This window comes from Mesocricetus auratus, unplaced genomic scaffold, assembly GCF_017639785.1.
Source record: "Mesocricetus auratus isolate SY011 unplaced genomic scaffold, BCM_Maur_2.0 Super-Scaffold_100043, whole genome shotgun sequence".
Taxonomy (NCBI): Eukaryota; Metazoa; Chordata; class Mammalia; order Rodentia; family Cricetidae; genus Mesocricetus; species Mesocricetus auratus.
In genome coordinates, this window is record NW_024429220.1 from 2,931,183 (window position 1) to 3,003,271 (window position 72,089).

Genomic DNA, 72,089 nt, shown 5'->3' on the forward strand with positions numbered 1-72,089 from the left:
TTGTGCTTGCAGATAGAGCCATAAGCATCACTAATCTCTTTTCAATATTTTCTAAACATTTTCCCACCACAGCTTTTTCTTACACCAGACTTCCATCCCATCGAAGCACGAGTTGTTTCCCATTTATCTTTAAAGTTCCACAAGCACAGTTTGACACATTATAGACAAGCCTTTTGTGTGTATGCGTGTGTGTGCGTATGCGATGATGGCATTGCTTTGTGTGTGTGTTTGTGTTCTAAAGTAAAGTACCAGTAATCTACGGAGGAAAGCAAGCATTTAAAATGATTCTAAAAATGCATCTGCAACTAAAATTCAAGTAAAAATGTAGACAGAGGCTACTATATTGGGCAGTGTTCTATATAATTAGTGTAGTTTGTCAGAGTTGATTCCTTTTCCAGTTGTTGTGATATATACATATTATATATGATCCATATATGTCTGAGTATAAATATAAGTGTGCTTTGTATTGTATTTTCTAGTCCTTTTTCTGTCCTCCCTTTATATTTGTCATCCAAATCTTTAAGAAAGTTGGAGGGAACAACTGTAGAAGAAACGGCAAAAATCGAGGAAAGAAATATTTAAAAAATGAACTCTAATCTAGTGTTAGTTAGCAAATGGACCAACTGATGTCCACAGTGATGACGCTGCCTCATCTCCAGAAAGCATCAGCACAGGGAACCTGGACTACGTTCCGGCAAACTACATTTCTTAGCTCTTTCAGGAGACGTACGCCATTGTCTAATATCGCTATTACCAACCACTAAGCCAAAAGGAAACAGGCAAGCAAAAAAAAAAAAAAACTAGGCACAAAAACCTCAATGAAAATGTAACAATGTTCACCCAAACGTCTATATGGTAAAGCTATAATCTTTTTATATATTATCTTGGCTGGGAAATATTGAAATCTCAAGCAAATCCTCCTAGCACTTAAGGTTAATCCTCATCTTATTAGAAATTATAAGGAGCTAACCAAATTATTCCAATCTACTGGCTCTAGATAGACAGGATGCTAAATTTATTTCCACAAATCAGTGTAGTTAGAAGAAATGTTCAAACTAGATATTTCTATATTGACCTCTTCTTTCTAGTACATCATTTTCTCTAAATATTATCATATTTTATTTATAAGAAATAAGCAAAATCAATGGCCTGAGAAAATATTAAGATAGTCTTTGCATTATTTTCATAAAAATAAAGTCATAAAACTTAGTTTTACCTTTCTGGTATACTACAGCTATCATTCATGATAAAATCCTCTATGATTCCAATGCTTGGGTTCCAAAACCTGTGCTAAAACATGTGAATCTGCTTTTTATATGTTAAAGCATTTGCACCTTGTAGTCAAGAAACCTACTGAAATTGGAGTGGCAGCGTAGCCTAAGACTCAGAAAAATGTCATGGTTTTAAGAGGTAGTGTCTAGTCACAAGAATACATTCACTGCCTTCCAATGTCTATAAATAATCTGTGATTTCTTTAAGAAAACTCTTGTTTATAATCATCTAATTTGTTTATTAAAAGTTACATTTTTAGGAATGACACCTATTTCATTACTTACATTTCAAACCTCTGATGGTGATGGTAAAGTTAGATATTGTATTTACCTTTAGCAGCCTATCTTACTTTTTCCTTCCATGCCCTATTCTCTTTTTAAATTATAATTGCGCATTCCATCTTGTGTGAAGTGCTCTCAGGTTCTCCACAGTGAGGCGGGTAAAGGAAAGCACACAAGAGTAGAAACAAGAGGAAACCTTGGATTCCTTTCAGCCATGACTCTTAAAGTTACCCTTGGCTTTACTAAACTGTGGGGTGCTGTGGCTGTTATTGTCTCAGCTAAGCATAAACCCTAATTTAGACAATCACAGGATAAAACCCATAGTGACATGCTGTTTAAACAAGATATTGATACCCCTTCATATAGACAGGGTCTCAGAGACACACTGCATTTAACATCAGTCAGTTGCCTGGAATTGAACTGTGTTATTTCAGATGTCAGGCTCAGCATACACAGAAAAGGGCAGATCAAAATGACAACCACAGAATTTCTGCTTTTCATGTTTCACCAAGAAAAATGGACTTATCAGAAAAAATTCTTTTATTAAATGGATTGAGATAATAAAAATGCATATTATGTTTATATTTGGAAAATTTGTTAGATTCAACACTGTATATGCTTGGATTTAGCTCACGATTGTTAAACGGTCTCATTTGGTAAATGGTTTGTGCAAATGACTCATCATAAAGAATGCTGTAGCATTTCAAAGGCCTCATTCTTATTTCCAAGATGAAATAGAGAAGGAAATTCAGAGAAGAAAAGGAGAAAGAAAAGGCAGAAGAATATTAAGAATTATGGACTTGGAGGAATATGATGCATACATATGTGCATGCACACATCCATACATGCACACATACATACATATGTACATGCACATACATACATACATACATACATACATTTATAGATACATATATGGAAACCATACATGATGAATCTATGCTGCCACACTGACTGTCAATTAGGAGAAAACAAGTTATACAAAGCCAGTTTACAATGGCTTTCTTATTGCAATTATGCAAGGGAAATTTTTTTGTTCTTGTTGTTTTGGTTTTGTTTTTTGACACAGGGTTCCTCTGTTTAAACCTGGCTGTCCTGGAACTCTTGCTGTAGACTAGGCTGCCCTCGGACTCAGGGATTCTGCTGCCTCTGCAATCTAAGAGCTGGGATTAAAGGCATGTGCTACCCTGCTCCACTCAGAAGAACATTTTCTTTTTTTTTCATATCATTTTTTATTTTAATTTTAAATAGCTTGTTTTACATGTCAATCCCAGTTCCCTCTCCCTCCCCTCCTCCCGCACTCCCCTTCCCCCGCAGCCTCCCATCCTATTGCCAATTCCTCCATATAGGGGATATCTAGAGTCTGTCATTTCACTCCGGGTAGGGTCCAGGCATTCCCCTAAGAGTCCAGGCTGAGAGAGCATCCCTCTTTGTGCTATGGGCACACAATGACTGTTTGTATTCCAGGGATAGACACTGATCCACTGCTCAAGGCCCCATAGGTTGCCCAGGCCTTCTCACTGACACTCACATTTGGGGGGGTCCAGATCAGTCCCATGTTAGCCTCCCCACTGTCAGTCTGGGGTCCAAGAGGTCTCCCCTGTTCAGATCAGCTGTCTCTGCTGGTTTTGCCAACCCATTCATTGCCAATTTACTCATCACTCCTCTCTCTCTGCCACTGGGTTCCTTGGGTTTAGTTCAGTGTTTAACTGTGTGTTTGCCTCTGCTTCCATCAGCCACTGGATGAAGGCTCCCAGATGGTTATAGACATCAAGTTCACTATCAGGAATGGGCATTCGAGGTGGTCTCTCCACTATTACTTAGCTTGCCAATTGGTGTTATCCCTTTAGATCACTAGAGATCACTCTGGTGCCTGATCCGTCTTCTAACCTATGTTTCCCACTTCCCCCTATTCTACCCCCACCCACTCAATTTCCTGTTCCCCCATGACCTACTCTGTCTTTCTCTTCTCCCCCTCTCTTCTTCCCAGTTCCCATTCCCCCTTACCCCTCACCATGTTCCCCATCCATTCAGAGGATCTTGTCTCAATCCTCTTCTCTTGTGTACTATGCATATAATCATATCTTTTAGGTACTTTCCTGTTTCCCAGACTCTCTAGAAACCATATATGAGTGAGTACATATCATGTTTGTCTTTTTGTGACTGGGTTACCTCACTCAGGATGGCTTTCTCCAGTGCCATCCATTTACCTGCAAATTTTAACATTCCATTGTTTTTTTCTACTGAGTAATACTCCATTGTGTAAAGGTACCACATTTTCTCCACCCACTCTTCAGTTGAGGGGCATCTAGGTTGCTTCCAGGTTCTGGCTATTACAAATAATGCTGCTATGAACATAGTGGAGCAGATGCCCTTGTTCTATGAATTTGCCTCATTTGGATATATGCCCAAGTGTGCAATTGCTGGGTCTTGTGGTAGATTAATTCCCATTTTCCTGAGGAATCTCCACACTGATTTCCAAAGAGGCTGTATGAGTTGGCACTCCCACCAGCAGTGGAGTAAAGTTCCCCTCTCTCCACATCCTCTCCAGCATAAATTGTCATTGGTGTTTTTGACTTCAGCCATTCTGACAGGAGTAAGATGGTATCTCAGAGTTGTTTTGATTTGCATTTCCCTAATAGCTAAGGATGTTGAGCACTTTCTTAAGTGTCTCTTGGCCATTTTAGCCTCCTCTGGTGAGAATTCTCTATTTAGATCTGTACCCCACCTTTTAATTGGATCCTTTGGTGTTTTGGAGACTTGTTTCTTGAGTTATTTGTAAATTTTGGAGATTAGCCCTCTGTCAGATGTGGGGTTAGTGAATATCTTTTCCCATTCTGTGGACTGCCTTTTTGTCTTGTTGACTGTGTCCTTTGCCTTACAGAAGCTTTTTAGTTTCAGGAGGTCCCATTTGTTAATTATCGATCTCAGTGTTTGTGCCACTGGTGTTATGTTTAGGAAGTGGTCTCCTGTACCAACTCGTTGAAGAGTATCTCCCACTTTCTCTTCTAAAAGTTTCAGTGTGGCTGGATTTATGTTGAGATCTTTGATCCATTTGGACTTAAGTTTTGTACAAGGCAATAAACATGGATCTATCTGCAGTCTTCTGCATACCAGTACCCAGTTATGCCAGCACCATTTGTTGAAGATGCTTTCTTTTTTCCATTGTACAGTTTTAGCTTCTTTGTCAAAAATCATGTGTTCATAGATGTGTGGGTTAAAATTAGGGTTTTCAATTCGGTTCCATTGGTCTACCTGCCTATTTTTGTGCCAATACCAACCTGTTTTCAAGACTATAGCTCTATAATAGAGCTTGAAGTCAGGTATGGTGATGCCTCCTCAAGTTCCTTTATTGTATAGGGTTGTTTTGGCTATCCTGGGCCTTTTTTTTTTCAATATAAAGTTGATTAATGTTTTTTCCAGGTCCTTGAATAATTGTGATGGAATTTTGATAGGGATTGCATTGAATCTGTAGACTGCTTTTGGCAAGATTGCCATTTTTATTATGTTGATCCTACCAATCCAAGAGCATGGGAAATCTTTCCATTTTCTGGTATCCTCTTTGATTTCTTTCTTTAAAGACACAAAGTTCTTGATATACAGGCCTTTCACTTCCTTGGTTAACATTATCCCCAGATATTTGATGCTGTTTTTGGCTATTGTAAAGGGTGATGTTTCTCTGGTTTCTTTCTCAGTCACTTCATCATCTGTATATAATAGGGCCACTGATTTTTTTTGAGTTTACCTTGTATCCTGACACATTGCTGAAGGTGTTTATCAGCTCTAGGGGTTCCCTTGCGGAGTATTTTGGGTCACTTATGTAAACAATCATATCATCTGCAAATAGTGAAAGTTTGACTTCTTTTTTTTTTCTCTTCACTTGGTTTGTCTTTATTTTTATTAAAATAGGGAGTTAAACCAAATACTGAATTTTTTGTGTGTTATATTCCTTTTATTTTATAAACAATCTTATTTTACATATCACTCCCCCCATTCCCTCATTCCCATCCTCCCAAGCCCTCCACTGACCCCCACCCACGTGTTATATTATTTTTTTTATATTTTATTTTCCAGTTTAAATTTAGATAAGAAACGAGGTTGCTTCACAAGTCAGTTCCAGGTCTCTCTCCCATTCCCTCCCCTCCTCCCATGCCCTCCCCCCAACCCCCCCCCCGTTATCCCCTCATTCCCCCAGGGAGGGTGAGGCCCTCCATGGGGGTGTCCATAGTCTGTCATTTCATATAGGGCAGGGCCTAGACCCTTCCCCAAGAGTTCAGGGTGAGAGTGCACCTCAAATTGTTCTATGGGAGTCCAAAGTCCGTGTGTATACTTGGGATGGGTACTGATCTGCTGCCCAAGGCTCAATAGATTCCCTAGGCCTCCTCACTGACACCCAGATTCAGGGGGTCTTGATCAGTCCCATGCTGGATTCCCAGGCTGATGCCTGGGATTCAAGAGTTAACCTTTGTCTGTTTCTGGGGGTTGAACCAGCCCAGTCTTAATCCCTTTGATCATCAGTCCTCCCTCTCTGTTACTGGCTTTCTTGAGTTCAGCTCAGTACTTAACCAAGGGAGTCTGCCTCTTCTTCGATCAGCCACTAAATGAAGTTTCTGTTTCCCAGACTCTCTGGCCATAGGATTGTAGGCTGGCACTCCCCAGATCTATGTCTAAAATCCATATATGAGAGAGTACATGCCATGTTTCTCTTTTTGTGACTGGGTTACCTCACTCAGGATGGTTTCTTCTGGTGTCATCCATTTGCCTCCAAATTTCAAGATTCCATTTTTTTTTCTGCTGAATAGTACTCCATTGTGTAGATGTACCACATTTTCTCTATCCACTCTTCGGGTGAGGGACATCTAGGTTGCTTCCAAGTTCTGGCTATCACAAATAAAGCTGCTATGAACATAGTGGAACAGACATCTTTGTTGTATGAATGGGCATCTTTTGGATATATGCCTAAGAGTGGAGTTGCTGGGTCTTGTGGTAGGTTTATTCCCATATTTCTGAGGAATCTCCATACTGATTTCCAAAGTGGCTGAACCAGTTGGCACTCCCACCAGCAATGGAGGAGTGTCCCCCTTTCACCACATCCTCTCCAGCATAAATTGTCATTGGTGTTTTTGATTTTAGCCATTCTGACAGGAGTGAGATGGTATCTCAGAGTTGTTTTGATTTGCATTTCCCGGATGGCTAAGGATGTTGAGCACTTTCTCAAGTGCCTCTCAGCCATTTTGGACTACTCTATTGAAAACTCTCTATTTAGTTCTGCAGCCCACTTTTTAATTGGGTCCTTTGGTGTTTTGGAGACTTGCTTCTTGAGTTCTTTGTAAATTTTGGAGATCAACCCTCTGTCAGATGTGGGATTAGTGAATATTTTTCCCATTCTGTGGGCTGCCTTTTTGTCTTGCTGACTGTGTCCTTTGCCTTACAGAAGCTTCTCAGTTTCAGTAGGTCCCATTTATTAATTGTTGATCTCACTGTCTGTGCTACTGGTGTTATGTTCAGGAAGCTGTCTCCTGTACCAATTCGTTCAAGGGTACCACCCACTTTCTCTTCTAAGAGGTTCAGTGTGGCTGGATTTATATTGAGGTCTTTGATCCATTTGGCCTTAAGTTTTGTGCATGGCGATACACATGGATCGATCTGCATTCTTCTACATGCCAGTCTCCAGTTATGCCAGCACCATTTGTTGAAGATGCTTTCTTTATTCCATTGTATATTTTAGCTTCTTTGTCAAAGATCAGATGTTCGTACTTGTGTGGGTTAATACCCGGATTTTCAATTCGATTCCATTGGTCTACCTGTCTATTTTTGTGCCTGTACCAAGCTGTTTTCAGGACTATAGCTCTGTAATAGAGCTTGAGGTCAGGGATGGTGATGCCTCCGGACGTTGCCTTGTTGAACAGGGTTGTTTTGGCTATCCTGGGTCTTTTGTTTTTCCATACAAAATTGATTATTGTTCTTTCAAGGTCTGTGAAGAATTGTGCTGGGATTTTAATGGGGATTGCATTGAATCTGTAGATTGCTTTTGGCAGGATTGCCATTTTTACTACATTGATCCTACCTATCCAAGAGCATGGGAGATCTTTCTACTTTTCCTATTTGTATCCCCTTTATCTCCTTTTGTTGTCTTATTGCTGTAGCTAAAACTTCAAATACAATATTGAAGAGATATGGAGAGAGTGGACAGCTTTGTCTTGTTCCTGATTTTAGAGGAATTGCTTTGAGTTTCTCTCCATTTAGTTTGATGTTAGCTGTTGGTTTACTGTATATTGCTTTTATTATATTCAGGTATGTTCCTGTTATCCCTGATCTCTCTAGGACCTTTATCATGAAGGGGTGCTGGATTTTGTCAAAGGCTTTTTCAGCATCTAGTGAGATGATCATGTGGTTTTTCTTTCGCAGTTTGTTTATATGGTGGATTACATTGATAGATTTTTCATGTTGAACCATCCCTGCATTCCTGGGATGAAGCATACTTGATCATGGTGGATGATTTTTCTGATGTATTCTTGAATCCGGTTTGCGAGTATTTTATTGAGTATTTTTGCGTCGATGTTCATGAGGGAAATTGGTCTATAGTTCTCTTTCTTAGTTGTGTCTTTGTGTGGCTTGGGTATCAAGATAATTGTAGCCTCGTAAATAAAGTTTGGCAGTGAGCCTCCTGCTTCTATTGTGTGGAATACTTTGAGGAGTATTAGAATTAGCTCTTCCTTGAATTTCTGGTAGAATTCTGCACTGAAGCCATCTGGGCCTGGGCTTTTTTTGTTTGGGAGACTTTTGATGACTGCTTCTATTTCATTAGGGATTATAGGTCTGTTTAGATTGTTTATCTGCTCTTGATTTAGTTTTGGCAAGTGATATCTATCCAGGAAATTGTCCATTTCCTTTATATTTTCAAATTTTGTGGAGTACAGATTTTCAAAGTATGCCCTGATGATTCTCTAGATTTCCTCAGAGTCCGTTGTTATGTCCCCTTTTTCATTCCTGATTTTGTTAATCAGCATGCTCTCTCTCTGTCTTTTGGTTAGTTTAGACAGAGGTTTGTCTATTTTGTTGATTTTCTCAAAGAACCAACTCTTTGTTTCATTGATTCTTCTCAGTGTTTTCCTGGTTTCTACTTGATTGATTTCCTCCCTCAATTTGATTATTTCCTGGCGTCTGCTCCTCCTGGGGGAGTTTGCTTCTTTTTGTTCTCTAACATTCAGCTGTGCTATTAATTCTCTAGTATGACTGTTCTCCAGTTTTTTCATGTGGGCACTTAATGCTGTAAACTTTCCTCTCAGCACTTCTTTCAAAGTGTCCCATAAGTTTGTGTATGTTGTGTCTTCATTCTCATTGAAATCGAGGAAGTCTTTAATTTCTTTTTTTATTTCTTCCTTTACCCAGGGATGGTGCAATTGTGCATTTTTCAATCTCCATGAGTTTGTAAGGTTTCTGCGATTTGTGTTATTGCTGAATTCTAATTTTAATGCATGGTGGTCTGATAAGATACAGGGAGTTATTCCAATTTTTTTTGTATCTGTGGAGATTAGTGATGTTTCCTATTATGTGGTCAATTTTAGAGAAGGTTCCATGTGGTGCCAAGAAGAAGGTATATCCCTTTGTATTTGGGTGGAATGTTCTATAGATATCTATTAAACCCAGTTGGGTCATAACTTCTATTAGTTCTTTTGTTTCTTTGTTAAGTTTCTGTCTGGAGGTCCTGTCTAGCAGTGACAGTGGAGTGTTGAAGTCTCCAACCATTAGTGTGTGAGATTTTATGTGCATTTTGAGCTTAGTAGTATTTCTTTCACGAATGTAGGTGCCTTTGTATTTGGGGCATAGATGTTTAAAATTGAGACTTCATCTTGATGTACTTTTCCTTTGATGAATATGAAGTGTCCTTATTCATCTCTTTTGATTGATTTTAATTTGAAGTCTAGTTTGTTAGATATTAGGATTGCTACACCCGCTTGTTTCTTGGGACCATTTGATTGGAAGATCTTTTCCCAACCCTTTACTTAGAGGTAACGTCTGTCTTTGATGTTGAGATGTGTTTCTTGTATGCAGCAGAAGGAAGGGTTCTGTCTTCGTATCCATTCTGCTAGTCTGTGTCTTTTTATAGGCAAGTTGAGTCCGTTGACACTGAGGGTTATTAATGACCATTGATTGATGATTCTTGTTTGTGCTTGATTTATTGTTAGTGAAGTTATTTTGTGTAGTTTCTCCTCCCTTTTTCTTTTGGTGTTTTGTAGAGTGGGATTATATCTTGCCTGTGTCTTTGTGAATGTAGTTATCTTCCTTGGATCTAGGTTTTCCTTCTAGCACTTTCTGTAGAGCTGGATTCATGGATACGTATTGTTTAAATCTGGCTTTGTCATGTAATATTTTGTTTTCTCCATCTATGGTAATTGAGAGCTTTGCTGGATATAGTAGTCTGGGCTGGCATCCTTGTTCCCTTAGCGTTTGTAGGACATCTGCCCATGATCTTCTGGCTTTCATCATTTCAACTGAGAAGTCAGGTGTAATTCGGATAGGTCTGCCTTTGTATGTTACTTGGCCTTTTTCTTTAGCTGCTCTTAATATTTTTTCTTTACTATGTAGGTTTGATGTTTTGATTATTATATGGCGAGGTGACTTCTTTTTCTGGTCCAGCCTATTTGGTGTTCTGTAAGATTCTTGTATTTTCAAAGTCATATCTTTCTTTAGGTTAGGGAAGTTTTCTTCTATGATTTTGTTGAATATGTTTTCTGTACCTTTGAGTTGTATTTCTTCGCCTTCTTCTATACCTATTATTCTCAGGTTTGGCTTCTTCATGGTGTCCCATATTTCCTGGATATTTTGTGTTAAGGATTTGTTGGTTTTGAGATTTTCTTTGGTTGATGACTCTATATCCTCTAATGAGTCTTCAACACCTGAGATTCTCTCTTCTATCTCTTGTATTCTATTGGTGATACTTGCATCTGTAGTTCCTGATCGTTTACCCAGCTTTTCTATTTCCAGCATCCCTTCATTCTGTGTTTTCTTTATCGTTTCTATTTCAGCTTTCAATCCTTCAACTATTTGAGTTGTTTCCTTCATTTTTTTTGGTTGTGTTTTCTTGGTGCTCTTTAGATTCTTTGAGAGATTTGTTTATTTCTTGAATTTTTCCCCCATTTCATGGATTTTTTGTTTGTTTTTTCTTCAATTTCTTTAAGGGATTTCCTCATTTCTTCTTTGAGGGTGTCCATCATCTTCATGAAATAATTTTTAAGGTCTGTCTCCTCTCCTTCGTCTATGTAGTCCTTTTCAGGTCTTGCTGGTGTTGGATCCCTAGATTCTGGTGCGGTCATGTTGGTCTTTCTATTGCTGAGTGAGCTCTTATTCTGTCTTCTTCCCATCTCTTCTTCCAGTGGATGCTGGTGGGGTCTTTCTGTCTCCACTGGTCTCCTTCCTTCCTGAAGCTGAAGCTGGACTAGCTGGGGTTTGGGGCTTGGAAGATCTGATGTCTTTCCTGAAGCTGGACTCGCTGGGGTTTGGGGCTTGGAAGAGCTGATGTCTTTCCTGTGTGGGCGGGTCTTCTGAAGCTTGACTCGCTAGGGCTTGGGGCTTGGAAGAGCTGATGTCTTTCCTGAGTGGGCGGGTCTTCTGGATGCCTGGAGCGGCCCGAAGATCAAGGGGATGGTAGTCGGGCGCGGGGGGATCCCAGCTGGAGACCCAATCTCACCTGAAGCTGGGCTTGCTGGGGTTTGGGGTTTGGAAGGCCAGAAGAACATTTTCATAGTGTTGACTAAAGAATAGGAAAAGCACAGTGCTGGATGCAATTCCAAATAACTCCTCACTGGTGAGCCAAAAACTATCCTTCATCTTTCTATAAAGTAGCTGCTCTGTCCCTGCCTCTGGGTAATCTTGCAGGGTCATTGGCAATCACTGCATGGTTATAACTGAGCCTGGGAAATACATAAATACAAATTCAAAGACATTCTTCTAATGGCATTCAGTGAAGCACCACGCCTTATATTGTGTATAGAGGGCAGTCCAGGTTCTCCTGCTGAAGCTCCTCACCTGATAGTGCCTGGAGAGCTAACTGCTAGAACCTCATCAGGGGTCTTTATTGGAACCATCCCCTCAGAAGTGACCAGCTGGCTCACATGCACTCAGCACTATGTGTCCCCAGCATCAATCAATTCCAGCAACTAATTGTGGTGCATTTTGCCTCTGAGCATCTCCCAGCAACCAGAAGGAAGCAAAGCTCCAGGGGAGACTACATCCATAATCAACATTTTCACATTGATCTTTCCTTCTTGCTACCCTCTTGTTCACCTGAGAACATTTTACAAATTAATCTTGTCCACTAAAACCCTTGTCTTCTGTTGTTTTCCAGTAATTTTCACTAAGACATGCAGGTACCATTGCAATTTTAATCTGGATCTGAAAGGAAAAAGATAAATGGAAGAGATGGTGCAGGGGGAGAAGGATGGAAGAAAGCACTCCCAAGGCTTTGGAATGAACTATGCACTGAATACAATCCCATGACATATTTTTGATGTATTTGAGTCTTCCTCCTTACCTTTACAATGACAATGATATTCCACGTTTCACTTATAATGTCAGTGTTCCCTTTAGATGAAGGAGATTTTGCTTGATTCCTAATGTTTTTTTTTCTACTGCTTTTTCTTAGATGCTGATTTTTAACAGAAAACAAAGCTCTACATAAGTCTACCAATTTGTCACTTTCCACCTCTCTATCTCTTCCATTACTAGCATTAAAACCATGGACATTTTGGAAAAGTTGAATGAATCTCAAAATATAAGTTACCAATTTTTTAATCAAAGTATTACAAAAATATTGTTTGATTGAGTCCTTCTATGTTTGTTCATATCTTAACTGATCATTCTACAGACAGGAAGCATTTTGTGAGAATCACCTTTGAACTTTAGTGTACCTCTTAGTGATGGGTACAGATTTAATAAGATACAATTTGTCTCTTTTGACTTGGTGCAGAGCTTGTCTTCATGGCATCAGAGCCATATGGAACTATCACCTCCAGAAGCTAATATTTTCTTGGTAGCTGTTAGTAGTTAGGTATATTCAAAGCTTATTTGCTTTAAATCCATTTTTCAATATTTAAAATCTGTGTAATACTGTTTATGTCAAAGGCTTTATGGAAACCTAATGAAATAAATACCTTTAGTACAGTAAATCTTGGATAACTATCCTTTAGTAGACACAACCATATTGTGTGCAACATTTAGACTCCATCATCATCATAAATCAGTTATCAGACACATAAAGATAAACAAAAGAACAAAGTTCTTATATTTCCCCCAAAGTGTAAATCACAGTAAATAGATGCTTATTAAAGGGTAGCCAACATCCAGCACAAAGGTTTTCTTGTTTATTAAAAGGAGTAAAGGATAGCCACGATCCAGCACTAATGTTTCCTTGTTTATTAAAGGGACCCAACAAGTTTTAATAGTAAGAAAATAGCCATCTCTAGCAAAAACTTAATTAAAAGAAAGACCATAAATTTAATCAATATCACTTTAGCCATTGTTTTCTGCAAAGACATTGAGCTATACTAGTAATTTGCTTTTCTCAGTGAAAATTTGCCTCACGTCCTTCATTCAAATGAGAAAAATGTAGTTACACCATAGAATTAGTTTTTAAAAATTACAAATCTTTACATAAATCTATGCAGAAATTACACAGAGGAATTGAATTTATATTTTAGAGAAACTGTGATTTCTGAAGTTGACAAATGGAAATTGCAAAAAAATAGAGACAAAATCAGTAATGAAATCTGATAATGAAAGTAAGTAGAATGAACAGGGCAAGACAGAACCCAAAATCAAACAAAACATGAATCTAGAAGAATTATTCCAAACCAACAGTGGAAAAATTATCATTGGTATTAAAGAATAATAAGACACAATTTTGAGAATTCTTCATAAAATTTCATGTCATTTTGAAAATGGGTATGATTACAAATTTCTTTGTAATCATGTCTGGATTCTGATTTGTGGGACACGTTCTCCATTCCATCTGACTATTATCTTTCGTCCCCCTCTTCCCCTGGGTTCCTGGATCTCCAACAGGATTGACCTGGTAGAGACCTCCAATTTAGACTTTATCTCTGCATAACGTTTGCCTGTTGATCTCAGCATCCACTCCCATCTGTTGCCAGAGGAAGCCTCTATGATGACTTCTGGGCAAGGCACCAATCTGGGAACATAGCAGAATGTCATTAGGAATCATTTCATTGATTTGTTGTTTAGTCTTGTTTGGTTTCACCCTAAGTCTCTGGGCTATCCAGTCTCTGGTTCCTGGCCATCCAGGTAGCATAAGGCATAGCCTCCTTCTCTTGGTGAGGACCTCAAGTTAAACCAAATAATGGTTGGCCACTCCTACAAGTCCTGTGCCACTATTGCCCCAACACACCTTACAGGCAGGAAGGATTGTAGGTGGTGGGTTTGTGCCTGGATGGTTATCCTGGATTCTCTTTCCATAGCCTGCAGAGTACCTAAGAGAATGAAGGGATGAAGGCTCCAAGTCCATACCAACTCAACCTTTAAACGTTTAAAGAGCTGCGTGGATGTTGTTTTCAGAAATGGGGCCCCACTCTCAGTTTTCAGAGAATGAGCTTCCATCCTAGCATCACATTTCATTGTTTATGAATCTGCACAGGACCTGCTTGGCCAACAACTCCCACCACTGGAAGCCTTGCCTGACTACAAGAAATGGCCAGTTCAGACTCTATATCCACTAGTGAGGAGTCCTCACGAGGGTCACCCTTATAGATTCCAGGAAGATTCTGCTACATTACATTTCTGCATCATTCGCCAAATGCCCCCCCAATTCTATCATTCTCTCCCTCCATCCCCCACAACCCAGTCCCTCCTGTTCCCATCCCTTATCCTCCTGAACCCAGTTCACCTACAGAATCTATTTGATTTTTCCTTCCCAGGAAGATTCATGCTTCCCCGTATACCTAACTTAAATAATATTCACTTATGAATGGGTACATACCATATTTATCTTCCTGGGTCTGGTTTTTTTCTAGTTACATCTATTTGCTAGTTTCATGATTTCATTTTTTGACCACTAGGTAATAACCCATTGCTCAAATGTACCACATTTTCTTAACCCATCCTTCAGTTGAGGGACATCTAAAAAATATGGAACACTTCAAGAATTTGTACTGCTGGAGTTTTCTTTCCAGCCTAGTTCTGCCTAGCCCCAATAAACATACAAATACATATATTAATTTAAAAACTATTGACTTTTCACATGGCCTAGGCTTACCAGAGAATGCCTGGACCTGTTACACCTTTGGTCACTACATGGTGTCTCTTCCTGGCAGGCTCTCCCTGCCTACCTATCTCAAAATTCTCCTCATCTCCTAGTCCTGCCTATCTTTCTGCCTCTATTGGTCAGTGTTTTATTCATCAACTAATAAGAGAAACGTACATACAGAATGACATCCCCCATCAAATTTGTGTCTTCCTTGCATAGGGGCCATGTTAATCTCTGAATTATTTCAATTTTAGGATATGTGCTGGTGAAGTAAATAGAACTTCTTATTCTTACACAATAATCTTCAAAAAAAATTTCCCAGTAGATACCATGCCTAGAAACTAATTCTCTTGACCACTAATGCATTCCTTTTCAGTAAAGAACATGCTGTATGAATCATCATACGTCTCAAAGAGTGACAATGTATTGAATTTGAAATGTGTAAACAGACTCATGCTTCTGTCCACATAGGAACGTGACATCTCTGAATTGTTTCCTCAAAAGTCACTGGGCAATACACTGTGAATTGTTCTCTGTCACTCCCGGATCTGTCCTTCGAGCCTCTGGCTCTTAACTCTCCCACTTTTACAAGCAGCATATGGTTGATAAAATTAGGTACAAAGTCCCAGAAACAGACAACAGGTACTTAACAGCAATAACAAAAAAAACTGTATATAAGAATGACGAGTAAACCCAAAAGGCATGCACGATATGACTAGGAGAAGGGGATGTGAACACACAATGGAATATCATGTCATAACCAGTAAAAATTTCTAATCAATAAGTCACACAATAGCCAATGTTTATAAGAGGTTTGGAAAATTGAAGTCTCACACATTGTTGATAGGAACATAAAATGGTACTGCAATAATAATTTGGAAATTTCTAACATATTAAACATTTTTACCACATCACCACAATTGCAGTTCTATAAATGAAAACAAGACTTGTGCTCAATGACCATAGCTGCTATATTTGCATTGGGCAAAAATTTAATATATCCATCAACTGGAAAATAGAAATAAAATATAGCATATACATTTAGAAACATGACTTAGAAATATTAAAGTGTAATACTAGCATACAAAATGGATTGGTCTTTGAATCATGGTAAGTGAAAGAAACCATGTATACAGGATTAGATACCATGTTATTCATCACATGAATTATAGTAAAGGCAAACCTTTTGTAGAAGAAATCTGATGTTCTCCAGTAACCAGGACCTGCAGCATTGGAACCCAAGCTTAGGGCAACTCCAAAGAGATGTCGTGGAGTGAGAGAAATATTTTATATATCTATTGTTGTGGTAGCTACTTGACTATACATTTATAACAATTCATGCTACTGTAATCCTAAAAGTCAATGACATTTCTTGAAAATAAATCATATTTCAATGGTTAAAAATACAAGTTATTGACAAATATTTAGTGCAATTATCTACATACTAATATTCATTAATTTGCATTCAAATAAATAATTTATGTATTATAATACTAAAATAATGAGCTGTATTTAGAACACTTAGAATCTCACCCTCAAACTCTAAATAGGTCCGTAAAACTCCTCACATGAAAATTATTTTACCTGGTGGCTTTTCTGGTATTGAAGGTAAGGTGGGGAACCAGATGAATACACTGTGAAGGAAGCCAACTATAGAATTACCATGCTATAGCTCACATGAGAAATTAAGAGTCTCTACAGGCTTGATTTGAAAGACTGTTTTGATTTTTTAAATTATTAATGACTTTCATGATTACTTACTTGCTTGCCTGTGTAGGCATTTACCCTTGGCATATATCCTGCAAAGTCATTCTATTCTGAGTCATGTGGTCTAAATGATGTATTTTAAGACATTTATAATAGTTATATTAAAATTTTAAATGCTTTCTTTTGAGTCAGAGTGACACAAGTAACCATTATTGCCAGCCGTCAATGAAAATTAACAGATTGTTGTCACTTGGACCAGTGTTATTCTATTTCTGTTTCCTCTCACTTTGCTAAAAAAGAAACTATAATCTATCTTTAAAGTCACAGGCTCACTTTCTCTATTCAGTACTAGAGATGAAACCTAGGCCTCAGTTCTTAGGGAAGCATTCTAGCAGTAAACTAAATCTCCAACCACAAAACAGATAATTGAAAGCAATGTCACTACAATCCACCTTATATTTCATTCTCTTACCAAACCAAGCAAAGCTACCTGAACTGGGAATTCAGAGGGTATGTTGTTTGAATGTGAAATGTCTGCCTTGTGATAATGTCTTTGGACACTTGGTTTCCAGTTGGTATTACTGTTTATGAAGTTATGGAACCTCTGGAAGGTATGTCATGGGACTTTAACAGTTTATTGCCTGTCCTCACTTACTTTCTGATCTGTTTCTTATGTGTAGAGGAAATGTGGGCAGCAAGGTTCCAGCTCTGGTCATGTGCCTTATTAGTCTGATCTCATGTCTTTCATGCAGTAATACACTGTTTCCCTCTGGAACTGTAAGTAAAAAATAAGCCCTTTTCTGCCCTAAGGTCCTTTTGTCATTGTGTTTTATCACAGCAACAACAAAAAATAATGAAGACAGATGAATTCTGATAGAAAGCTTCAAAGGAAAACAATCTATGGAGTTCAATAGAATAATCTGAAATAGATAGTTTTGTCCACGAATCAGTGGGGGTAGACTCGTTTCCAAAGTACAAAGCTTACTTCACTTTACTCACTTCCAATTCAACTAGCATTCTCTTTCCATCAGAGAAAGGTGAAGAGAAATACACAAGGCTGAGCCAATTCATGGGCAATCTATTTGAATTCTAAAAGAAAGGCAACTGTTACCAAGGGTTCTTGCAAGAAGGGAGCAGGCACTTCTTTATAACAGTGGGAAAGCATGGCATTAAAATTGCAAGATATAATGATATCACCCATGATAACAGCTAAGTAGACTGGTGAGTTTATCACTTACTAATAGTTGTTATCTATAAATTCAATCTAGAATGATTGACTTAGTAAAAATGTGGCTTCTAAAGATCAGCAATACAGTAGCCAAAGCTAGACCCAACTTCTTCTTACTTATACTTGTTCCTTATAATAAACTAGGCTAAGTGTTTGAGTCTATTGTAGAGAATGTGAGGTACATTGTACATATAACAGCAAATGGACTTGAGCTTCTTCTAATGTCATACTGCTATTTAATGAAATTGAATTCATATTGCAATTGCTTCTGGGAAGTTTGCCTTCTGTTGTCTTTGTTCAGTACATGTCTTCTGTGGCATTTAGCTATTTTGATGAACTACAGTTGTTCTGTATACCGACTGTACAACACTGGGGGCTCAATTCCAGTTTACTGTATCATAACAGCTCCAGAAGGTGTTTTGTGTGTCTCTAACATAATGCTCACCACTCATTCAACAACTGTCTGATAAATAAATGGTGTCTGAACCAATTTAATATTTGGAAGGAAACTAATGGGGGTTACTCATAAGGAAGAGTCAAGCTTGGGAGATAAGGGGCTTAGCAAATAAGTCCAAATAGATGAGGAAGGTAAAAAAAATGAGGAAAGACAAAGAAGAATCTGGAAGCACGATTTCAGCAGATGATAGCTGCAACGGTAAAGAAGGAGGGCATCTCTGTCAGACCTAAAACTTAGAAAAAGCTTTTGGGGACTATGTAAAGAACAGTTTGGATTAAGGTGAACTAAGATATAGGAAGACTTTGCAGCAATGACACACAAGAAAAAAACATGGTATCTAAAAAAAAATAGTAATGACAGTGGTGATGGGACACAAAGGAATCAGAGACTTGTGTTGCTAAGGAGTTAATATCATTAATTTAGCAGTTGTTGCATCATTATAACTCTATATAGAGACAAATTTTTCTATATTAGGGAAAGACAATTGAAATTTGCATTTAATGTACCCAAGTAAAAGAGAGTGAAAGCAAGAGTGAACACCTAAGCGGGAAACAGGAAAAGGATGATCAGGAAGGAAGGAAGGAAAGGAGGGGAGAAAAATAAAGGAAGAAGGAGGGGAGGAAGGAAGGGAGAGAACTAGGGAGGAAGGACAAAGGAAGGAAGAAAAAAGGGAGAGGGAAAAGGAAGGAAGGAAAGAAGGCAGGGAGGGAGGGAGAGAGGGAGAGAGGGAGGGAGGGAGAGAGGGAAGAAGGAAGGACCTTTGACAATTTGCAATACACCCTACTCCAAACCGCATTGGGCTCTATTCCATTTCCTCTCTGTAAACTGGCCCCCAAATTGTTAACTGATTGGGAATTCTCACCAGTGCACTTAAAAGATGTGAGGTAATAGGGGAAGAGTACAGTTAGAGTCACAGGGTTTAGTGAGCACTGAGGACCTGAAAACACAGGTCTGCTTGTCCCCATCATCCCCAACACATTACACAATTTCTTCTGAAGATCACTCTTCACTTTTTAAAATCTTGTCTATTTTTCTTATTTTCTCTAATCTTACTACCTACTTATTTTCTTAATTATAACTTCATTGTATTTAATTCACAAATAAAAATATCGCAGTCATGTTAAGGAAGTCACTCAAACACTCCTCAGTCCAATTTTGTGTATCCCAGGGGACTATAGAGTTCAGGTGGCTACTCTAAGACTGTGGAGCTTTGCTTAGGGTTTTATATTTTTGTTATTAATCATTATTTTATTAATCTATCCACCACAACAAAGAGATAAAAATCATAGCTTAATATGAGGAATAATAAGAGGAGGAAATACCCATTTTTCTGCATTTGGGTGACCTCACTAATATTATACTTTTTGAGTTCGTAAATTTCCCTTCAAATTTCATAATTTAATTTTCTTTGCAGCTAAGTAATATTCCACTTCTAAATTGTGCAATATATTTAGTATTCATTCATTTGCTGATAGACGTTTACTTTGGTTCTATTTCCTTTCTATTGTAAATACAGCAGCAGTAAATGTAGATGTACAAACAAATCTACAGTATTTTGAAGACTTCTCTCTGGGTACATGCCCAGGAATGAAATAGCTGAGTCACATGCAAGTTTTAGTTTTAAATTTTTGAGGAATCTCCAAACTGATTTCCATTAAGGCTGTAGTAATTTGAGCTCCTACCAGCAGTGAAAAGGATGTCTCTCTTTCTTCACATCTTTCAACATTTGTTGTCAGGTTTCTTCTTGATACTGATTCTGATTGGACAGAAGTAGTATCTCAAAATAGTTTTAGTTTGCATTTTTCTGATGACTAAAGGGCATTAAAACTTTCAAAAATAGTTATTAGCCACATATGTTTCCTCTTTTGGAAAGTGTTCATTTAAGTATCTCATTTGTTGATGGGTAGCTTTATTTCCTTGGTGTTTGTTTTTTCCAGTTTCTTTGTAAGTTCTAGATACTATCTAATTGCCATAAGTATAGCTGGTAAAAATCCTCTACCATTATATGGATCACATTGTTTTCCTTTGCTGTGCAATGATTTTAGAATTTTACATAGTTCTATCTGTCGATATTTAGGGCCAGTTTCTGTGCTAGTGGAGTGCAATTCAGAACACCCTACTTGGTGTTTTGAGTAGCACTCTCTGTGGTTTCTTCTAGCACATTCAGATTTGGGGGGGCATTATATTAAGGTCTTTGTTTGATTTGTATTTGATTTTTGTACAATGTGTAAAATATTGCACTAATTTCATTCTTCTGTGGGTACATACCCAATTTTGCCATCACCATTTGTAGAATAAACCACTGGACTGAAAAGGGAACCTTAATGAAGAAAATGCTCCAAACAGGTTCACCTCTAGGAGAGCCTACAGGGGTACTTTCAGGGTGAATGATGGATGTAGGAGGGTCTATGTCATTAGGTGCATTGCCACATCTGGGCATTATTACCACATCTGGACAGGTGGCCCTAGGTTGTAAGAGAAAGCAGGCTGATCAAGTAGTGGATAACAAGTGGTCGATGCTTTAGTCTCCCTCCAAGTTCCTGCCCTGACTTTCTGCCCTGACTGCCCTTCACAAATGACTTTAAACTTTAAGGTGAAATAAATCCCTCCCACTCCATAAGTAGCTTGTGGTCCTGGTTTTATTCAGTAACAGAAAACAAACTAGGATGACTGTTTTCTGTTTCATGTTCTTTCTTTCTTCCTTTCTCACAATTATGTGTTCATGGTTTTGCTGGTTTATTTCTGAGTCTCCTATTCTGTTCCACCATGCCTAATTTTCTGTATTTATGGCAGCATCAAAATATCTTCATCATTAAAGCTCTGAAGAATAATTTGAGGTCGTGTATTGTTTTACCTCCAGCTGTGTTCTCTCTCTTTAAGATTGCTTTGACTATTTGTGGTCTTTTGTGATCCCATGTGAATTCTTGAATTGTTCCTTCCAGATGTGTGAAATACAACATTGGAATTTTGATGGGGACTGACCATATTAAATCTATGGGTTAGTTTTCATGATACAATCATTTTTGTGATATTAATTCTATCAATACAGGTATATTAAAGGCCTTTCTATAATCTTGTGTCTTTTTAAGTGTCTTGAAGGATTTATACATAAGTGAGTGTTGAAAACATTATTAATATCTTAAGATCCACCACATGAAAATATTAGATTTCACTGATATGTATGTGAGAAAGGGCAACTAACAAAACTTTTGATAGTTTTCTTTGCCATTTATCATAACAACAACAATATAGGGTTGTCACATATGTATATGTGTATACACAAACATACACGTACTTTTCTTTTACAAATGTGGCATTTTTTTCTTGAAGTCATCTACCCTTCCTGGTCTATTCATTGGGACCTTTTCAGTATCCATCTTCCTGAGAGGGTTTCATAGCCCTGAAGGAGGAGTTGTGGTCATTGAGGTCTTAGGGCACATCTCTGATCTACTGGAAAAAATCTGACTTCATCTTTTCTCCAGGTTCTACACTGGGAAGGAGCATGTGATTTGTATATATTGTAACAAATAACTGTAAGATTAATCATCTAGTACAGACTCCTTCTCAGCTTTGGAGTCTATAAGTTCGGCCCATGATTGTGGCCTAACGTGTTTCCAATAACTCAAATCCATGAAAGTAAATCCATAGGAAAAAAACAAAGAAATATCAAATATCCTATAACTGCTTTTAATTGCATAACAGTTGTAGTAATCCACATTAATAAAGATAAGGTAATAGAATGGAAACATACTATCACTTTAAAAAATCAGTGAAAATTGGTTATGTAAGTAAAGAATGCTTAACTTCTTCAAAATATGTAGAATCCATAAACAAACATGTAGAAAATAAATATATCATAGAGTTAATAATTCATAATTTATTAAATCAGATTATAGAAGCTGTTAATTTTTATATCATCTTTTATATTCTTGTCAACTTTACAATCAATGCATATTACCTACTATTTAAATATATATAGGAGAATTGTAGGCCAGAGAGAAATCTAATTTCAGGCCATGCCTCTCAAATTATGTGAATTTTGGATTGCTTTTCTTTCAATCCCAATGCCTCCTTTTCTACTTAAAATATGCAAATTGATGGCGGCTGTCCAGAGATCCAAAGCACCATAAAAATTCATGACATTATCAGAACTTTTTAAATGAAAATCTAACAGTTAATTAAGTGCATAATACATATGTATGAGTATATTGTATTTTTTAATAGAACACACAGCTGCTTGGTACAGGGTTGAAATACCACTTAAAATGTTTAATCCTATGCTAATGATCTAAAGAGAAAAGGAAGTGGCAGGCAATAACATTTTGCTTTAATATTAAATGTTCTTAGTGCCACTGGACTCCTCACTATTTCAATATTAATTTAAAGTATTTTCTGTTGAAATGGCGTCCTTCACTATAGTAGTGTTCTCAAGTCTTAAATTACCTTCAACGAAGAACTTTGAATTGCTGACTTGAAGAAACAAAATAAAACAAACAAATAGAATAAGAAACCAACAAACAACAAAAACTAACTCTTGTCTTCTATGTCGTCAAAATTGTGTAATGGACTGGATGCAGTTAGCAGTGTTTTGTATAAAGTGGAGACATTCCTTTCAGTCTCCCAAGAAATGTCAGGTGACCTGGCCAGCCTCTGCCTGCCAGCATATGTCTTCTCTCCATTTGAATACAAAAACCTCAGACAGAATTGGATAGATCTCCTGCCATGAGCCTTCATCCTTCCATGTAACTCCAGGAAATTTGACTCACTGCTCTGCAGCCAGCCTGGCCATTTCCTCCTATCAGAAAACAACCAATGGGAACACCGTTTGCTTCAGTCTCTTTGAGATTGTAACTTTCCAGACATGTGGTCTTCTTCTTGGAAGAAGGAACTCGAGGATGATTTGATTCAATGTTTTGGGTGCCAGCATTTTCCTCCAGCTTTTCTGTTCTGCTTCATTTCTCAGAAAGAGGGAAGAACTGCTTCCGTGAGCTACTGGACTCTGTGATAGCTTGAGACAGTTTTCTTCCTGCAGTCTAAGTAGAGGTCTCTGTCCCAGAACCTCTCCTCCACTAACTAAAGTGTAACAGCAATGAATTGTAATATAAATTAACAACTGTATAATCTGGGTTCTGACTGATTTTTGCCCCCTTATTTGGAGTTTTATATCCCTGACAAAAACACTTAATATTTGTGTTTCAAAATTTGTCTTGCAAAACGAATGTTAATAGTACCTAAGTCATGGGTATAGTAAGAATCAAATTGAGTTTATACATACATATAGGTGACACATATAAATTTTTATATAATGCCACAAACAGTACCTTGTATGCAGTAAGGAAAGCACTATATAAATGAAATATTGTTAGCTCTATTAAAGCATATAAAATTTCTAAACACAAAGTGATACTTTCAAAAATTCTAGTTCTAGGCTGAGGCAAGAAAACAGCAGTGAGTTCAAGGAGAATTTTTGTTAGCTTGAGATTCTATCTAAAAGCAAAATGCAAATATCCTAGTCCAATTGTCAGGAACACTGGGAAGGCATACTCAAAATGAGAAGACACCTTAGGAAGAAAGAGCCTGCCTGAGCTTGCAGTACCTGGGCAAAGTTGACCTAGGTGTCAAGAAATTAATTAATGAGCAACAGCAAGGATAGAAGGGGAATTTGCCAGGATGTTCTTGGTAAGGGGCATTTAGGCTCAAGCTGTGGTTTGGCACCAAATTCAAATCACCTTAGAGCTTGTCTTCACTTTTGAGATCTCCAGAGGATGTGAGAGATAAAAATGCGTGGACTGACTCAGAACAAACACCATTAAGAGTTTATTTACTGGGCAGAAAGCTGTTACCTTCACACCTCCAGCTGGGATCCTGGATGAGGGTCTGGCTGAAGGAATGCTCCTAAGGAAAAGCAACAGTTATTTCAGACAGCATTTCAGATGAAGGCTTAATGACTCCTTAGGCTTCAGCCAACCTCTGACTCAGTTCTGAATAGTGTGCTAGCAGGTGGTGAGACAGCTCCTGGAAATGGCTAGGCTCTTGGCTTTATTCCAGTTGCAGTACTATAATTTTGTGCCTACAGCAAACCTTTCCCCAAATTACACCCACACTATAATCAGCTGCAGAGGCCTTTTGTGACTATTTATAAAGGGCACGCTTTAATTCACCCTTATAATTTAGCTGGAAGCATTTTCTGGAAAAATTTTAACAGCTATGCAATGCAACACTGCTTTTATTAAGTGCACGGTCCCCTTTATAAGTGGAGAATATGCCACAAAGCTTTGAAATGCTAATTAATACAGTTGCCACCAAATTCCTCCGTAAAAATCTAACATCCCTCATTTCTCAGCAATTGCAAACAATCTACAAGTGCCTCTGAATTGTCTTGGCCTATGCTTGACCTAAACCAAACATTATAATGAAATCTGCAGAGATTGCCCATGTAGCTGGCAAATCTGTCACAGGAGGTATATGGCGTTCATGCACATTTCCCAGTACTAGAGTCCCTGGACAGTGGAGATCTGGAAAACCTGTTAAACTGTACATTCTATACCAGGATGAGTGGAATGGAGCTAGAGAGTCTGTTTCTAACAAGCTGGTGGCACTTGCCCGAGCAGACCACTGTGAATAGTAAGAGCTGGTGTCAAGATGGTAGTATCTGGGGAGAACTGTGCATTTATGTAACACATTGTGAACAACTGCATCAACAAATCCTTTTGGTGGTGATGAAACTCTGATTGAAGTTGAAACTGGGAAAGCGACCTTCCCACTGTCAGTCTTGATCATCGTTTCATTATAATCAAAAATAAAGAACAAATATCCATAGACTCCTAAAAATCAATTCACAAATCATCAGAGCCTCTGTAGCTGTGCAGATGACACAAATGCATGTATTTCTGAATGTAGCTTATCACTGTACTAAGGACAAAAACTATTCCCCAATTTAAATTTGAGCTTTCTATTGCATTTTATTTATTCATGTTTTGTGAGTGTAAGTGTGTAGGATACAGCATGCACTTGTCATGGAGCCCTAGTGCAGGTCAAAGGAAAACTTGAGAGAGTCTGCTCTCTCCTACCATGGGATCTGGTGACAGAGTCAGATCACCAGGCTTGTCATCAAGTACCCTGGACCTATGAGCAGACTTGCCAGTCATTCCTTCCCATTTAAGACAGGGAAAATGAGACGTCACTCATTGAAAAAAATAACTCCCTTTCCCTAACCCCCCTTGTCAATAAAGTGAAAAAATTCAATAAAATTATTTGATTTCTTTCTAGCTCTACACTGTTAATATATAACATACCTAATTATTTTAAATTAATGTGTGACACTTGTCTTCAACCTGGATCATGTGTTAACTGCTTACAACATTATTTCTTTGGTTATCCAAACACACTGAAATGAACGACAGAATTATTTTCTTGTAATTCGTCTGTGTATTATCCCCATACAGTAACAACAGATTAAATGAACAATTTCAAATGTTTAAAGAGAAAGTAACACTTGCAATTGAAAATGGCTTACCTACTAATGGCTCTGGGTTTATTTTGTAATTATTTCATATTCTGATGCAGAAACTCAATTTTCAAACTACATTATCATGCGACAATTGAATCATGAAGCTGAAAAGAACACTGAAAGTTTTCAACGCCATTGTCTAGAAAGTTCTCTTTGAGGACAAGCAGTGATGCAGCATTTTATAGTTGCACGCCAATTCACTGAGCACAGCCTTCACAAATTGCAGCACTATTTCTACTCTTTTTGCTGAAGATCAGAGCATTTTAAGTGGTTTTCTTGACTGGCAAAGAGCCTTTTCAGCTTGAATGGAGGAAGATTTAGAAAAAGAAAACACACCTATAGTAATTCAATGTAGTCTAATTTTAATTATATCACTGTTATCTATTTTATGTATCTCCAAAAATTCTATTTTAACCACTTTGCCTAGATACCTTTTTATATCAATGATAAAGCAACACAAGAATATAAAGACAACATTTTGCTGGATCATTAATAGTTTTTTTGTATTTATACTAGGGATATTAAATGTAGCAATTAAGGTTTATTATATTTGCTTAGATGAATTTTTCACATTTTTTACCTTTTTCCTAGCAATAGTTTCATATTGATATAGAGGCCCCATGCTCAGCAGTAAATGACCAATACAAAATAAACTCAGTGGTGGTTTTATAGATTTTTTTTCTCATGCTGCTTTTGGGTAGGGCATCTTTCATTCTTCTGGTCTTTTGCTCATATATTAAGGTATTTTATTTTGCCTTTTTATGAGTTTTGTGTGTGTATATGTGCTCCTTGTATTCCTTTTGTTAATTCTGATTTGTTTTTTGTTTGTTTCTTTGTTTGCCTGTTTGGATGGGTGGGGCAGCGGGAAGGATCTGGGAGGAGATAATGGGAAACCATTATCAGAGAACACTACATAAAAATGATTTTCAATAAACATTTCAAATATTTATTATTTGCTTTGTATCAAGAACATTGTGAGTTTTCTCCTCTAGCTGCTTATATCTATTCTTTATAGTTTTCCATGTGAGAATCATTTTTGTGGTTTTGATGAAAAAAATTTCTGGAAAATTTTGCATCTCTGTATTTCTTCTCTCTCTCTCTCTCTCTCTCTCTCTCTCTCTCTCTCACACACACACACACACACGCACACACACACACACACACAGACTCACATTCACACTGACAAACCTAAAAAATTGATATGCAATCTGGATGAATTGACATTAAATTTAAAAGGACATTTAAAAATAACAGTGATAATCTGGAAAATATTTAAACTTTGAAGGTCACGACCTTCATTTCTTACACAATTATGCGGCCTCTTGAATGGAACATTCATTCAATGCATGGCACAGCCCAGTCAAGCTGCTGAGCTTTGGGATAGCCACACCATCTTGGTGTATGCTGAGCCAGGACAATGAAACACAGTATTCTCATTTCCTGACCTTACGTGTATGATTTCTTTCTCTCATAACAGCCATAAAGACACTACGGAGGGGCTGAATTACAGTGAAAGCCATGACTCCATTTATTTTTCTTGTTCATTTCTCACTCTCGTGATATATTTGGAAAGTTTTCCTCTAAGATCTTCAGAGCCTTGTCAACCATTCTTCCCTAAGACTTGTCACTTTTACAGAACACTTCTTGGAGGGGTTGTGAAGCGTTGTGTTTTCCCATCACTGTGTTCCTTACAGAGAGCTGTAACTGCCATTCTGAAAGCAAAATGAAACACATGTATTAGTTGTATTTTGGAATTTGATAAATCGTTTCTTTCCCTGACTCATAATTAATTCATTTTGATTTTAAATATGGAGCCACTTGTGCCTCTGCAGTAACAGTTTCTTGTAAGTGGAAGCTTCACCTGCTTCAAGATGGTTTGTAAGGGTCAGCTGTGACCATGTTAACTCACAGTTTGGCCTTCACAATTAACAGTTTAAGAGCCAAAAATAAAATTCAACTGCATCTTCCAGCATTCTTTGACTAAAGGTGTTTGAGATGTAATAACCTCTTAATTTTTCTTCTCTAAAATTTCTAAACAGCATAAAAAGGAGTTTGAGATCCAGGGAAAGACATTTCTAATTCCTGACAATGTATCCCCCCTCTCCACAGGATTTGAGTATCTAAATATTTCCAAATATACCATGAATAGTCTTAGGGCTCATCTCTGCTAAAACAGCCTCAATCTATGTTACCAGCACCTCTGAACTAAAATACTTTTACAAAAGGTCATCCTGCAGGCCGTCAAGCCTATTTCCCAGACCTTCCTTCATAGCAGAGTTCAGCAATGACTTCACATGCTAAGCTGAACAGACTGGCCTTTCCATGGTCCTGTAGTGCAAGCAGTTGTAGAGCTGGAGGCCCTCCACTCAGGCTTCTGAAACAGAACTGCATGGCTGAGCCCAATATAAAGCACCTTCCTCAGGGCTCATCACTGGTTACTCACCATCGTTTATGGATTCTCTAACAGAAATCTAAGCAATAGTGGAGAGAGTACCTTAACTGCTCTTCCCCTTATATGCCTTCATCCAGTAGCTGATGGAAGTAGATGCAGAAATCCACAGGTAGGCTCTAGGCTGAACTCCTGGAGTCCAGTTGTGGAGAGGAAAATGCAATAATATGAGCAAAGGGGTCAAAACCATAATGAGGAAACCCACAGAAACAGCTGACCCAATCAAACAGGACCTCACTGACTCTGGACTGACAACTGGGGAACCTGCATAAGACCAAACTAGGCCCTCTGAATGGGGGTGACTGTGTGCCTTGGGCAGTTTGTTTGGCCACTGGAAGTGGGACCAGTATTTATCCCCAGTGCATAAACTGACTTTTTGGAGCCCATTCCCTATGGGGAGATACCTTGCTCAGTCCAGATACAGCAGGGAGGTCCTTGGTACTGCCTCAAGTGATGTGATGGACTTTGGTAATTCCCCATAGGAGGTCTCATCCTCTCTGAGGAGGGGATGGGAGAAGGTAGGAGGAGCAGGAGGATGGGAGGGAGAGGGAACTGGTGTTGGTATGTAATTAAGATTGTTTTAAAAGTAAAAGATTAAGAAGAAAAAAAAGAAGATTTAGCTTGTGAGCTCTACATTCAAAAATCTAATCTCCATGTCTTTATTATGTTGTTGCTTTTGGCTAGAAATATCCTATACACAATAGATTTGCCTACTAGAACAGAGCGTAGGTATCTTGAATACCAGGTATCTGTTGTGAACTTATTCTCTTGATTGATTTTGATTGTATATTAGAATCACAAAGAAGTTTTAAAAATCTCATTATCTGGGCCACAGTAAGACACATTAAGTTATCCTGGACAATAGATTTCAGTAGTTTTTAACCTTTTCAGGGATTTTGTTGTATAGTCAAGGTTGAGTAAAAAGTAGTAAAAAATTTATCTAATTCTTTCCCTTAAAATCTAAGCCTCACACTGCTATGTTAGCCACAATTTCCATTTTCTGACTAAGACTATATTTTCCACCTTAGTCATGAGAATATTGTCAATGCTTTTGAAATCCATGGCCTTATTAATATGCTGTATTTTAAAAAATAATGGTTGATAATGCATCTTTCCTTCATTTCACAAAGTACTATACAAATCAAATATTTCATTCATTGAAATCTATATTGATATTCACAGTATATGAACTGTACAGTATAATTATCACACCCACAAAATGAATTCTGCACTGAACTCCTTCAAATAGTTTCATGTAAAAATATACTTCTCTGCATGCATATTATATACTAAGAAGTTTTCTATTCTAAACATGACCTTGAAAACTCAAGAAAATGGCAGCAAGAGAAAAGGCCTCATGTAATCACCAATTCCGTTTCCAAACTGCTAATCTTATTTGTGATCGAAAGAATATATATGATTGTGTATACCATGTTTTGAAATACACACACACACACAAACATTTTGACACACACACACACACACACACACACACACACTGTGGAATGACTCAACTGAGCTAGTTAATATATACTTTAGCTTGTTTCTTTAAATGGCTCTGTTCAAAGTTTCAAAAGTAGGTTTCTTCCTTACTGATGTTACTTTTCAAATTTTTACACATATTCTTGGGCTTAGGGAAATAGTGGAAACTGTCACCTGTATGATATTGTGAGGGCAGATACACGTCATTATAATTTTTTGAAACCCACAGAATGTAGAATACAATCCTAATGTAAATTATGGATTCAGCAAATTAAAATGTATTAAGATCGACTTAATAGTTAACACTAATTCAAGGTGTTAAAATAGGTGAAGTAAATGACAGGGAGCAGAGCACAGGTTGTATTCTTTGTGTGTTTGTGTGTGTGTATGTGCAAATTAAAATTGTGTTGTTGGTATTTATTTTGTTTTACTCTAAAAGGTAGTCTTTTCTGTCATTTTTGTACATGATCCCACCATGATGGAAAATTTGTAATGAGGTGACAACGAGGCACCACCCTGTAACACTCAGCTATAAGAAGTGGATGGTGAAGCTGAGAAACACAATTTCTAGTTGTGCTTCTAGGTGTAAATTCCTACCACAAAGAGTGAGCTATTTAGCCTTCCTATTCTAAAACACATTCTCTATCCTTTAATTCATTCATGGAGAATGATTAACTTTCCTTCTCAGCACTCTCAAAATCCATCTCATCATCCCGTTTTTTTCACTTAAAACTTAACCTTATTTTCATAATACTCTAGGCATGAAACAGTGTTGCTCTTGGAAGAAATTGAAGGCATATTATTAGTATTGCTTTCACTGTTATAACAATGACTCTTCTGGTAAGTGTTATTCAAGTGCAGGTAGGAACAAAAATGTACCCACAAAAATATCATACATGGGACAAGGAGGTTGTTCAAGTGAATAAAGTATTTTTTAAAAATGCAGACCCAGCCAGGTGGTGTTGGCGCACGCCTTTAATCCCAGCACTCAGGAGGCAGAGACAGGTGGATCTCTGTGAGTTTGAGACCAAGCCTGGTCTACCAAGCGAGTACCAGGAAAGGCTCCAAAACAATGCAGAGAAACCCTGTCTCGATAAAAACCAAAAGAAAAAATGCAAACCCAAGGTTGGATTCCCAGACCCATGTAACATTCTAGGAGCAATAGAACATGCCTGTACTACCAGTACTGGGAATGCAGAGACAGGAAGATCACTGGAAATTTCTGGTTAGTTAGTCTAGTGGGATAAGTGAACTTCAAGTTCATTGGGAGGCCTAATAAGATCAAGAACAAAATGAAGGAAGACACCAGATATAGATATACCTGTTCGCATACATGAACATGTACATGCTCTACACATGCCATATATATAAATAATGGCAAAGAATATTCAGTTTAAAATATTCTATTTCTTTTACATCTAGATTATTTTGATATTTTCTTTAAGTACTCTAAAATATATATGACTAGTCAAAATAAAAATATTCTATGTGCCGGGCGGTGGTGGCGCACGCCTTTAATCCCAGCACTCAGGAGGCAGAGGCAGGCGGATCGCTGTGAGTTCGAGGCCAGGCTGGACCGACAGCCTCCAAAACAATACAGAGAAACCCTGTCTCATAAAAAAAAGAAGAAAAAGATATTCTATGAAAGATTATCTTATATTATTATAATATTATAGTTATTATTTTTGATGAGAATGAGAAAATCCTGGGTGTTTATGAATCTTGTCAATATTCCTGTAAGAGTTTGTGCATTAAACAGAAAAGATTAATGTAATCTTGAATTTACATTAGGGAATTAATCAAAGAGCAAAGCATGAAAAAACAAAATAGTAACAACACCTAGACCTCACATTTCAAATCAGATGCAGGGTGAGAATTTAGAAATGGTCCCTGATGCTATCTGTAGTAGGAAGACTTGTGGTTGTGGGGATCAGGCAGTCACCTGCCCCATCCCTAGAGCACGGAGTGTATGCACCTTCTGTTCCTTCTCCTTCCCTCTCGCAGCAGCCCTGTGCTTCATCCTAAACATTCTGCCCTTCTGCCTGAGGACTACAGAGACGGATGCTGTCAGTGGGTCTGGGGTCTGCCTTCTAGGCTTCTCAGTGCCAGGATCACAAAGCCAGCCCCTATCCCTACCCGTATCCTCAGCTGCTGCTACACTTCACCCACAGCTGAGCTTCAGGATTGCCCCTGAGATTCAATGACAGTAATTTATACCCTGATGGCTTTGATGATAATACTAAGATATCAGCCACAGCACCATATTCAGATGTGTTTCCATGACTGCACTTTGCTCACTCGTGAGTAAAAGTGCAAACACTGTTAGGCTATTAATGATTCGGGCTGATCTTAAATTTGTTTGTGTGCACATGCTGATGATCCTCAGAAGGCCCCGGAACAAACCCTCACACAGATATATGGACTGCCTTTGGATTTGCAGCTGTTGTTTGAAGGACTCGATGCCTTTCATGGTCCCTTTCCCCTCTCCCATATCTACCCAGCATCTTCTCTTGGCAAACTCATTCCAACTACTTACCTAGTTCATGTAACTGTGAGGCTTCCCAGAAATCTGTGGCCATTTCAGTCTTCTACAAGGCTTCAACAGAAAGGCAATGACTTGGCTACTGCTAGAAAGAAAGGACAGAGAGAGAGAGAGAGAGAGAGAGAGAGAGAGAGAGAGAGAGAGAGAGAGAGAGAGAGAGAGCGAGCGAGCAGCAAAGGGTGATGGGGGAGGGAGAGTGCCAAATTCCTTTTACTTCTTTATAAAATTATTACTTTTTAAAAAGGAATATTTCAGAAACTTGATCCAAGACCTAGTGTGCTGGCCAAAGTGAGGCTGTAATTACAAGCACTATTATTTAAGGAAGTACATTTTCTGGCTTGGGTTATGTGCTTTGTCCAACTAAGATGAACGACAACATCTTAGTAGGTAATGAGTTCAGAAACAACTTCACAATTTGTTCTTGGCTTGATGACCAGAGGTCTTGGGGGTTTGTAACACCCTGGGAAAGCTCTTAAGGGAAAAAATGCAGGATGCCGCATGAAAACAGACCACAGTTTCTCAAGCAAGGGGAGGAATGCCATTTCTCCCGGCTGCCAATACTTGTGTTTGTTCCTGTTGATCTCAGAAATAACCATCGAGGACTTCCAGTGGCTGTTTAGGAAATGTGCCAAAGACTTTATATCCCCTGAAAAAGGAAGAGAACAAAACTCAGTAAAAATGTAATTTATACGTAAAAGCACAGTGATGTAAGAAGACATAATAGGAGCTCTGAGATAATCCACTTGCCTTGTATGTGTGAAGCCCCAGGTGTGATCCCCACCACAGCCTCGAACAAAGAAGAAGCAAGGAAGAAAATGCACCTGTATTCTAAAAAAAATCAATCTTTTAATGTTTTATAAATGCATGGCCACCTGCCACACCACACAACATGTACAAGCACGGAGATAAGCTGGTTTGTATATAAAAACTCAAACACAAACACAAAAGCTACCCACCAGTTTAGTGAGATTTTACATTTCAATATTGTCAGAGGAACAAATTCTACCAAGTTTCAAATGACATACTGGGAAGCTTAGTTGCCTAGGTTCTTTCCAAGGTATGTAGTTTCATGAATGTTGAATGATACGTTTTTAATTTTAGCATCTTGCCTCAGTCACATCTGATATACTATATAAATATATAATATAATATTTATATTATATTATATATAGTAATGAAAGCAAACGAGGAACAAGGCATGAATCTCTGATTAGATTTCATAATTTCCTTGTACCCTGGGCTAGTTTCCAGTTTCCAGCCTCCCGGCCAGCAAATGAAGTTTAACTATTGTTCTCTAACTTGTTGGGTGATCCAAATGTTATTCCTGAAACATTATCAAAGGTGTCAGCAGCACCAGTGAGAAGAATGACGGTGTCTCAAATTCCCTTGATTATCTGGATTAACCATCAGATATTTACTCCCTTGGGTCAATGACCCAAGCAGCTCAAAGCTCACGGGGAACTCTTAGTTTCCAATAGGACATAACCAGAATCAGAATATTAACCAGGCAGAGTTCAACATTCTGGGACTGGGAAACAAAATTTGCAGCGAGCACATTACTGATTCCCTTGGAAAGGCACTCTGCCCTCCTGTCTCCAATTCTCAGGCCCGCATGCTGATGTTGCCTGATGCTGTCAAACATGCCCCACATGTTTTAGGGTAGATTTTCACATTTCCAAGTTCTTACCTGTAATGCTTGACTTTGATTTTCCACTGTTGTATCATAAACTGTCCTCCACTTTTTGTCGGACAAAGACTTTCTAGATGAATCTGTCCGTGGAAAGATGACAGAGTCTGTGTGTCCAAGTCACTGATTTTGTTGTAAAACCAGATTTCTTTTTTGCATCAGAAGCTCATAATGCTGGCTAATAGAATAAGGTATTGAGAAAATGTGCAGGCATCGATGCCGGCAGAAGCACTGTGGGGCAGGGAAACCAAATCCGTATCCCAAGCACTCCTTCCAGGACAACAGCAGTCCAGTGTAATCATTCTGCCACAAAATGGCTCCCTAGTCACCTAGGAAATGCTCGCTTGGCTGAAGGCTCAAAGTTTATCTATATGATTGGATGAATTATCTATATGATTGGATGAATTCGATGTGATGGTTGTCATATGAGCGTTAGGAAGAAAAATAAAACTTCAAGCATTTGGAATACATTCTTTACTGGACATTTTATTCATGAATCCACTAAGGGGGAGAAAACATTATGATGACCTAGGAAATAAGGGAGTTGAGCTTTTTGGCACAAAACAGATTGTTCCAACAGCCACCCCCCAGATCTTCCACAGTTTAATTAGCATTCACATACATTTGCACAGCATCTTGGTCACCAGGCAGTTTGCCTCACCCCCTTCAAAATTCAGATTCTCCATGAGTGTTTGCTCATTAACTAATACACATCTTTACATCTGGTCTTCTAAGTATGTTTGAAGACGTCATGTGTCTTTAGCATTCTGATTACGGAAAAGCCATGTTCTCACTGTCTCCAAACGTCATATTTGAATGAAACTGCAATAACACTGTGGTGTACTTTCAGTTGATGACAACTATCATCAGAAGTTTTTCTAAACCAAACTTCAATATCTTTCTTCCTTAGATACCTGGGTTGATGCCCAAGGAGTCTGTCTATTAGAGTTGAAACAAGAGAAACATTTAATTATGAATGAATACATTGGAATTATGAGCTACCTGTTAAAGCAAGTTACTTGACTTTTCATAAGAAATTTGAACTAGATATTTTGTATACTATTCTCAGATGATTGTAGTGATATTGTACATGCTAGGTCTTATGGAAGTAACACATAGTTTATGAGGAACAAAAAGAATATGATCAATTTATCATCTAGAGTGAGTTATGCTACCACTCCAAGGGTAAAAACCCAAGATAAGAACTAATTTTTGAAAAGAAAACAGTTATCTCTACTTTTCACATAAAAACCAAGGATAGTCAGATGTGTTGGTACATACATGTATTTCAACCCAACATTCAAGAGGTGGAACAATATGACTATAAATTGAGATTCTGTTTCAGAAACAAAGAAATAGTAACAAATGCCCTATTGTTATATACTATTAGCTAGATAGAAGTTTCTTCCAGAATGGCCAGAGAATAAACATTGTTGTCCACATATTTATAAGTACCTTTTGAATCAGATGGACCACAGCTTCTAAGCAACAAACAACACACTATTGCACTATTGTTCTTTGTCATCTTGTGTTCTTCATCATAAACACAAATAAGTAGCTTTGTGTACTGCTGGTGAGTAGACCAGAGCTTCCTAGAATGTTATCTTTATTACCTTTGGAATAAGAAATCCAGCCATGAGAGGCAGAGGTGGTTCAGCCACCAATGTTCTTGTCACACACAAACACATAGGCAAAAGCTGGAGTGCCTGAGTTTGGATCCACAGCACCCATGAAAAAGTCAGTTTGGGCATATGCCTTCTATCCTAACTCATGGAAGGCAGTGACTGAAGGATTCCTTGTGTTTCCCCCTTGCCAAATTACTTAGCTCAGGGATCAATAGAAGAACCAATTTCAAAATATACAATGGAGAGTGCTAGAGGAAGACACCCAATATGAACCCAGACTCACCATTACACAAAAGTGCACCCTTGTGAATGTACACAGGTACATAGACATCAGCATAGAGATAAACACACACCATCCACAATTTCTCTCTAAAGCTTGCAGTTCCTAATGACGGTATATGCAGTGATAATTCTCTTTTATGCTAGACTGAGTGTTTTTTTATATTTTATTTTCCAGTTTAAATTTAGATAAGAAACGAGGTTGCTTCACAAGTCAGTTCCAGGTCCCTCTCCCATTCCCTCCCCTCCTCCCGTGCCCTACCCCCAACACCCCTGTTATCCCCTCATTCCCCCAGGGAGGGTGAGGCGCTCCATGGGGGTGTCCATATAGACTGAGTATTTTAACACCAATATATCCCATGAGACACTTAGAAAAATCCATTAAAGCCAGGAGTTGGTGGTGCACGCCTTTAATTCCAGCACTTGGGAGGCAGAGGCAGACGGATCTCTGTGAGTTCCATACCAGCCTGGTCAACAAACTGAGTTTCAGGACAGCCTCCAAAAGAGTATAGAGAAACCATGTCTCGAAAAACCACAAAAAAGAAAAAAATCCATTAAAATCTGATTTTCAAAAGAATTATCCTCAGTCTCTGATACACATCTATCCCGCCAACACCTCCAGAGTCACTGGCACTTCAGACCTTCCAAGTCCAGGAAACATGATGTCATCCATCCAGCAGACATGCATAATATTTTGTGTGATGATCTCGGGAGACATGATGTCCTCCATCCAACAGACATGCATTTTGTGTGATGATCCCTGGAGAACCTATTCTGACAGAAATATGAGTTGATATTATCCTTGGGTAAAAAGATGAAGATGTAGCTTTCTCCATGACAAATGAGATAAAAACTGCTTTCTGTTGCTCTTAGATAATTACTATAGAGGAAAGGAAATGATCCAGGCAAAGAACTGCGTGCCGTGTGCAGGAGACTAAATTAATTTACTGCAGTAGAGATAAGACATCTGGAACAACAGCTGAAATTAGAGCTCCTGCCTGATTAATCACACTGTGATAAAGTCATATTCTACCAGATCCATTTGTCTTTAGCACAGTACGAGATAGCTGGGTTAAATGGAATTGTTATTTTAACAATTCAACCTGAGCTTTCAAATATTTGTTAGACTTCTAAGTAGTCCTCAACTGTACAGAATTTAACATCTGATTGTTATTTATTATCTTTGTTTGTTTGTGGTAGTGGATGTTGAACCAATGATCTCCCACAAGGTAATAAAATACTGTCACTGAGCTATCTCTCCAACTAATTTTTAAACTGGTTCACCACAGTTCCTTGCTTATTGTGAGCCTCTCTGTGTTTGTATGCACACATGATAATGCTACATGTGTGGTCAGAGACGTGTGTTATTCTCCCCTTACACCTTGTGGTGTCTGGGGGCAGAACATGGGTCATCAGGCTTGGCAGCAGGTGTGTTCAACTGCTGGTTCCCCAGATCTTTTTTGTTTATTTTTGAAACTTCCTCTGAAGTAGAGTTGCTAAGCTGAACAGACTGGCCTTTCCATGGTCCTGTAGTGCAAGCAGTTGTGGAGCTGGAGGCCCTCAACTCAGGCTTCTGAAACAGAACAGCATGGCTGAGCTAAGAAGAGCACGTCCTCAGTTTCTGCTTGCCCCTTCCTAGTAGAAAGCTCTACTTTGCAGAGCATAGAAATGCATGGAGACTTTGTCAGTATATGTATGTCTTGTCCAACTTAATAGGTATTATTGTCCAATGTCCAAATTTAAAACACTCAGTTTTGACCAATGTCCCTGTAGTTATAACTAGATAATTATAAACAGAATGGCAAAACATGGCAAAATAAAGACATTTGCCAAACTCTATGTCTTGCCTGCTCATGATGAGACCAAACTTGCCATGCCTTTTTGAAACATTTTTATTAGTCTCACCTCCAGAGGCGTGTTCAAAACTAACTGGTTAGCTGGGCAATGGTGGTGCATACCTTTTATCCCCGCATCTGAGAGGCACAAGCAGGCAGATCTCTGACTTCCAGGTCAGCCTGGTTTACAGAGTGAGTTCCAGGACAGCTAAAGCTATCCAGAGAAACTGTCTTTAAAAAGTCAACAAAAAAGAAAGAAAATGTGTTGATCTTATTCCAGGCCACACCACTGATCATATGTAACATGCTGAAATAACTGTTGCTGTACTGATTTGAGAATTTGCTGAGGGCTTATTTAAAGGAAATGGCCTTTCTATAAGTCCCCAAAAGGCTCTAGACCTGTACACTGGATTAAAACTAGGATGAGTGCGAGGCTGTGGCATTTCATTGCAGTGACTCAAGTATTTAATCATTAACAGAAGGTTTTTAAATCAAATATCAGATTAATATATATTAGATAAATCAAGAACACTTTTCCCAGGCTGGTTAAATATTAAGACCCATCTTCCCTCAGTCAAGTAACTCTGCCTCTGCTCTTTCCCAATTCAGAGATTAGCACCTTGTCTCAGAAAGGCTGCTGTTGCTTCTGGGCTGCTGCATTCTAAGACCTTTGGTTGCAGACATGCCCCTCCAACCTCAGCACCCAGGAGTCAGAGAGAAGACATGTGAGTTTGAGGCCAATCTAACCTATAGAAGGATAGTCTGTCACCAAACCAAAGCTGATAGCCTAGAGTACCATTTTACATCCATTATCTCAGACCCTGAGTGACTGAAGAAGGAGGATTGTCTGGACTACAGATTAATGATCCTATCAATAAGGAATAAAACTTGGGGTGTTCACTGCGATAACACAGTCTGTCACATGTTTTCAAACTGAGGACTGACAGCACTCTGCTTTCCAAAGGAACTGACTCCCTTCTCAGTTATCACTCAAGGATTTGGTAAAGTGAGCCTGCTCTAAAACTCAGGTACTTGGGCAAAGGAACTATATGACAGCATCCTATAACTATTTTCCAACATTACTACTTCTCTGGGTTTGAGATTAGTGTTTAATGTACTAAGGAAGTTATGGCTTCTAAGCCATGCTGAAGTCCTGTGCTGTGTTCAGATTTAAGTCAATATACTTGAGTCTTTCCCGGCTGTTGCAGACAGAAGATTCTCCATAGAATGTCTGGTAAGATCCCATGACAACAATCTTGCCCAGCAGAAGACACTGGTCTTTCTTGCTGCCGTAAAAAAGCTTCATGATTCTTCCTCATAGTCTTCCTGTAGTGTCTATGTCATTTCTCTTTGTTAAGCGAGATCCCAGCTTCTCTACAAATTTCTTAGTTGAGAATCTGGACGCAATGGAGACAGTAGAGACGGAGTTGAATTAAGTCAGGGCAGCCTTGCGGTACGGCTTCAGTGTAAAATGCTCCCCACAGTCCGCTTGTTCCAACCCTTGGTCACTAAGCTGAGGAGGCTGTTTGAAAGGTTGTGGAACTTTCAGGGTATATTTTGTAGCTATCAAAATTGGGCTGCTGCAGGGTTCCCTGAAAGCCATATCCACATCCAGTTCCAACTAAGCTCTCTGCAGGTCTGACTACCACGTGACAAGAAGCAGACACCTGCTTCTATGGTCACACAGGTGCTCTGCTTGGCTTTTTTTCCCCACCATGTTGAATGGTTCTCTCTGAACCCCTGAGCCAGAACTCTCTGAAGTTGCTTATGCCAGATATTTTGTCAGGGTGACAAAAAAAATCAATAAACATACTTAAAAAGGCAGTCAATTGAGGTCAATGACAATCTTCTAAAAAGATGAGGACAGTGTCCCCAACATAGCACATGTGCACCTTCTGGTGGAAAACTAAGGTTCAGTGCCTGTAGCCTGGTGAAAATTTGCAGATTTCATTCCAATTTGTATGTCTGTAATCCTTCCCAATCAATACCCCAACTCTTTATGTGAAAGACCTAGTATAAGAACTAAATATTCCCTTTCCCTTTTAAATTTGCAAGGAATAAATCAACACTTATTTGCATTTTTAAATTAGTATTAGCATAACTGCAAGTCAACAAAAACATTTGTTTGTAAGGACACTCAAAATATTGCTTCTCAGAATTGTCTGTGCCATGAGTTTGGCATTCTGTAAACTATCCAATGCCTGTCTGTCTCTCTTGTGCCCAAACTCTGGACCCACAAATCACCAAGAGACCTAATCCAATGCAAAACCAAAGAATCTTTAATTAGTTATTTAGTTAACTGTATTAACTCACATCCTCAACCCGTTGGACAGAGTAGGTGGAGCAAGAAGGACCCAGAGGGACTGTGGGTCAGGAAATATATTGGAGTAGAGCAAGGGAAGTGTCGGAATCCCTAACAGCTTCAGGATTGGTACACCTCCGGGCTTGGGCAACCTGCCGTGACTTGATTGGTCAGCTGCAACTGAAGGTAGGTTGCTGTGATAGTGTTTCCGTGCCATCATTTTCATTATCTATTGAATCATCTGGGATTTGGTGACAAAACAGGAGGCATACTAAAGGAGGAAGGGATTTGATAGAGGGCATTAGGAACTTATGATACCATCAGAAAATCTGACTGAGAAGAGGCAGCAAAGATCTTCTAGATTCAAGACATCAAAAAGGGATTTTAAGAGATCACTGGCAATTTCCTAAACTACTGTCAGCCCCAAAGTGTCAGTTTCAAACAGAAAACACAACCCAAATCCCCATCTGCTCACTTACAAATGCTATTGATCCCTGCATTCTTTTGTTAACACTAGGAGACAATTCTCCACAGGTCGGTCACATTTCTGTACACAATACAAATGGAGACATTTACTGGTATTTTTCTAGATTATGTAACAGATATCCTTGAAGATGGAGAAAATGTCTCTCTGAAGGGCAAAGTTATAGAAAAACTACTATAAGAAAAAAAATCCAATTGTAGCGCTGGAAAATTGATTGGCAGTAAGAGCACTGGCTGCTCTTCCAGAGGCCTTGGGTTCAGTGTCCAGCACCCACATAGCAGCTCATAACTGTGCCGCCTCAGGAGATCCAATGCCCTCTGATGACTTCCAGAGATACAAGGCATACAGAGAGTAAACAAACACACACAAGCAAACCACACACACACACACGCACACACACACACACACATACATTTTTTTTCTTTTTAATTTTTGAATTGTTTTTACTACAGATGCTCTAAGCTCAGCAGCTCTTCACTGTGAGCTCAGATGCCAGCAAGGAATCTGTTGCTGCCCTTTGGCATCTGTGTCTCACCGAACAATGTGAAGGCTGGCTGTTTGGTATGTGCTGTTGCTCTGAATAAGCAATGTTTTTAATGATTTATCCTGAAACACACATGCTACATACACAAACACAGAATAACACAAACAAAAAATAAAGTGAATCTTTAAGAAAAATCTTAATCTCTATTTAGTTTTCAGCTTTAAATCATAACTGAAATATATAATGTCTCTATTCCATATTTTTTTCATTTTTCTTAACTTATGAAGCTGTGAGTTTGGCTAAACTTTTCCCTTGATGTAGTCTTATTTTCTCAAGTTTCTGAGATAGTCATTCCCTACAATTTGATTTCTTCTCTGAAGCAGTAGATTTTTTAGGGAGTGTTTTATAATTTCCCCTTGAATTGTTAAAATGGAAGAGTGCTGTACAAAGTGCCTATTATGCTAAATGCAGAAGATCATGAAGCAAGCACTCAGAAATAACTATAAAATGCATGTTTGAATAAAGCATAATTTCCTGAATACAAAGTCTATAAACCTAGAAAAGGGAAGTGTTTCTGGATCTTTACCTAGCCAAAGTTCTGTGTGATATCCTATTTTCTTTCTCTTGACATTCATTGCATTTAAAAAATTTCTCAAAGGAAATTAAGTAGAAAGGTACCTACACAAATTGTATCCATTGATTAAAGAATTATGAGTCTAATAATACAGAGAAATAATTATGTGTATTGGAAAAGTTATATCCAAGAGAATTTCCATGTAGAATATTTTATTCATGAAAACATTGAAGCAATACACAGATATCCATTGATAATTATTTTTGTGAAAATACTGATAGTTTACATATTAGAATTCTATGAATCATAGTTTAAAAAAAAGTCCTAAATATCGATGCGGGCATAGTATAATGTTGGGGCCAACAGGAGAGGAAGAGCAAGCAGCTTTGGAACTCACAGAAAATGGCTCACTGGCTGGGATAACAAGGTGGGTGTGCCTTGGAGATGCTGAGTCAGAAGGACCCCATGCTGTTATTGAGCATAGCTCTGCTTATTGCTCTCTAGGTCGCCATGTTCCTCATAATCTACCAGTTGTATGAAAATTCTCAGGGGCTTCCTAGCCCCTCACTGGGCAGCATTACTAGTACTTACAATAATAGTGACTGGCTTTTCCCAAGCATTGCTACTGGAGCAGATTAATGAATCAGTTGATATCCCTTAACCCAGAACATACCCATCGCCTTTCACCAAGATACCCTTAGACAAATGTCAGCCAACCAGGGGTCCTGAACCTTAGAAATCCCTTGCCCCAACCTCTGCTGTGATAAAAAAATACCCACCCCAACTGAGCCTGAGGTTCTCTGATTATGCCTATGCCTTGGACACATGGAGAGTCTGAGTTCGAATTTTGAATAAAGGCTCTTCGCTTTTACATATGGGACTTGGTCTCCTTGTTGGTTTTGGGGGGACTCAGATCTAGGCATAACAGTTAGGTTAAGATGTCTTTGTAAAAATGCTTTCACGTAAAAAAATCTTGGGGAATAATTTAAAGTTTAGAAAGGCACACTTTTAATAGCTGAGTGAGGCACTCATTGAAGTCAACAAACAAGAACGCAGGCACAGCCTGGTTATCTCTACCTGAGGTGCTTCTCCTGCTAAAGAAGAGTTAGTAACCAAAGGCAATGATTACTTTCTTGTACCCATTTCAGTCCTCAGATTCCTGATATGATTAAAAACAAGTTGTTGATGAGTGAGTGTCACTCTGAGGACTAAAGTAGAAATGACTGATATATATGTGTGTGTGTGTATTTAGATTTGTGATTCTTTTAAAAAATTTTGTACCATTACCTTCTGAGATAAATAATCAAATTTTTGATCCTTTCTTTGCAACTGCAAAATGCAGCCTGCCAGTAAAAGAACTGGCTGAGGAAAACACCTTGCTTGCTTACACTTTCCTCATCTGTAAGGAGTTGCTTAGACTTGAATATCTGTGTCCTAGGGAAGAATTTGTTGTTCACTTGTAGTACATAAATAATCATATAAAGGTAATGGGGAACCTATTGTTTTTTACTTGTATTCATTGGAATCTTCCATTTGAAGAAAACTAGAATGTAACCACATTGCAATTTTTATATTGAATGAAAGATTTTGTTGGGGTACATAAGATGTAGGGGAAAAACAGAGAGACCCTGACATGTTGAAGGTGTGTGTGTGTGTGTGTGTGTGTGTGTGTGTGTGTGTGCGTGCGTGCGTGCATGCCTGTGTGTGTGTGTGTGTGTGTGTGTGTGTGTGTGTTTCCCCTTTTCACTGGCCCCAACAAATTAATTTTGCTTCCGCAGAGAAAAAAAAATCTACCTTGTGATCAGTTGTGGACTCCATGCCTCTGCCTCCTCTCAGTTTCTCTAACATGCTGAAGGCTGGTCCTTTAATAATATAAGGTTGAATTATATGAAAACAGCTTTATTCTACTCTATAATTAATGTGTGTGTGTGTGTGTGTGTGTGTGTGTTAAATTTATCTATGTATGAGAATTATGAGGACTTTTGTTATAGGTAATTTTCTTTTCAGCCAGTTCTTTCTAAAGAATGCCTATAGAGTATGCGATGTGGATAAAAGCCTCCTTGCTTCTTCAGTGTGTAGGATGGTTCTAGTTGCTACAAAAATTACCAAATTACCAAAAGGGAGTTGTGGAGAAAGGAAAAGGAATGGGGAAATGATATAACACATTATTATCTCAAAATATTTTTTTAAAAAATAATATAGACTAAGCTGATCATGAAGGTTTATAAAGACTGAGACTTCACAGTTGTAAATTTTGTATTAAGAACAAATGTAGTCACCTTTGTCTAAGAAAATCACAAAATTACAAGCAAGAATTTCCATAGTGCACCATTCTTAATGAGTAATATAAAATTCCTTGAGCTTCTGGAAGAACCACAGGAAAGCATATTTTACTCTTAATTAGCTGTTAATAGGAATTACAGGGGAAGGATGGAACTAAGGCCATGGTTGTGCTCAGTAGCAAGCTCTAAGCAAAGGAGTCATGCAACTGGGAAGTACTATCTGACTCTTCTGTGTCCCTTTATGTAGATGATAATTAAAAAGAAAAGTCCTACAGGTCCCTACATTTGATAACTGAGATTCCTAACACAGTATAAAAAGTGACATGCATTAAAAGTTAAATAAAAAGTATATAGAAAAAATAAAAAAGAAAGAAAAAAAGAATTGAAAAATTTGCCTCAATATTTCCTTTCTTGAAGGGCAAATTCCTTTAAGTCATCAAATCTTTAAGGCATTTAGAATTCCCAGTTGTAAATATAAGCACCTAATTATTTAACCTTTCTCTTTTATAGGCTTTTTTTGTGAGGGGGCATCCTATTGGGCCAAAGTCCAGTGGCATCAACTTGTACATCAGGAAATTATAAGCTTTCACATGTATCCAGAAAACAATATTCTTACCATCCTTTCTTAATTGAGTCATTGTCTTTCTAAGCCTGGACTTTGGTTGTTGGAAAACTGCCATTGAATTTCTCTATAATTATGTGTCCTCCATCACTCAACTGTAAATAGAGTCTGTGTTTCCACTGAAGTTAAATTAGTCACATAATTCTCTCACCACCATCTTTTTTAGCCTGATACTTCTCCTGGTTAAATAATAACAACAACAATAAAAATTATAATCATAATAAAATAAAAACAAAAACAATAAAAAGTAAAACAATAGTAACTTGAATATCTTCACATTGTTTTCCATGAACAAACAAAATTGCTAATTTTAATTCAGAAACTAAAAAGTTACATTTCATTGTTGACTTAAATAAATTCATAATCCAGCTTGGAAAACAAATCACATGACTCAATATCTAATAGAATTTTATATCCTGGACTTCCTTCCTATGCTACAGTAACCAGAGACTTCCAGCTCTATAACCCACTTAACTGCTGAACAATAAAATTTTTTCTTCTTAAGACTGCTATAACCCTCCCCATCAGCTTTATCATGCAAATCAACAAAGAAAAGGGAAAGCTTAACAGTTAAAACAATAAGAGAAGACTTGACACAGTAATGACAAGGGGAAAAACACCTCTGAGTGTTTGAATCAAAATGCCCCCCATAGACTCATATCAAGTGGCACTATTAGGAGGTTTGGTCTTGTAGAAGGAAGTGTGTCACTGGGGGAGGGCTTTGAGGTTTCAGATGCTCAAGCCAGACCCAGTGGCCTGTTCTCTATGGTAGAACTTTCTCAGTTCCTTCTCTAGCACCTCTCCTGCCTGAACAACACCATGTCACAGCAGGACTGTAAGCCAGCCCCAGTTAAATGCTTCCCTTTGTAAGAATTGGCATGGTCATGGTGTCTTATAACAGCAATAAAACCCCAACTAAGACAAAGCAATGCCTTAGTATAGACTTGAACTTAACTCTAAATACAAAGGAAAGTAGAGCAGCAGAGCCCCTGAGCAAGGTGGGGCTAGCTGAGTAGAAAAGTTTCTAAGAGCAGTACTAGAGGCAAGATGAACTTCTTATAAACAGACCTTACAGACCCGGTAGTAATTAATAATGCTCTTGGAAAAACTACTCCATAACAGGGCTTGGAGAGTCCACCCAAGCCTTTATCCTGACTAAGTTTAGTCACTACAGAAACATTCTTATTTTCTTTGAGAAATACATGTCCACTTCTCAGTCAGTGGCTGGTTTCACCTTGGACACCAGCAGAACCATCTGTCAGAACTTGGTGGGACAGGATATGTGACTAATGCTGCTAGTTGTGCACCATATTCATGCTGAATTTCTACAAATAAAAAGAAAAAACACATGAGAAGTTAGAGTTGCAGTTTCCAAGCCTGAAGGGCTGCTCTGCTGTCAAGAATATTGTAAATGTTTGGCAAGAGGGCAATAGGGGCAAACTGGTAGAGTTCCCAGGATGTGTTCTGAGTGTCTCTGGAGATAGAACTTGGTGTTCTCGGCTAACTGCCCATGTGGTCTACACAACCCCAGGCAGAATGTTGGCCCACACATAAGTCATGGTGTGGATTATTCCAAGTTTATAAAAACTTCTCAAACTTCAGTCTGAAGAGCTTTAGGAAAAGAGTTTTCTGCCTCCAAGTCAGGAGAATGGCAGGCAAATAAGCTTTGGTTTAGAGAATTATCATCATATATGACAGGAAACTAAGAGTGTTTAAATCTGACAGCTTAGTGTAGACTTCACTTGAATTCCTAGAGACACCAGAGAATGTTTCTTTTATCATGAGCTTACTTCATAGGCCTTTGACTTCAGTTAATTTCAGTTCCCCAAACCAGATTCTACACATATTATTCTCCAGTATGACATTTCAAATCCTTGATAATATAACCAATGTTCCTAATTATGTCTTGTTACAACAAGAACAGATTCTTATTGAACTTATGCCAATAGCTAATTGCCATGAAAATATGAATATTCAAAACAAGTTTCTAAATCCTGAAGGCATCAAGTAGGAAGGAGAAAATAATGTTTCCTTTATGCTTCTAACAGTACAGTAAGCAGAGTGAAGCATCTGCACATCTGGATGGAAACATGAATGGATTGGCATGCTCTAAATTGCCACCTACACCATTAGATCAGCAACCTCTGCGTTGATGGTCTGCATTCCTTGCTAATGTGAGCGGTACAGCCTCAAGGTTATACAAGCCAGGTCATGGGAAACCACGGTCACCTAATTCTAGTTGTAAAAACTTTCAGAGTAAAATCGCAGTGGCATAAAAAATTTAAAACATCCATGATTAAAAATGTATGAGAATTCCTAAGGAAAAAAAGAGTTATAAGACTCTTCACTTATAAATTTCAATAATTCTAATGCTAAAATCATAATAAAATGTGTTTAAAAGATTATTCACATCTAATATATAACAAAGATTTTCCTTGACTGTGACTATAGATAATTTGGGAAGACTGCCACTAAGTGTCCCAATAAGGAGCTGTATATAAATACATTTATGCACATGATTTCTTATAAAAATATTTAACAAACATGAAAGCTAATAGACTTTCACATATACCCAGTATCTACATTTTCCCCAAAATATGGCTTTATTTTCTTCCACATACACAAAAAAACAAACAAAACAAAAAATGTTTGAGTTTTAACAAGCTCTACATAGAAGCCCTTAACTTCCCTCAATTAACTCATGTGTCTTTGAGACTACATCTCTCAAAACCCAGGTTTCAGGGAAGGCGGGCTAGGCAGTGCCTTCCTGAGACACAGCTTCAGAAAGTCAGAGTGGGGGCAGATCTAGTAATAGCAGGTGTCTGAGCTGGGTCTACTAGGATCTCCAGAACTGAGATCAGATTTTACAGTTTTCTCAAGGGTCAAGGGGTTGGCCCTACATATATGTTACCACAGTGAGAATTCTAGATGTCATTGGGAAAGAGAATAACCTTGCTTCAGGTGTAGTGATGAATTTTGAAAGCCCTTTTTCCCCGTAGCTTGGAGGTAGATACTATAGATCTGGGTAGAACACTACAAAGTAGGTCATACTGGGTACAAGGAAGTATCCAAATCATTACAAAAACTGACAGAGCATTCCTTTTGATGCTTGATATTATGCCCACTTTTTTGGGAATGCGCTGTTTCCTGAGTTTCATTAACCATTATTTGAAAATAGCAGTATGCATTTCATATTACTTATTATTATATAGCATGTTACAAATAAATCTGTATGCTGTCACATTTTGTTGCTTCTTTTTCGACAAGGAAAGTTGGAGTGATGTTGACAGCTTCATTCATCCTTGTATCAATAAGATCCAGAAAACTGACTGGCAGACAATAGCACTCTATAAATATAACTGCATAAAACAATGAACAACAGGCACTTACCTTTTACTTATTACCACTTTGCTCTTTGCATGTTATCCTGATGTAAAATACATTTGAATGGAAAACAAGGCCTGTTAATACATTTTAATTACAAGTCACAACTGTCATAAATTTTAAGGATTCCTTAAAATTACTATTCATATTTTAAATTTTAATCCTTGGTTCAATAGAAATTTCTTTTCCCAATGTCTTTTCAGCTTTCAGGTGTGCAATTATTAACCTGCTCTTGTGGACATGTTGACAGAGAGAACATGGTCTTAAAATATTTTCCATTTCATATCTCTCTCAGGCTGCTGTAATTTTCTTACTTTCTTGGTACAATGATGAATTTCCCTCAGAGCATTGATAACATATATGAAGCTGTGTAGCTATTATATCTTCTGAGGGAGTGTTTATAGTTAATCTGTTCCAAAGTTATTTACTTCCTGCTGCTGAATCGCTGGAGATAAATAGTCACAGCAGTGGTTATGTCTGCTTTGCCATCGACCTGCAGAGTTTTAATGTCTTTCCCCGCTTTTAAATATGTTTATTTTCCCCATTTATCTCCCCTAATCTAATTACTTATTACTTGAAGACTTTCTGATTAGTTTGCAGAGTACAATGTCTCCTGAGTCATTTGGCTTCTATGGTGCTGGTAAAGCAAGGTTTTATTTGCTCAGTGATGGCAACTCAAACCAATCATTAACGATTACCTCTACTCCATTAAAGTGCCTTTCACCTTTTGTAAATCATTCTATATTTCTTATAATATCCTGCATCCCTCACAAATATTTTTACATTTTCTTGCTGAATTTACCAAAGAAATTAAGCTGTCTATCATCAATCCACAAGAACATAAAGGAGCAAACTTTAGCTTACCTAAGCTATCGCAAAACCACATGTCCTTCCTTATTCAGTTAACACTCTCAACCGTAATTCTATTGACCCCTCTATTTAAATATCTGATAACAAACAAAGTACTGCTTTGGGGATACACACTTCTCTCCTATTACCTCACCAAGTGACAGACCCTTGAGTGATATGACTGTGATTAAATGTAAGAAATCTTTCTATTAGACATTAATAGGGAGTCTTCTAAAGCAGAAAACGTTCAGAAAAATGTATCTATGTCCATTTCCCAGATCGAAGGAAAATTTCTCGAAACTAAAAGAAGTGTAGTTGAATGATATGATGTACCTCGGCAATCAACTAACTCGTGGTTGATCTTAATAAGCAGCTCCTAGAATCCACTAGGAGACAGAATTCAAGGCATTATCTTTGGGAGAGCTTCAACTTGAGTGAGAAGAACTGCCCTGAATATGTGCGACACACAGTCTGCATAAAATAGAGACGTTCTATATTTTCTGCTTCCGACCGCAAGTGCAATGTGTCCAAGCCTCTTCCACGATATCCCTGCAAGGATTCAGGCATTATGCTGGCCTGACCCTGTCACCTGGCAGAACGCACTCAGGCAGTACCCTGGTCAGCCCAGGTGCAAAGGACCCCTGTAAAAGAAAGACTCCCGCCCATTTTCGATCTCTGTCTCTCACTCTTTCTCACTGTTCCTCTGAGTCAGACATGACATTTCCTCTTCTCCTTTGTGTAGGGAAAAGGGACGAGCCAAAGAAACATACACTGAGCAGAGCCAAAGAAACACACTTTGGCCCTGCAACCAGAGCCAAAAAACGTATCCTCTTTAGTTACTTTTATGGAATATTTTATCCCAACAATAAGGAAAAGTAACTAAATTTCCCATTTTACCACTAGCACTGGGGAGGGGGTGGGCATGTTGCAGTTTTTAAAGATTTTTCTGAACTACATTGTATTCAACAACTTTTCTACTATCTTTTTCTAAACTCCTGCATAGTGTTAACACTTATTTATCCAAACTGATTATAAGCCTTGTTGAAAGAAGCCATGTTTGCTATAAAATGATAACTGCTCCAAACTTTAGAAAAATATTACATATAAAGCAAAATAAAGCATTTGAAATTTCGATTGGGAGAAGGACTTCTTAGGTTATATGTAAGGAATTAATGAGAGCAGAAAATCATGTTAATTAGTGACTTGTTGCCACCTCACTACAATTTACTTTGAAATTTATAGTACATACTGATAATTTAAGAAAACAGTGAAATCAGGCATATTTCCTGCCTGTAATCCCAGTATACAGGACACTGAAGCAGGAGGATTGCTTAAAGTTCAAGGTAAGACTGGGTTACAGATCAACTCAGGATGCTCTCTCAGCCTGGACACATGGGAGAGGGCCTAGCCCCTGCCTCGGGACTATATGACAGACTTTGAAGATCCCCTATGAAGAGCCTCACCCTCCCTGGTGATTGGAGTGGGGATGGGATAGGGGTTGGGGCTGGGGGGGTAGGGGAGAAGGGGAGTGAGAAAGAGCTGGGATTGACATGTGAAGCAAGCGTGTTTCTAATTTAAATAAAAAAACAGATAAATAAAAACAGAGTGATTGACCTCAACATGAGATTTTTGGATTATATGCATAATGTGCATGTGTTTAATGAAAAAATAAAAAGAAGAACATCACTTTCAAGAAGCCAGATGAGTAAGCTGGTACAGCCAAAGGGCAGTAGCATCCGACATGGTGACAGGCTTTGCATGCTTCATGCATTAATATAGTTTCCATAGCAGCCACCACATCACATGATAGTTCAAAGTAATTGCTAATTGCCAAGACATCTTAAAGAGAAACACCCTCATCTCTGATAAAATCAGGGAACTGTTGCAGTCTTCGAGTGAGGCAGAAACACCCTCCAGACTATTTCATGACACATTAGAGAAGAGTAAAAGCATTGCATGCCACCTTACTGGGTCAGCGGCTCTCATCATGCTTTGGAGAAGTGTGGTGTGATGTGTATCAATAGCATACAGCATCCCGGATAATTATAACTAGAAAATGCCCAGCGTGTTGTCTTTTAGCCCTTCACTGCATTGGCTCCCAGGGCCTCATTAGGTTAGTACCCAGGTGGCTGTGAAAGCCTGGGTCCTATAACTCTATATCCTGTACTCATAACCTTTATCCATCACTGTTACTTTTTGGTGTCACTGGGACAAAATGTGTGAGGGAAACAACTTCAGAAAATGAACGCTTCTGTATGTTCACAGTTTCAGAGACTTTAGTCTGTAGTCAGCAGACCTGGGACAAGACAGAAACATTGTCCAAGGCAATGATGGAGAAAATAGACAAGGAGCTTGGGCATCAAGAAGCAAAACTACTAATGAAGGAACCAGGGACAAATCAAGTCCCTCAAAGGTCTGACGACAGTGAAGTATCTTCTCTGCCAAGGCTTGCCTCTTTTAAAAAATCTTTTTATTTATTTATTCTACATCCCAACTGTAGTTTCCCCCCCCCTTATTCTCCTCCCAGTCATATTTTTTAATTTTTATTTATATTAAATCCAGTATTATTTTACATACCAATCCCAGTTCCCTCTCCCTCCTGTCCTGCCATTCTCCCCTCCATTCCCCCATCCTAAGCCCCATCCACTCCTCAGAGATGATGGCGGATCATCAAAATCCTGTCACATCTTTGGGGTAGGCCCTAGGTCCTCCCCCATGTATGTAGGCTGAGAGAGTAAGTATTCCTCCATAGAGAAAGGACTACCAAAGCCCATCCGTGCACTCGGGATAAATATTGAATGTATCACAAAAACTCAAAATTCTAGAAGTGTCTAGGGGTTGTGTAACTTGAGAAGATAAGAAAGAAAATTGTCTTCTGAAGTAGTTTACAATCTCGGCACTATTGATGGGAAAGATATCAAAATAACCATCAGTTTTTAATATATATGGCTTATCCTAGCTTGTGGTTGCTAGGGTATACATCAAAGTTAAACCTCAGATTCAGTGTCTCTTGAGACAGCATTTTCCCTGTCTTGTTGGTTTTCAGAGATATCAACTTTCCATGATGATAGCAATGTTTGAGCCACATTATAAACCTGGGCTTTGTTCCTCTGGTTTTGCTTTCAGTTGACTGCTTTTCCCATTACTCTGTGACACACTGTCAGGAAGAGATTTTGATATGTCTTGTCCAAAGGCCCACTGCAGTCTCACAAAAAACTGAAGTTATCATAATTCAAAAATGTATCTAATATCATAGCCTAAACTATCTTAACCTTACTAAGAACACTAACGTTAACTTACAGGGGGTCAAAGTAATATAATTCAAATCTATATTGTAATAAGATAAATATCACATAAAACTCTTTGAACATTATATTGATAATGAAGAATTTCATGAAATACTATTTTAAAGTGAAAAATTCTCCCATTGGGGATCATATGGATTCTTATTTGTTTTTCCCTGATATATTACTATTACTTAGCATAATATTTAGTATGTAGAATATTATTAGTGATTCATATTCTTAATGAACAAAGAGATGAATATTGGTCACAAGAAATAACATGATAGAAAATTAAAAGTGGTCACCTGTTTGGAAATATAGTTGCTTATTGTCAGTGTTGGGTTATCATTTTCCTCCATTTTTCTTCATGTCCCTATCTATTCAGAATATATTTGTCAGTTTCACTTTAGAGAAAAAATGAAAATTGGGATGGCAGCATATAAACAGACTTTTAAAATAAACCTCTTAATGTAATGGCTTATCCAGTGCACAAAAATCAGAGTCTTATATTGAGCCTATAATACATATAGTTGTAAAGATCACCTTACAAAAAAGCTCAAAACTATACATGAGAAGCCCTCATTTGACTTGTTGGCCATTATGTCCAAGCATCTCCTCAAACATGCAGCCTATAGCTATTGCCCGTAATTACCACTCAGAGGTAGAAGGCAAGTCTGTTTCGCTTCACAAAAAAGACCCAGAGATCCTTGACCTGGACTGACCTTGATACAAGCTCCCTGCATATTACCTTTCACAGTACCAGAAGGTGACACTCAGCCTTCCAAAGATGGGAAATGACCAACAGTCTCACCAGACTGTACCGCCCATCACCCACAACAATGACCAGCATAGGGTTTAATAGTGGTACACATGCCCTGGCAGTAACTGGCAGCCCTTCCATTGCACTTGAAACCTGTTCAGAAGGTGGTAAAACATTCCTGGTACTGGAAACCTGGCTACCCACTCAGTGTTAGTGAAGGTGTTGGGGGAGGGCTTACATCTGCTTCCACAGGCATAAGGCAAGGAGAGCTAACTGGGAATGGAGTGAGCTTTAGAATCTCAAAACCCATCCCATGTGGCACATCCCTCCAACAAATTTACCTCCTCCGGACAGCTGCTAAATCTGCCCAAACTGTTCAATCAACTGGGGACCAAGTGTCCAAATATATGAACCTGTACTGACCATTCGCATTCAAACTACCAAATTAAGGATCTTGAATGGGACTTGTATGGTTTATAGATTATTATTAGCTCTAGATTATCGGTCTCTATATCTAAACCCTATTTAAATTTGGATAGATTGTAAAAATTAGATGAACAGGCAGATAGATGGGGACAGATAGATAGATAGATAAACAGATAGATAGATAGATAGATAGATAGATAGATAGATAGATAGATAGATAGATAGATTGGTGATATATGGACATCAGATTATACCACTTGTCTGATAGCAAAGTCTCTCAAGATCAGTTCTCAGTCTACATTTTTAATTAACAAATTCTCTCAGATAATAATTTATTAATTTGTTCTCCCTTATTAGCTTTTTTTCCTTTAAAGAATACATTGGGAGCACCGAAGTTGGAGCTAAAGAAATACCTCAGCAGTTAAGGGTATGCATTACTCTTGCAGAAGACCCAAATTTTTTTCCAAGACTCATGTTGGACAGTTCACAACTGCCTATATCTTCAATTCCAGCAGATTTGACACTTCTGGTCTCTGTGGGCTTCCTTGGTAATATCACAATCTCACACACACACACACACACACACACACACACACACACACAATTTAAAAGTGATTTTTTAAAAAAATTTAAAACCAAAGCTAACCAAAAAATCACACTATATCTAATTGACCTGGTGCCATCTTGTTAGAATAAAATCACTGAGCAAAACCCATAATTTTTCAATCCTTGAAATCAGAAATGGTGATTCAAATGAATGTGACATGTCTTAGAGAGCCACTCAAACAATATTGAGGAGCCCAAGAATGTCTGGGCTGAGAGTGCAGGATTTGCTCTTGTATATACAAGGAGTCAATTGCCTCATGTTCACATTCTTGGGAATTTAATGTTCCCACTTTTGGTTTATGCCTTGACTCCATTAATCAAGTTATCAGACAAACTATAATTTTAAAGCAGTAACTGATTTCTTTGATCTAATTCTGTATCTCATGAATTGTCAGTAAATGCTGATGACTGACAATGACCATGAGCATTGAGAGACATGTGTCATGAAGTCTAGCTAGCTCAACAGTCTCCCTATTTGGCAAACTACCCTTCGGTCCTTACTTTCGTTGTCTTCAAAACACTGCAAATTTGATACTGCAAGCAAAGTTTTGCAAGTGCTAGGCATAAAAGGAGTGCCTAAGAAGTGCTAGTAGCTATAGCTCATTCGCTGACAATTTGTTTTTCATAGGTATGAAGCAAGCAACAAATTCTGAGCATTGTTTTGCAAACACAACCTGCGTTCAAATTTCAGCTCCCTACCAGTGCATGGTTTGGTCAAGTACATTAGCATTTCTATTTCACCTTAAATATTTTGTAAGTAAGTTTCATAATATTTGCTAGTTTATATTATAGTGTGGATGTTAGCTGAATCAACATTTGTGAACGTATAAGAGAGTATTTACCTATAGCTAGTCGTTTTATATGTTCATTATTATAAATCTTACATACTAAAACTGTATATGGTCATATTGAATGTAAGACTTACTTGAATATAAAATTAAAAAGGTATACAGTTATTTTCACTATTTGAGTAAAAATACCTTTTACTCTTAATGTACAAAAAAAACTCCAAAAAAACTGCTTTTCTGTCTCACAGAAATTGGTATGAGATAATGATAACTTGAAGTCCCTGAAACTGTACTGCTGAATTACTGCCTTGGTTTGGGGGAGACTTAAATTAACTGAATAATGTAGTAACCTTGTCACCTCCTAATTCTTACCCAAATTCTCTTTGGATATTTGGATTTGTACATAGAAGAGGTCTAATTAGATTGCAAAAGAGTACAAATGTCAACATTTTTATTGTACAAGCAACTATTTTGCCAGGTTGAATTTGTCAGGCACACTGATTAGCAAATCCTTACAAGAAAGGTTACAAAACCCTGGGCCTCTGAGAGCAACAGCAAGCAGTTGTGGTGGGGATCAGAATAAAAATGAGGGAAGGGAAACAGGGATCCTCAGAAACATGGCTCAGTTCATTCCAGAGTTTGTTTCCAGAATGTCTTTCTTGTGGTTATTTTTAGATTGTCACATAAAGGTGTGTTTGTGTTTGTGGTGTGTATACAAACAACAAATAACCAACCCAGTATTTTAAAGGAAACATCATAAGGAAAACTATAAGTCATCCAAATAGTTTCTCTTCATTTTCCTCTTTGTTTATGCATATTTTTAACAGTATTAAATTTATGTGTGCATCCCATAGTTCAATGTAGTTATTCCTATTTGCTGTGTAGAAGGGAGTTATTCTTTTGAGTATATTGGATTCCTGACACCTTGGAGAGTGTTTGACTCTGCCCTATAAGACTTACAGGAAAATGTTCTACTTATTCACACTTTTTTACTGTCATGCAGAGAACAAAATGGTTGAGAAAGAAATAAGACTGGTGAAACAGACATGAGAACAACCAGAGTTGCCTCTGCCCTTGACATCCAGGCTGTGTTCAGCCCAAGATGCTCTTTTCAAAGTCCAAAGAAATAGGTATTTATTTTCACCCATCCAACAGTGAGAGATGCACTCTCACCCTGAACTCTTCCGGGAGGGTCTAGGCCTCACTCTCCCTGGGCAAATGAGGGGATATTGGGGGGAATTGGTGGGAGGGCATGGGAGGAGGGGAGGGAAACAGAGAGGGACCTGGAATTGACATGTGAAGCAACCTTGTTTCTAATTTAAATTTAAAAGTAAAATATATATATGTAGAGACAAAATACTGTCATTGCCTAAGGAAACTAAGAAGAAGCTACTTGCAATGCATCCTTACCCTCCTCCACTCTTTGGAGAGCTGCTTACTCCACAATGACCTAACACTGACATAACTCTTTTCATAACATTACTTCCTAATCCTAGCACTGTACCAAAAGAATCATTGTGCTTTACTCAATGATAAACCAAGTATACATATATTATTTTTACAATTTTTACAATTTGCTAAGCCTAAAAAAAGAATGTGCTCCAAAATGGTTTGGTTGTTTGTAAACACTTTGCAGCCCATGGACCACAGTGAATTGTGCTGATTGGAAGGAGGTCACAGGTTTAATTTCCATGAAGATTCTCTTTGTTCCCCAGTTAAGGCTTTCTCAAACAAAATGAACATCACAGGTTCCACTGTATCTCCCAAATGGGCAGTTATTACACCTAGACTCCGTGGTTTTGGGATGTGTGTCATCCAGCATGGCCACGAGGTCCACAGTGACATGCACATGCCTGGCAAGGGCCTGGAAAATCTTTCCAGAGTTAAGGGCATTTCCGTTGCCACTGGAAAGGTATTCTCCAACTCACTTTTCTGTGGAAAATGGAATCCATCCACCACCCTGGGCCCATAGTTCTGTGGCTTCCCCTTCTTCACAGAGGAACCTCACCCTCAGCTGTGTAGATCATTCAGTGCTGGCCCCATAGGTTTGTTCCTCAGGGTCAAAGAGCTATGTGGTTTTGGTCTCCTGCAAAGGTGTGTTGTTGCTGTTGTTGGGGCATTTTGTTTTGTTTTTGCGTTTGTTTTGTCTTCTTGGCATTATGATCTATTGTAGACAGATAAATCTCTCCATCTTCTTAAGTCAGGCTCAAGAGCTCTTTTCAGGAGGAAGAAAGAAAGAGAGAGGCTGCATTAAAGGAAAAAATACTAAGATGGGCTGACCATAACCAAGTGGTGGATTTTTCCTTCCTCTGCTTTCTCTTTGTTGCCTCCTAGATTACTGGCTTGCCTCAAGGAAATAGAGTAGGAACACAGAAATGCTCCTTTCTCAGAGTTCCATTTCAGCTATGAAAACTCTCCTGAATTTCATTAAAAATAGTTAATATGTATACCTGGGCATACACTAATAGAATTCTTCTCCAGATAAACAATGGTATCAAGATTGTATTTCCTTTCTTTTTTGAACAAGCAAAACTATGAGTAAAATTGAGGACAACCTCAAAAACTAGAAACCACAGAAACAGGTTATCCTATAGTTATCATTGGGTATTTCATGTCATGTGACCTAGATAATGCCAAATATTCCCAGGTAGGTATGTATGCCCACACACATTCCCATTAGAATCAAATGTGTTCATGTTCTGTTTAGCTCCTTGATATGAGCTGTGATAGAGTCTCATCTAGATTTTGGAAAAATGATAATTGGTACATCTCTAATTTTTTTCTTCTTCAAATTCTACACTGATTTAGATGAAAAAGTAAAAGGCTATGTATTGAAACAAAACACTAAGCCACAAGTGTTTTAATATGTCCACCTGACCCACCTCTACCATTCTGTGTTGTCAAGTTTCTCTGAAATGCAGCAAATTTTTACAAGACAGAACGAGAGGGGTAGAGAGGGGGGATAGAGGGAGAGGGAGAGGGAGAGTATAATATGGCCAGAGTACCAAGAGAATTGGTAAACTGATGTTAGATTTTTTGAAGCCTGGACCCACAACCCATATATCTAGAGGTTCAATCTTTTGTCTTGTCTTTTCTTTATCTGCCTTGGAGGGTCCTGATAAAGAAGATCCACTTGGAAACCCCACAAATCCACGGAAAAGCTTATTTCCCTGCTTGCCTGCAAAGTTCTCCCCAGGAGGTGGAAACTGCAAGTGCTTAGCTTGCAGGCTATGAATCAGAGCCAAAGGGGTGTGGACAGTATTATGGACTCACCACTACAATAGAACATGGGGTACAAAGTCACAGCAGACACCTGGGTAGATTCAAACAGATGACCATTTTCTAAAGGGGGAAGGAAAGTAGCCCTTGTGGATAGTCATGGATTTTGCGTTGAAGATGATACAGCAGATCTACTCCAACCCTGTTTCTGACCTGGGTTCAGACAAGAAAACAGGTTTTCTCTTTTCCTGTAAGATGCTGCTGGCCCTGTCAAGGTCCATGTACAGAATTCAGAGGTGTCTGAGGATTGTACAGTTGGACATCGTTAAAGGACTGGGCTTGGAAATTTTTTGGAACAAAGATACCATGAAAAGTTTTGTTTCCAAAAGGAGCTGGCCAATAACCTTTAGGAAATCTCCCTCGTCAATATGACTCCAAATGCATATATCTTTGAGACACAAAATAAGTGGCATTTCTATATATGTGCTTCTTACTTACAAAATTTGAGCAATCTCTGGGAGATTCATATTCTTTGTTAAAGGAAAGTTACACAAAACACACATGAGGTGCATTGATTTGGAAACTCTCAGGTTAAAGTCTAGCCTGCTAAAGGAATCAGACTTGAAACATCAGAGTGTTGAAACACCAATCAGTTGAAGTAACCAGGTCTGCACACATCGGTAAGGGTCCCGTTCCAAATCCCTCTGATCTCTGCTAGAGGAGACAAGTACTTTCAGACCCTTCTCTTCGACCACTACAGGACCACTGATTTCTAACTTGGTGCCACCCTGCTTGCACTGAGCCTCTGTTCCTGACTCACCATGTTCAACTGCTCTGTGAACTCCATGGTTGTTCTGAAAAACCTGCTGGACTCCACAGCCAGGCTGAACCAGTTAAACTCAACATTTCATCCTGTCTTTCTAGAGATCTTGGTGAAGATTTCAACTGTTGTGTTGAGCAGAGTTTTTCCCAGATTTCTTTAAAGTTGCAGTAAATACTAAGGGACCTAAAGCCTGAACCTAAGGTCAAGCCCTGTGCCAACTTCTATGATTCTACATATTTCTAATATTTCATTCTGGGGTTCCAGTAACTACTGGGATCTCAATTCATGGGAAGCCCTAACAATGGAAGAGTTATTCACCTACAATCTGATTCAGGCAGAAAGATCAAAGGTCAAATCTGGCATAGAGTATGTAAGTAGATTCACCATCAATTCCTAACAGAAGGTAAGAAATATAGAACATCTCCTGTGTGAGAAGATAAAACTATGATAACATTGATTGATCTGAATCGGAGAACCTGAAAATTGAATTGGGGAGAAGGCTGATCATACACATTCTAGATCAAGCCGAAAGTACTTTAAACTGGGAGTCCCAGTGTTGAAAGATGTGAAAATATATCTGTGACATTATAACTCAAGACGAAAGAGGGAATTTGACTTTCTGCCATGATTTTGTCCTGTTCAGGCCTTCCATGAGGTTCTGTTTAGATCTAAAATGGTAACATTAATATTCTTTGCTCAGTCTACTCAGGAAAATGCTATTCTCCAACACTGCAGCATAAATTCTTAAGCATGTTTACCACCAACTGGGTATCTTTGACCCTCATAGCAATGACACATACAAATTACCATCATACACCTAGCCATACTAAGCATTACAACAGCAGATGGTCCCAGGAAAATATTAACAGAATTGTAACTGGAAAAAAGGAATGCTATATGTTTTTTAAAAAGTAGTTTTGAATTGAGGATGTAATGGATATAGACTTATGAGGAGAACTCACCATAATATTTATATTTGATCAAAAAGGAATTTACATATGAAATGTTAAAATGAAAAGAACCATGTCTATCTCAGTTTTTGAACTTAACAGGTGAAAAATTAAAGTTAAGAAAATACCTTGTACAAGAAAACATCACAGGTGTAGACTAAGTATAAAAGTCCTAAGCCAGGGGCCTTTCCAATGTTCTCTCATATAAGAGGAGCAGAAAGGATACTTCCTTTTATTCAAATTTGGTTTTGTTGCTTCAATATAGATTTTTTTCAGAATAGGTCAGAATAATAATGTATTTGTCATGCTCCTGCCTTGGCTTGAAGTGTGCTGGGATTTCCCATAAGCTGTGCTATGCCAAACTAGAAATTGTGAGCGATCCTGCCTCAGAAAATTAAGTGGTGACGTGTAGGGAAAGCAGCTGGTCTTAGTTTGCTTTCTCTTTCTGTGATAAAACAGCATGACCAAAAGCAACTCATGGAAGAAAGGGTTTATTTCAGCTTACAGAATACAGTCCAACTAGGAGGAAGTCGAGACACATACTCAGGGCAAGAACCAGGAAGCAGAAAAAGAAGCCAAGGCGGAAGAGGAGACTTATTGCCTTTGACTTGCCTGGTCTTCTTCCTAATTCATCTCAGGATCACTTGCCTAGTGGTGGGATTGCCCACAGAAAGCAAGGCCCTCCTACTGCATCAAACCATTAATTTAAAAACTGGAAGAACAGGATGAGAAGTACCATAAAAGAGGGAGTCATAGGTTAGAAGAGAGATCTGGCACCAGTGAGACCTCTAGTGATTTAAAAGGATGACACCAACTGGCAAGCTAAGCAATAGTAGAGAGACCACCTTAAATGCCCATTCCTGATAATGAACTTGACATCTACACTATATGCTATCCTAGAACCTTCACCCAGTGACTGATGGAAGCAGAGGCAAACACCCTCAGTTAAACACTGAACTGAACTCATGGAACCCAGTGACACAGAGAGAGGAGCAATAAGCATATTGGCAAAGAATGGGCTGGCAAAACCAGCAGAAACAGCTGACTTGAACAAGGGGGAGTTATTGGACCCCAGACGGACAGCTGGGAGGCCAGCATGGGACTGATACAGACCCCCTTTATGTGAGAGTCAGTGAGGAGGCCTGGACAACCTATGGGACCCTGGGCAGTGGATCAGTGTTTATCCCTGGCATACAGATGGATTTTGTGTGTCCATTCCACAAAGAGGGATGCTCTCTCAGCCTGGACTCTTAGGGGAGTGCCTGGACCCTGACTTGAGTGAAATGACAGACTCTGGATATCCCCTATCTGGAAGGAAATGGAGATAGGGTGGGAGGCTGGGGAAAGGATGGTGGAGAGTGCAGGAGGAGGGGAGGGAGAGGGAACTGGGATTGACATGTGAAGCAAGCTATTTAAAATTAAAGTAATAAAATAATAAATAAATAAAAACTTCCATCCAGACTTGCCTACAGGAATAAATGGTAGAAGCATTTTCTCAATTGAGGTTCCTGTTTCAGATTAACTGTAGCTTGTGTCATGTTGACAAAAACTACCTAGAACATTTATATTTAGACAGAAACTGGAAAATCTAGAAGAAATGGATATATTCCTTGGCACAAATAACCCATTATAATTAAATCAAGAATTGTAAACAGCTTAATTAAGCTAAATAGTCAACCAAACTGAAGCAGCAATGAATCTGCTAAGAGTAAAAGGCCCAGAACCAGATGGATTCACTGCTGAACCAGCAAACCATCAAAAGAGGGCTAACAGAAAAAGTAGTCATTTTTATAATATAAAGGCAAAACTAGTTGTCTTAGGGTTTCTGTTGCTGTATGGAAAACCATGACCACAGCAAGTCTTACAATGGAAAAACAATTTTGGGGGGGGTTTAGTCCATTATCATCAGGGTGAGGCATGGTGGTATGCAGGCAGACATGATGCTGCTCCCATCTTTATCAGAAGACAACAGGAAGTGGACTGTCTCACTGTGTGTGACTTGAGCATATGTGTGAGTGCAAAGCCTGTTTCTATAGCGACAAACTTCCGCCAACAAAACCACATCTGCTCCAACAAGGTCACACCTCCTAATAATGCCACTCTCTTTGGGGGCCTTTTTCTTTCAAACTACCACATTCCACTTCTCCCCCCTAAAAAGGCTTGTAACAATATAATAATGCAAAATGCATTTAGTACAACTTTCAAAGACCTCATAGTCTTTCACAATCTGAACAATGTTTAAAATTCTCTTTTGAGATTCTTGCAATCCTCTAACTGTAATCCCCTACAAAATTAAAATAAAAAAAGTGGATCACATAATTCCAACATATGGCAGAGGATATGCATTACCATTCCAAAATATAAAGAAGAGAGTATGATGAGAAAATACTGGACCAAAACAAGAATGAAAACCAGCTGGTCAAACTCCAAACTCTGAATCTCCCTGCCTGATGTCAAAACTCTCTTCAGATCTCCAACACTTCTGCTTTGTGGATTGTAAAATATTTCTTTCTCTTTGTCTGGTTCCACTCCCTGTTAGCAGCTCTCCTCAGCAGCTATCCCACTGTTCTGACATCTCCGTCATCTTGGGGTCTCCAAGGCAATGCATCTTCCTAGTTTCATGCAATGGCTTCTCTGGACCTCCATTCAGGGACACCCAGACACATGCCTGGCCTCAGCTTTCCTTTGTTGTGGAGGAAATTTTCATAATGCCTTTTTCTGTCTTTGACTCTGAACCCAGAACCATGTGACGAAAGTGCCCAAATTATGCTGCTTGCTGGGACTCAAACATGGCTGCCTTGTTTAATTACGTCTTTACCAGGTTTCTGTTTTCCATGATTTCCTTCACTGCCTAAACTTGACTTTCCTGAAACATGCTCTGTAGACCAGGCTAAGCTTGAACTCAAAGATCTTTCAATTACATCTTCACTAGCTTTCTATTTTTGATGATTTCCTTCATTACCTAAACTTAGCTGTTTTGGAACTTGCTCTGTAGACGAGGCTGGCCTCAAACTTAGATATCCACCAGGCCCACCTAGGATAAAGGTCAGCACCACCACATCCAGCTCTAAGCTTTTCTTTAATTATCTTTCACAAGTTGGAGACTTATTTGGCTGAGATCTTGTCATGAGGTCACCACTACTTTACCTTATTCTACTTCGTAATCTCTTTATCACCCTGAACACAGGACTTAGTTCCCTTCCACTTTCTTCTTCTCAGTTTTTATTTTTTAATGAATTTTTACTTAAATTGAGAACAATCCTATTTTACATACAAACCTCAGTTCCCTCTCGCTCCTGTCTCCCATTCTCCCCACCATTACCCCATTCCATCCCCCATCTATTTCTCAGTTTGTACAACTGCTTGGAATTGTGTCTGTCTTCAACTCCAATACCCAGGAAGCAAAAGCAGGACAATGGCTATGAGTTCAAGGCCAGACTGAACTACTTAGTAACTTTCGGATCAGCCAGTGCTACATAGTGAAATCACTTGTATAAATTAAAATAAGATAAAATAAAAGTTATATGATGCCACATCTTTTGACCATTATCACATTCTTATTACATGTTAATATCACTATGATAATGGCAGCTATGGAAGATCTAGAAAAGGTTCTATATTTTAAATATCTCATCTTGCATTTCTACAAACAATAGATCTTTCCTATGTCTTTGAATCAAAGATGAACTCTTACAAAGTCTGACTCTTTTACTCTCTTTGCTTTTCAATCTCCATTTCAATGAATACACGGTAGAAATCATGATATTTTGCTGGTAAATTGACCAATGAAATTTGTTCATAGTTCCCCCATGATGCTTATACACTACTGTAATTTAAATATTCCATCCCCATCCTACCTAAAAATAGACTGCTATATAATTTGCAGTCATGGTTACATATATCAGATACCCCACCCAACTATAAACAACAGCCCAACTAGATTCCAGTTTATCTGAACAGTTGCATAACATATTAGTGATAACATGCCCCAAATTACAAGCGCATAACAAGATTAAAATTCCTTGGCCAACATTCATTTTCCATATCCAAATTTAGATTGAAGAAAAAGAAGTTGAAAATGTGGCCAGTCTTCTAACAAGACACAAGTAAGATCAATCTGTTCTTATATGAAGTGTATTAATTTCTCTTCATGATATTCAAACAATGATCAAAGAACAAATCTCTTGCAAATCACAGAGTGTAAACTCTTTAAAACAGAAGTAGTATCAAGGTGTGTAGGGTGCCTCTTTATGAAAACAGAATTTTACATAAGGAAGTAGATGCTTGCTACAGTACATATAAGTGCCTCTGTGCTCGGTATCCATGGCAAACTCCAGAAAGCCCGGCAATAATCTTATCAGTGTCAGCACCTACCAGTGTTACCACCCTGCACCTGTTGATCACCTCAGGAGCATGCTGTTGTCCAAGTGTCTCTAACTGAAAATGACTGTGCCTCTATCTTTCTAAGGCAGAAAATAATAATAGTCAGCAAAAAAATGGAGTAGAATTACAGAAACAAAGAAGAGGGGAACAGAAAAACCTGAAAGTTTTAGAAATTCCCTCGAACAAATCTGTAACATCGATGAGAGAACACGTTCTTTAGTCACAGAGTTGGACAAGGCCATTATCAAGTCTGACTGTGTGAATTCTTTACATACTGTAAAAAGACCTATGAAGTTCTTTGTAAAAAGGAAGAGGATTGAAGATTTGAAATTAAGATCGAAGACTGAAAAATAAATTAATGATCTGGCTGAAAAAATAAGAACTCTGGCTCAGTACTTAACGAAATTTATCATAATCTATGGTTAATCTATTGGCAGTTTAAAAGAAGATGAGATATTTTCAAGCTAGACAGAGAGTTAGGAGCAAATACTTATTGGCCTGACACAATTCTAGTGTCATAAGCATTCAACTAGATCATAGGACCTGTAGATTCTGCTTTCTGTGTTGGTGGTGTTGAACAAGGAAAATATGTAATGAAAAGATATAAAATGTTCTTAATTTGAAGTTTTGTCTCTTGACTGAATGTCCTTATATAGACTCATAAATAGTAAACCTAAAGTTAAGAACTGTCTATAAGGTGTAGAAAAATGCTTGCAATTTTTCCTTGCAATCACTAACAATTAATATTATCCTCATATTAATCTTAATTAAAAATCAAGTTAATAAGGGAACTGTTTTTAAAAATAAATACATAATCTTTACACCCACACAATTACAACTATTGCTTAAGTTTCTGGTCCTTCTGCTTGGTTTGTCTTGATGGTTGGAATGTTATTATAGCCTTGATGCTATTCATTTACCTTGTTTTAAGGTTAAATTTCAGATCAATAAAAACATGAATCTTGAGATCTGAAATAATATTTTATTTTGGATTATTATTAGCTGCTTTATGGTTTTCAAATAAATTGCCTTGATTTTAAAACACAAAAGGAGTAATGCTGAATAAAGTAAAATACCTCGTCTTACAACTTTCTCCTCTTTACTGTAAACTCTGTATACGCCCATAGGAAAATGTCTATACAAACACATAAATATAAATATGAGTATTGGTGTGTATTTCTACCTGCCTTAGACATATACATTTATTAGCATATTAACAGTTATATGTAAACTGGTTTCCATAAAAATTAGTGTAAACTGAATTCTCCAAGTGAAAATAGATCGTTCATGTTGATTTGCCAAAACTGGGGTAAATAGTCCTGTATGTTTTGTACAGTTCTGCAAACTCATCTACAAGACAAACTCCTAGCAATGGACCTAATTTTCCATTCATGTTGACTAATAGATACCATTAAACTAGTATCCATAGAGGTAAAAAAATTTACATTTCCACTATGAGTGTGTATAATGAGTGTGCATTTACTGACACCCTCAACAACACTGGACACGATGAACTATGCACATCCTGATAATTTTTCCTTGAATATGCCAGTATATTTTATCAGCAAATGTTAGATACCTACAATTGACAAATGGTCAGATGCTTGATGAGTAGATGAGAAAGGCCTTGTGCATTCTTTTTGTTGACCTTTAAGAGACAGAAAGAAAGTAAAACGTCATGTTGCTTTTGGCTCACCAAGGCCAAAAATTATACAGGGTCCATAGATTTTAGAAACAAAATCTAAAGCAAGCACTTTCTTTGTTCAACAAATATGCCACAATATTCACTCCTCTAAATAAAATCTTTCAGAGAAGTAATTGTTTCACCAGCCTAATTATGTCTGTGCGCTACATTTTCTGCTGTAGGAATAGCTTACAGTGTACACTGAGTGAGGATATGCTACTCCCTTTTATCTGGCTGCGGCTGGGTCAACTGGATGACATGGAAAAGAACAGAATGACATAAATTTTCAAAGAATTTGAAATTGAATTCCAGCTTACAATTCAGTTTTGCCATTGAGTAGACTAACTTGGGGGGAGGTCACACAAAGTACAAGGGATATTACTTCTTTTGATTCTGTGCCTTAACCAAAGAAGATAAATGACAAATCATTCTAATACTCATGAAAATCAATTAATCAAAGGAGTTTTCTCATTCATATTTCTAAACAGGAAAAGGATGTTAACATGCACAAAATGTGTATGCCTACATAACAAGAGGAAAGCAACAATGAAAGCAGCCTTAGTTTTCTCTTTTGTCATGTAGATATTGCTGCATGTGAACATTCTACATGTTTAGTGCATGAAAAGAAAGAAAGAAAGAAAATTCAGGCAAAAAATGTTTGATTTTCTTTCTGTGAGGTTGGCACGTCAAGAACTAATTCCATTCTTTCAGTGATATAATAACTGCATTAAGATTGTTTCTAGATAGCTATAAGCGTCTTTATTTTATATACTTAGTATTCTCATGTATGAATTTAAATTTTTGCTCTTCCATGTCAAATAACACATATTTGTGTCATACAGTATGAATTAAATGGTCCATAATTTGGGGGTGTTGTGTGATATTTCAATATGTCTTGATGGCCAAATCGATTTTAGGGATCCATCCCCTTGATCATTTATTATTCCTTTGTGATAAGAAATTTTGAGATAGGCAATATTGTCAACTTTATCCACTCTATTTCATACAAGAACAGTTACTGATAAAAATTTTACACCAATTGCCAGTCTCTCCCCATTGTGTGTTTCCTATTCTTTTTGCCTCTAGGCAACACAATCCTACTGTTTACCACTATTGGATTACCTCCTTTAGATGTGACAAGTGGGTGAGACCACATACTGTTTGTTTTTCTGTGTATCTATAGGATTTTCAGGTTCTCTTGATTTTGCTAAAATGATGGGATTTCATCTTTTTAAATGCTGAATAATATCCCACTTTCTTTATTTACATTCCCTTGTGGATACTTAGGCTAGTTTCCTATGTTGGCCACTCTGAGCAGAGTTGCACTAAGTATGTGCATTTCACATCTCTTCCAATACTCATTTATTTGATGAATATTTATTAATGGATCTCCTGTTGGCTCTAGTTTTCATTGTTTAAAAAAAACCTCCACAATCTTCTGTGATAACTGTACTGATTTATATTGATCAGTCCACATTTCTTTACAATCTTATTTGTTTTCGTCTTTTGTCTTTTTGGTACAGTCATTCTGAGTGAGCATATCTCAACATGGCTTTGGCTTGCATTCCTTTGGTGTGTAGGGATGGAGGCATTTTTCAAACAACTGTTTGATATGCATGTCTTTTTTGTGTCACTCTTGAAACTTTTTAAAATTAATTTTTATTTAAATTAAAAACAAGATTATTTTACATATCAATCATAGTTCCCTCTTCCACCTATCCTTCCATAATCCCACCATTCCTCCATCTCACTCCGTATCTACTCCTCAGGTAGGGTGAGGATTTCCACGGAGATCATAAAAGTCTGTCACATTATTTGGGGTATGATCTAGACCCTCCCCTGTGTATCTAGGCTGAGAGAGTATCCCGCCATAGGGAGTGGACTCCTAAAGCCCATATTTGCACTAGGGATAAATAATGGGTCCATTTCCAGAGGTTCCAAAGACTGCCCAGGGCCGCAACTGACACTTACATTCAGGGGTCCTGGTTCAGTACTATGCTGGTTTCCCTGCTGTCAGAGTGGGGACCCTGAGCTCCCACTTACTCAGGTCAGCTGTTTCTGTGGGTTTCCCCAGCATGGTCTTGACTCCTTTGTTCATTGGACCTCCCTCTCTATAAAAGGATTCCAGGAGTTTGGCTCAGTGTTTAGCTGTGGCTCTCTGTTTCTGTTTCCATCAGCTACCTGATGAAGGCTGTATGATGACATTTAAGGTAGTCAGCAATCTCATAGGAGAAGGGCATTTAAGGGAGCCTCTCAATATTGTTTAGATTCTTAGTTGGAGTCATCCTTGTTGATCCCTTGAGATTTTCCTAGTGCCAGATTTGTAATTAAACCCATATGGCTCCCTCTATTAAGGTGTCTCTTTCCTTGCTCTTCTTCTCAGTTCTTCCCCAATCTCAACTTCCCTGATCCCTTATGTTCTGCTCCCCCCTCCTCCCCTTGTTTTTCTCTTATGTCCCTCCCCCTCCCATGATCCCAATTTACTCAGGAGATCTTGGCCCTGTTCCCTTCTGGGGGCGGGGGGCATCACATGTATGTCTCTCTTAGGGTCCCCCTTGTTTCCTGGCTTTCTAGCTTTGTGGATTTTAAGCTGGTTATCCTTTGCTCTATGTCTAATATCCACTTCTGAGTGAGTATATACCATGTTTATCTTTCTGTTTCTGGGTTATGTCACACAGGGTGGTTTCTTCTAGTTCCATCAATTTGCCTGGGAATTTCAAGATTTCATTTTTTTTCCTGCTGAGTAGTACTCCTTGTGTAAATGTACCACATTTTCTTTATCCATTCTTCGTTTGAGGGGCATCCAGTTTTCTTGCAGTTCTGGCTATTACAAATAATGCTGCTATGAACACAGTTGAACCAATGTCCTTGCGGTATGAATGTCCATCCTTTGGGTATATGAATAAGAGTGGAATTGCTGGATCTTGAGGTAAACTGAATCCCATTTTACTGAGAAACTGCCATACTGATTTCCAAAGCAGCTGTACAATTTAGCACTCCCACCAGCAATGGAGGCATATTCCCCTTTTTCCACATCCTCTCTAGCATAAACTGCCATTGGTGTTTTTGATTTAGCCATTCTGATAGGTATAAGATGGAATCTCAGAGATGCTTTGATTTGCATTTCCCTGATGGCTAAGGAAGTTGAGGAGTTTCTTAAGTGCCTTTTGGCCCTTTGAAATTCCTCTATTGAGATAGCTCTATTTAGGTCCATATTCCACTTTTTAATTGGATTATTTAGTGTTTTGGTGACTAGCTTCTTAAGTTCTTTGTATATTTTGGAGACAAGCCCTCTGTGAGATGTTGGGTTGGTGAAGATCTTTTCCTATTCTGTGGGCTACCATTTTGTCTTGTTGACTGTGTCCTTTGCCTTCCAGAAGCTTCACAGTTTCAGGAGGTCCCATTTATTAATTGTTAATCACAAAGTCTATCCTACTACTGTTATGTTCAGGAAGTGGTTTCCTGTGCTATTTTCCTCAAGGATACTTCCCACCTTCTCTTCTAAGAGACTGGATTTATGCTGAGGTCGCTGATTCATTTGCACTAGAATTTTGTGCATAGTGATAGATGTGGATCTATCTGTATTCTTCTACACACCAGTATCCAGTTATGCCAGCACCATTTGTTGAAGGTGCTTTCTTTTTTCCATTGTACAGTTTTATCTTCTTTGTCAAAAATCAGATATTCATAGGTATGTGGGTTAACATCAGGGTCATCAATTCAATTGAATTATTCTACCTGTCTGTTTTGTGTCAATACCAAGTTGTTTTCATTACTATAGCTCAATAGTAGAGCTTGAATTTCCTTTATTATATAGGGTAGTTTTTGCTATCCTGGATTTTATTGTTTTTCCATATAAAGTAGAGTATTGTTGTATCAAGGTCTGTGAAGAATTATGCTGGCTTATGATGGGGTTTGCATTAAATCTGTAGATTTCTTTTGACAAGATTGACATTTTTACTATGTTGATCCTACATATTCAAGAACATAGGACATCTTTCCATTTTCTGGTATGTTCTTTAATGTCTTTCTTTAAAGACTGTAATTTCTTGTCATACAGGTCTTTCATTTGTTTGGTTAGAGTTAATCCCAAGATATTTTATGTTGTTTATAGCTATTGTGAAGGGTAATGTTTCTCTGAATTCTTTCTCAGCCCATTTATTAGACATATATAGAAGGGTTATTGATTGTTTTTAGTTAATCATGTAACCTGCCACTTTACTGAGGGTGTTTATCCACTGTAGGAGTTCCCTGGTAGAATTTTCCAATCAGTTATGTAAACTATCATATCATCTGCAAATAGTAAAAGTGTGACTTCTTCCTTTCCAATTGTATCCCCTTGATCTCCTTCTGTTGTCTTATTGCTCTAGCTAGAACTAGAGAGTGGACAACCTTGTCTTGGTCCAGATTTTAGATGAATTGCATCAAATCTTCTCTCCATTTAGTCTGATTTTGGCTGTTGGTTTGTTATATATTGTCTTTACTATGTTAGGTATGGTCCTCTTATCCCTGATATATCCAATACCTTTATCATAAAGGAGTGTTGGATTTTGTTGAAGGCTTTTTCAGCATCTAGTGAGGTGATCATGTGGTTTTTCCCTTTTAATTTGTTTATATGGTAGATTACATTGACAGATTTTCATGTGTTGAACCATCCTTGCATCTCTGGGATGAGGCCTACTTGATCATGGTGGATGATTTTTCTGAGGTATTCTTGGATTGGATTTGCCAGTATATTGTTGAGTATTTTTGTATCAGTATTCATGAGGGAGTTTGGTCTATAGTTCTCTTTCTTAGTTGTGTTAGTGTGGTTTGGGTACCAAGGTTATTGTAGCCTCATAAAAAATTTTGACAGTGACCCTTCTGCTTTTATTGTGTGGAACAATTTGAGGAGTATTGGAATTGGCTCTTTGAATTTCTGGTAGAATTCTGCACTGAAACCATCTGTCCATGGACTGCTTTTGGATGGTAGATGTTTGATAACTGCTTCTATTTCATTAGGGGTTATATGTCTTTTTAACTTGCTTATCTATTTTTGAATTAATTTTGGTAAGTGATACCTATCCACAAAATTGACAATTTCCTTTAAATTTCCCAATTTTGTGGAGAACAGGTTTTCATAGACTCCTGATGATTCTCTGAATTTATTCAGTGTCTATTGTGATGTTCCGCTTTGTATTTCTGATTTTGTTAATTTACACATCCTCTCTCTCTCTCAGCCTTTTGTTTAGTTTGGATAAGTTTGTCTATCTTGTTGATTTTCTCAAAGTACCACCTCTTTGTTTCATTGATTCTTTGTATTGTTTTCTTTGTTTTTATTTTAACGATATCAGCACTCAATTTGATTATTTCCTGGCATCTACTCTTCCTGGATGATTTTCCTTCTTTTTGTTCTAGAGTTTTCAGGTATGTTGTTAATTCTCTAGTATTACTATTACTGCTGTGAACTTTATTCTCATCACTGTTTTCAAAGTGTCCCTTATGATTGGGTATGTTGGGCCTTAATTTTCATTGAACTCTAGGAAGTCTTTAATTTCTTTCTTTCTTTTTTCCTTGACTCAGTAGTGATGCAATTGAGCATTGTTCAATTCCCATGAGCTTGTAATCTTTCTGCAGTTTGTGTTGTTGTTGAATTCTCACATTAAATCATGGTGGTCTAATAAGATACAGGGGGTTATTCCAATTTATTTTGTATTTGTTGTGGGTTTTTTTGTTGCCAAGTGTGTGGTCAATTTTAGATAAGTTACCATGTGATTCTGAGAAGAAAGTATAATCCTTTGTATATGGTTGGAATGTTCTATATGTCTGTTAAACCCAATTGAGTCATAACTTCTATTATTTCTTTGCTAAGTTTCTGTCCGGTAGTCCTTTCCAGTGGTGAGAGTGGGATGTTGAATTCTTCCACCATAAGTGTGTGTGTGTGCAGGGGGGGTTATGTGTGATTTGAGTTTTAGTAATATTTCTTTTATGAATGTTGGCACCTTTTTATTATGTTCAGAATTGAGACTCCGTGTTGGTGGATTTTTCCTGTGATGAATATGAAATGATCTTCTTCATTTCTTTTGATTAGTTTTAGTTTGAAGTCTAGTTTGTTAGATATTAGGATTGCTACACCAACTTGTTTCTTAGGTCCATATGATTGGAACATTTATCCCAGCCCTTTACTCTGTGGTAACTCTGTCTTTGAAGGTGAGGTTTGTTTCTTGTATGCAGTAGAAGGATGGATTCTGTCTTTGTATCAATTCTGTTAGTCTGTGTCTTTTTATAGGTGAATTAAGACCATTGATATTGAGGGATATTGACTATCATTGAGTGTTGATTATTGTTAGTTTTGGATTTGGTGGTGGTGGTGGTATTGTGTGTGTGTGTTTCTCTTTTCATTTCTTTTTCTTTTTGTTTTGTTTTGGCTTTTTGTAATGTGAGATTATCTATTCCCTGTTTTTATGAGTGTATCTAAATTCCTTGGTTTGGAGTTTTCTTTCCAGTACTTCCTGTAGGGCTTGTTTTGTGGATATGTATTATTTAAATATGTTTTTATTTTTCATGGAATATCTTGTTTTTTCCATCTAT

At 38.1% G+C, this 72,089-nt stretch overlaps 1 long non-coding RNA gene and 1 other non-coding gene across 2 annotated transcripts; both read right to left on the reverse strand.

Moving 5' to 3' along the window:
* Positions 1-14,988: 14,988 nt before the first annotated feature.
* On the reverse strand, positions 14,989-15,095 carry LOC121135855. The gene has a single exon (XR_005872977.1). It is a non-coding gene; the product is annotated as a U6 spliceosomal RNA (small nuclear RNA).
* A 12,125-nt stretch (positions 15,096-27,220) lies between these two features.
* On the reverse strand, positions 27,221-32,350 carry LOC110342909. The gene is made up of 3 exons (XR_002385082.2): positions 32,184-32,350; positions 28,211-28,297; positions 27,221-27,428 (listed from the first exon to the last, which is right to left on the reverse strand). It is a non-coding gene; the product is annotated as an uncharacterized LOC110342909 (long non-coding RNA).
* Positions 32,351-72,089: the final 39,739 nt, after the last annotated feature.